Source organism: Giraffa tippelskirchi, chromosome 6 (assembly GCF_054371585.1).
Source record: "Giraffa tippelskirchi isolate mGirTip1 chromosome 6, T2T-mGirTip1v1.2.pri, whole genome shotgun sequence".
In the NCBI taxonomy this organism is placed as follows: Eukaryota; Metazoa; Chordata; class Mammalia; order Artiodactyla; family Giraffidae; genus Giraffa; species Giraffa tippelskirchi.
The window spans coordinates 69199326-69271414 of NC_137280.1; the positions used below are offsets into that span (position 1 = coordinate 69199326).

At 45.0% G+C, this 72089-nt stretch overlaps 2 long non-coding RNA genes across 3 annotated transcripts; one reads left to right on the top strand and one right to left on the bottom strand.

The window, feature by feature from the left end:
• Positions 1 to 19077: 19077 nt before the first annotated feature.
• LOC145511605 (uncharacterized) lies at positions 19078 to 21450 on the bottom strand. Its single transcript, XR_014057989.1, has 2 exons — positions 21395 to 21450; positions 19078 to 19168 (listed from the first exon to the last, which is right to left on the bottom strand). It is a non-coding gene; the product is annotated as an uncharacterized LOC145511605 (long non-coding RNA).
• A 212-nt stretch (positions 21451 to 21662) lies between these two features.
• LOC145511604 (uncharacterized) lies at positions 21663 to 33005 on the top strand. 2 transcript variants are annotated; one of them, XR_014057986.1, is made up of 3 exons: positions 21679 to 21951; positions 30038 to 30087; positions 31118 to 33005. It is a non-coding gene; the product is annotated as an uncharacterized LOC145511604 (long non-coding RNA). The 2 variants fall into 2 exon arrangements; XR_014057988.1 differs by lacking the exon at positions 30038 to 30087 and having other exon boundaries at positions 21663 to 22341.
• Positions 33006 to 72089: the final 39084 nt, after the last annotated feature.

Consider the following 72089-nt stretch of genomic DNA (forward strand, 5'->3'; position numbering starts at 1 on the left):
GAGGATGTGGGTCTTGGAGAGAAGACCTGGCCTCTGGTGCTGTCCTTGACATTAAACGACTCGGCGTCTCCCTTCTAAGTCTCACTTTCCAGAAAAAGAAAGTTAGGTGGAAGGGAGAAGCCAGTGACTTGACACTTCTGTGGCTTATTCCTTTTGTTTGTTTATTTTTCAGCTGCTGACCTCTTTCCCCCGAAAACAAAATACTATGCAGAAGCCCAAAATATAAAGCAAATATAAGCAAGCAGCTCTTGGAGCTCTATGCTCCTGACCAACGTTTATTTCCATGTAAGGTTTTGGGAGACCAGGTTACAGGGAATTTTTAGGGATAGATGATCACTGGTCACTCAGGTGCCTTCTAGCTGGGCGTATGCCTGGGTTTTATCTCCAGCCTACTTTAGCCACTTAGTAGCTCTGAGCACTCAGGGGATCACATAGCTGCTTCCTGTCTGTTTTCTCATCTGTAAAGTAGAGCATTCACAGTACACTTCAAGGTTCTGATAGAGAAAAATTCTGGGATGTTTTTGAGACACACATGGATGCTTATTGTGGTGTGTGTGTGTGTGTAAATGCTGACCTTTACTGAGTACTACATACACAATGGAACTAATACACTTTACATGTATTAACTTATTTAAGGACTTTCATTGTGGTCCAGTGGTTAAGAATCCACCTGGCAGTGCAGAGGACACAGGTTCGATCCCTGGGCAGGGCAGATTCCACATGCCTCAGAGCAACCGAGCCCGTGCGCCACAACAATTACAGCCCACATGCCCTGGAGCTGATGCTTGCCTCAACAAGAGAAGCCACTGCAATGAGAAGCTCACACACCACAACTGGAGAGCAGCCCCAGCTTGCCACAACTAGAGAAAACCCTCGTGCAGCAATGAAGACCCCGTGCAGCCAAAAATAAATACATATATTAGAAAAAAAGGTAGTTAATTCTTGAACACTACGAAGAAAGCAATTTTATTTCCCCTCAATTTATAGATAAAGAAATGAAATCTCAGAGAGACCGGGTAGCATTTTTGAGGTCAAAAAGCAAGTTAGTGATAGATAAGAACATTGGCAGTTTTATATATATTTGGTGCAGACCTTGTCTGAAAACCTAACCCAGTTTTTAATAACTTGAAACTCAGGTTATTAAACCAGAACCCTGACCCCGCAATTCTACCACAAAGCCTGTGCTTCCTTCACTTCTATAGCACAGCCCCTTTACCAAATGTTTATTCTTTTTAATAATTAAAAAAGTAATTTTTCTGACTTTTACAGGAATTTTATTAGGTGAGATATAAAACACCTTTGGAGGTTTCAGAATCAGTGACCAACCATCTCAGAAACTCTTGGACTGAGGGCTCTGCTTCAGCTCTTTGTCTTTGATGTGAATTTTTTCTTTAAGTCTGTATTTCAATGAGTCAATATCATGGTGTTACTTGACTATTCAATCCCTTTCAGATAGGAGTGCTTGATAATGGATGTGATAGTTGGACTGACAGCAGCCACATTCCAACCATGAGGCAACTAATATGAGGCAATGTGGCTGGTAAGGGTAGCAGAGAAGAGAACCCAAAGATACTTGGGTCTCTGATGCCGTGGTAAAAGCGGCCCAACCAATGTTAGGGGCCAGCCCTCTGTCTCCAGAGCTTCCCCCATGTAGAAAAACAACAAAAGCAAAAAAAAAAAAGACAAACTCTATTTGTTTAAGTCACTATTGATCCAGTTTTCTGATTTGCCTGTGAATATATTCCTAACGGAAACATCCTTCTAAAAATGAAGATAGTGCCTATGTTGCTTTAGTGGTGCTTGTGTGAGAACACCTGAGCGCACCCTCAGTACTCGCTGATGGCTGCTAGCGTCTCATGTGGCTCTGACTCCAGGCCGAGAGCTTTCCTGTTTCCCAGGCTTATCTCCACCTCAGGGCAGTGGCATTCTGCAGGGGTCTCCTGCAATCAGAGTTTATTTATCTCAACCCAATTAGCCCTTGGCTTTTGAACTCTTTTCTTTCCTGTCTGACATTCATCATCTTGTCAGCCTGTCCCAGAGGCTCTTCAGACAAGTCAGGGAATGTCCTGAGGAGTTCCTGGAGCATGTGTGAGGGGTGTCTCTTCTCCTCACGGCCTTCTGGAGCCTCTGAGTGGGCTGCTAGTCCCAGGGAATCTCACATCCAGAATTCATTTCTGCAGTGATGTCAACCCCGGCTTTCTTCTTTGGGAGGATAGAGAGGGGGGAGGAGTGGGTGATCATGGGGGCAGAGCTGGACAGTATTGGAACTGAACAACCAGGCTTCTGTGTCACACACTCCAAGAGCATCATTCCCCCGTGGTTGCCGTGATGGTGCCTGTGGAGTTGTACAGTGCACACCTAGCACCACTGGTGGACTGCATTGCAAGAATCTTGCTGGCTGCAGAGCTGCAAGGCCTCTGGATGTTGCCCTGTCCCATCAGCTCTTTATACAGAAGTCACCGAGAAACAGAGAGGTTGAATAACTTGCTTGAGGTCACACAGCCCAGAAGGAAAAGAGCCTGGGTTGTAAAAGAATCCGATTGGCTCAAAAGCCTTTGACATGCAAGGTTATGTCTGGCTTCTGCTGCCTGCCAGGACACATTGTGCCACGGTCACACTGGCCACTTGTCTGGTTTCTCACTTTTTCAGCTTGTCCTGCCCCAGACCTTTTGCACTGACTCTTTCTTCTGCCTGAGAATTGCTTTCTTCTCTTCTCATGATTCAGGTTTCAGCTCACATGTATATTCATTGAAGAGGATTTACCTGGCCACCCTGCTTCCCCCAACTCTGCAAGCCACTTTCTTGAACATTTTTCTATTTATCATCTGTCTGAAGCCACCTTATCTAGGTGTTATGTGAGAACATAAACCACATAAAAATGGACTGTCCACTTTCTCACTGTTATTTTGCCGAGACCTAGCACTTATCACATAGTAGCTGTTCAATATTATTTTAGGTTTAATGAATTAAATAGTTGGCACTGGGATTCTCATAGAGATAACATCCAACTATAATGTAAGAGGTTCACAGTAGGAAAAACGGAATGTGGAGTCTATAGGAACTCTCTGTTCTATCTTTCCAAGTTCTCTGTAAATCTAAAGTTATTCTAAAATCAAAAGTTTATCAGAAACAAACAAGCAACAACAAAATTCAAAGGGAGCTGCAGGTATTCTTCCTTGCAGCTGGGCTATGGAAGACGGGCATATGGTTTGCACAACACAGCGCCCCTGGCTGAGCTCAGGAGGGACTGAAACTTCTACAAAGCATCCCCACCAGGCAATGGGACCACAGAAAGGACTATGTACACCCATAGGAGCCGTCTTTTTCTCATGCATCTAAAGGTTGCTTAAATCAGGGGCAGCCCTCCCTTCCCCATCCCATTCTCCTCTCCTGCTTTCCTGCTTTTATTTCTGCATCTTGCTGCGTTCAATCTCCTTTTTAAAATGTTAAACTTTTCACAGATCGTTACCCAGGCTTCTTCTGATTATCACTGTTTCTGAGATGGGTTTCATGCCGGAAGGATCCCTTCTGCTAATTGCCCATGTGCTCCTACGTTTGAGCTGCTGGTATCGTGGTTTGCCCTGTTTTGTTTTGTTTTTCTCTGCTTCCTTGTGGCAGTATCTGTGGTGCCCTCCAGAGGTGCAGTGGAAATAACCCTTGACCTGAATGAACCGTCGTAGGCCGCCATCCCTTTTCCCAGTTCAGCGAATCCTTCCCCATTGCTGACCCTCGATGTCTAAGTGCAGAGCTAGATGGGCTGCGTGATGTTGACCACGTGGCTGCATCTCCCTGCGCTTAATTTCCTCAGTGAGCCTCGACTTCCTTGTCTGTGAGCTGGGGACAGTCTTAGCTCCTATTTCACAGGGAGGTTGTGACTTAGCCCTTGTAAATCTCTTAGAAAATTTCCTGGCAAACACTGAGTGATCAACAAACGCTAGTGTAGTCAGCCCTCCACATCTTCAAACTGACCAGCAGACTGAAAATAATGAGAAAAAAATTCCAGAAAGTCCACCAAAGCAAAACTTGAATTTGCCAAGTACAAGTAACTATATGCCTAGCACTTACATTTTATGAGGTGCTATAGGGTGATCTAGAGATGGTTTAAATGAGGTCATGCTGAGTATGTGCATGTGTTGTATGCAAATACTCTGCCATTTTATGTAAGTGACTTGAGCACCCTTGGATTTTGCCATTCTTGGTTCCAGGAACTCCCCTTAGATACTGATTGAGGACTATAATAATAATAAAAAAAATAATTTTTTATAATAACAAATAATTATTACTAGCATTAATTCTTATCAATTCTTATTATTATCAACATGAATGCCAACTGATAAAGCAATCATATGAAAATACAGTTCTAAACAGAGTTTTCACTGTGTATAAAGTTCCTATCATTGTATGAGCTTCCACTTGCTGCCTTTAGTCATAAACTTAGTAACATGAAGCAACACAAATCAACACAAATCAAAAAGGCACCATCTTACAGTTTAAAGCATCAGAGGTAAAAGCAGTTTTATGGGACTAAAATCAAGATACAGGCATGGCTGCTTTCTTCCAGAGGCTCGGGGGGGAATTCTCCAGCTTCTAGAGGCTACCTACATGCCTCAGTTCTTGGTGGCATCACTGTGACCTCTATTTCTGCCATACATCTTCTCTGACCTTCCGGCCTCTCTCTTATTAGGACCCTGATGATTGCATTGGGCTCACCCAGATAATCCAAAATAATCTCCCTATCTCAAGATTACTAATGTAGTGACACTTGAAAATCTCTTTTGCCATGTCAGCTCACATCCTCACAAGTTCTGAGGGTTAGGAAGGTCTTTGGGGAAGTGTCTGCCCACTACAGACACTTTGAGGAATTCTTCTGCCTGCTACAATCCTCTTTAGTATAAAGCTTGACTATTTCACACTGGCATCAGATCTTCTAAAATTTGGAGTTGCTCCAATATTCTGAGCCTTCAGTCTATTGAATCCCCTTTCCATCTCATTTGCTGTTTTCCCAAGCTTGAAATCCCCAGGTTCTTGCCTTTATCTTCCTGTTTCCATCTGGCAGCCCCCCTACCTTCTTCCTAATCCAAATCACATCCCTCCTTCAAGATACAACTTATTTGTGTTAGACAGCAATTGCCACAAAAATGCTGCACGACGCACCAGCCCCAAACTCAGTGGCTTAAAGCCACAAACATTCATTCTCACTCATGCTTCTCCAGGTTGGCTGGAGATCAGCTGGTCTAAGCAAAACTCAACCAAGATTGGCTCCCAGGAGGAGGTTGGATTCGGGTCTGCTCCACGCATCTTTCATCCTCCCTGGTCCATGGTTAATTTTGGTCATGGTGTCAGGAGTAGTGTGAGGAAAAATAAAAAGTTTTGTGCCAGCAAGAACACTCAACTCTGTTCTCTACCACGCTCACTAACATCCCATTGGCCACAAGTCACACCTCACATCGGTGGAACATGGAAATATACTCTGCTTATAGGAGAAGAGGAAGGAGAGCAAATGATTTAAATTAGGATAATGTCTCCTCTTCCAGGAAGCCTTCTTTGAGTTCCCCAGCTTCAAGCTCATTTTCCTTCCTTTGGCATCTCACAACCCTCTGTGCTTTTCTTATAGCCCTGTGTTTTATCCATAGCATAGTTTTATCTTTACCAGAATAGAGATACCTTCTAAATGGTGAGTTGCTTCGGATCTGAACTTGAGGCTAATTCATGCTTATGTTACCACTAATTTCCACCCTCCACCCCACCCCAAATGGCTGCTGATTGCTCAGTGAGGTCTTTTGGACAAGAGAGCAACGCCATCCACCTCTTTTCATGAAGAAGAAGCCCCCTCAAACTCATCATATTGAGAATTCTCTTCTTGATGATGTCCACAAGTGCACAATATTTGGGGTACTAAGTTTGGGACCGAGAATACATTCATGACTCCCTGACATTATATTCTCTCCTAGTACAAGAGAGAAAAGAAAAGTCTGGTCATTTGACTGAATGACTCTAGGCCACAGTCTCAATGGCCATTTTCAACACAAGGGCTTTTAAACCAAAGAGGAGACCAGGACTCAGACACTAGGAATCTGCAGGTACATGCTTTGTCAGATCCGAGCCAAACTCCATCTGAGCCAAAGGGCGTAGGAACTCCCTTTCCCAGCATAACGCAAATTAACATCCTGTGGAGCTCAAGGAGGAGGACATTTACCCATGGATCTATGCATGGTTGCACTTAAACCTCAGTTTAAAAAGATTCTTTGTTGAGGGGGAAGCACACCACTCTGCCACCAGCAGGATCAGCTCATAAGACTCTATTCCAAGAGCTTGGTCCCTACTGGGATCTGGTTTTGTTCCTCCTCAGTTGAGTGACCTCAAGGAGCTTAAGCTCTCTGAGCTCCAGTTTTCCACTTGATAAACAAGGGTGATCCTCGTCCTTCGTCTGGAGGATGTTGTGAGCACTGAAGTGTGAGGTTTGCAAGGTGTGCAGCCCATAGCCGGCTTGGTGGGAGGGCTCTGTGATGGCCACTGTGACCTTGCTGTGCCCCCTGGCCCAAAGCAGGATATGTGGCTTCTCTCCGCAGCCTGCATGAGTCTGCTGGGATGGTTCCACATGTCCTCCTTGCTTGCTGGCAGGCTTCTTCACTCCCAGCTGGTGTCTCATAAACCCACAGCTCAGAGTGGGTGAGTCAATGCCCTGGAAGTGTCATCTCACACACCCTTCCTGGCAGGGTGGTGTCTGCACTACCCAGAGGGAAGCCAGGCCTGGAGATCCAGGATCAGGAAGGGGCTGGGGACTGTCCAGATGCAGCCAGGACCCAAGCACGGCCAGTGTGTTTTCTGGTGAAGTGGAAGGTAATATCATTTAAAGGGCTACTTGGCCACCACCAGTCTGTTCTCTATGTCTGTGACTTTGTTTCTGTTTCAGATACATTCATTCGTGTCATCTTTTATAAAATCCTATGATAAACCATAATGAAAAAAAGTATTTTTTAAAAATGTTTATAACCGAATCACTTTGCTGTCCAGCCGAAATTAGCACAACATTGGAAATCAACTATAAAAAATATTAAAAACTGAAAAAACTTTTTAAATAAAAATGAACTACTTGGAACAGAAACAGAAATATTGATGAAGCTGGGATCCATTTGTGTAGAGGAAAGAAGGTTGAAGGAAATTAGACTAATAATAACATAGTAAGGAAGAGTCACATAGTTCTCTCCCGACCACCCAGTCTTTCCTTCTTTTCTTCCATTTTTTCCATTCATTCACCCATAGAACATTCACTGAACAGCACGTGTCTCCACCTTAGTCCCCCAGGGTCCTCAGCTACATGACATGAGTCCTCTAACCCTCAGCAGAGTTCAGCAGACAGTTCCTGAGCAGCTTCTCTGCCCTGGCATCAGATAAGCCCTGGGATCTCATGATGGGTGAGACACAGTTCCTACCCCACAGGTCTCTGTCTAAAGCAAGAAACAGTCATATAAACCAGGAATCACAGTACCCCGAGATAAGTGTTAAAAGAGCTAAGCACACATCCCTCAGTACCTCATTTCCCCATCTAGTAGAAGAGAGAGAATTTATTTCCATGCTGATTTCCAGTTCTGACACCCCTGTGCACTGATGCTTTCAGAATGAAAAGTCAGAACAAGCTGTTCTGGGTCTGCTAACCTGCTAATGCCCAGATCAAGCATTCATGGTCTTCATTGTCTGCCTTTAGTAATTCCTGATGAACGGGGAAAGGCTGTGAAAAGTTTATATTTTAAGTCTTACTACCCTATGAAATAATCATGGGTTTGCACAGAAAATTTCATTTGAAATTATGAAGTCCTCCATGTCAAAACGTCAAAAGATGTTTCCCGGATGTGCTTAGTGTCTTACAAGATTGAATAATAAAACATGTTGAGACAGGAGGTGAGTATTTATTTATATGAGGTAGTAAAAGCTTGATTCATTCATAAAGGAATTTGAGGAAGAGAAAATTAAAAAGTATTGACATTGCATAGACAAAAATAAATATTAAAGAGATTTAATAAAATGTTATAGTTGTCTCTAGGAGATGAGATTATATGTGATATTTATTTCCTTTTCCATATTTTATGTATCTCCCTAAAATTCTGTAATGAGCATAAATTATGTATATTTTTAGAAAATAAGCATCACTTTCAAAAAAACTTTTGGTGACTTGAAGATTGGATTGTTACTGGGCTGTATCTGCCCTGACTTTTCCAGGGGGAGATTATGAGTTGCCTAGTGTGAAGCTCTTTTGTTTCTAAAATGAAAATTAACTAGGTTTGAAATAACTTTATGAGCTGACCTCCTAAGTAGACTGAGCTGTCTTCACCTTTGTAAGGTGAGCTGAAGGTGCTGAAATGCCAGCCTTTTGCAGAGGACCCCTGCCACAGGACAATGTCCACTAAGCAATTATGGGACTTCACAGGAACCAGGTTCAATCCCTGGGTCAGGAAGATCCCCTGGAGAAGGAAATGGCAGCCCACTCCAGTATTCTTGCCTGGAGAATCCCATGGACAGAGGAGCCCGGCGGGCTACAATCCATGGGGTCGCAAAGAGTCAGACATGACTAAGCAACTAACATTTCCACTTCAACACACACACACACACACACACACACACACACATGCACACACATAAACAGAGGGACATGACACTTGCTTCAGCCAAGTGGATCAGAAGTGAGCTGACACTTGTTATTGGAGATAATAGTAGTAAGACCACCAACAACAATGACAAATACTTATTCTGAACCAAAGCTTTGTTCCACACCAAGTTTTGTTTATGTTCCTCATATATTAATTTATTTCAGTGATGATGATCAGCTGAGCAAACTAAGAGAGAAGGCTTCAGAAAAATTGGGGTCTGGTCATTTCAATTCTTTGGGCTCAGTTCTTTAATCTGTAGTAGGAGCATAATGCTGTCTTTTGCGATGAGTTCATCAGAGGGGTGATGTGGAAGGTAGAGTGATATTAGTGGGTGAATCAAATTCCCTCACTGACTCATTTATTCATTCAACAAACATCACTATATACTTAATTTAAACTTAATTTTGAAAAGAAAGATGGAATTCTCTCTGACCAGTGGTCATTTTGAGGGTCTTGTAGCTCCCTCATTTCACAGTGATCCTGCAAAATTTCCCCCAAAGGATGTGTCCAAAGTCAGCCAATCAGAGACTCCTGGGAAGGCAGGAGGGCATTGAAGGGCATCAGCATTAAATTCAGTCCAGTGCCCCAGGTCAAGGCTGATACTGTGTCCCTGGACCTACCCCATTACAAAGCAGACTAGAGTTTCCAGTGAGTCCAGTGTCTGACCTCATCTATGCAAGAACCCTTTGTTTCCGTGTCAACAAATGCTAGATTAAAAGAATACTTTGGGGTAAATCTTGAAATCCTCCTTGTTATTGAATGAACCATTAAGTACTTAAATTGCAGAAGTGAGCCGTATCCATTTAGATGTGCAAGCTCAGTTGTTTTCGACCCCGTGGACTGTAGCCCACCAGGTTCCTCTGCCCATGGGATTTCCCAGGCAAGAATACTGGAGTGGGTGGCTGTTTCCTCCTCCAGAGGACCTTCCCAGGGATTCCCTTAGACAGATCATCCCAACTATGCCAGTGAGGCAACTGTGGCACAGAGAGGGTTAAATTTACTCAGGATCACACAGCAACTCACAGTAGAGGGAAGCCAGGGTTCTGATGACCTAGCAACAAATGCCCCCTGTCTCCATCCCCACCAGGATAGTCTAATGTACTGAGCACTCACCAGGGCAGAGGATGAATTTGGGAGGTAAGGAATCTACCAAGAAGATCTTCTTTACCTCCCCACAAAGGAGAGAGAGTATTTGTACAGCTATCAGTTGATCTAGGGCTTCACTGGTGGCTCAGTCAGTAAAAAATCCACCTGCAGTGCAGGAGACCCAGGTTTGATCCTTGGGTTGGGAGGATCCCCTGGAGGAGGAAATGGCAGCCCACTCCAGTATTCTTGCCTGGAGAACCCCATGGACAGAGGAGCCTGGCAGGCTACAGTCCACAGGGTCGCAAGAGGCAGGCACAACTTAGCAGCTAAACCACCACCACGGTTTGTTGATCTAGGGATGAGAGCAGAGAAAGGCAGCAGACTGGGTTGTGAATAATCAGAATCCACAGAAATCTTGAGGGTTTTCTAAGTGTTGTACTGCTTTATTCTTTGCTTGGTCCTCCTCCAGCTCTTCAACCCCTGGGCTGGGAAGATCCCCTCGAGAAGGGAAAGGCTACCCACTCCAGTATTCTGGCTTGGAAAATTCCATGGACTGTACAGTCCATGGGGTCGCAAAGAGAGTTGAACACAACTGAGCGACTTTCACTTTCACTTTCCTCCAGCTCTGTGCAGTTAAGATAATCAGCGTTCCTCCTTCACAGACACAGAAGCTGCTGCTCAGAGGGTCAAATCCTTGATTCAGCATCTCTTGGCATTGAGCTAGCACACTGGGAAGATCCCTGGGAAAGGAATAGATCCTTCAGTTGAGAGCCTGGGAACAAGCCTTAGGACCCAAGATAGGAACACAGAGGGGCCAAGTGGCTCTGGAGTGATGGAATAGTCTACAGAGTGCATGCTGCTAAGTCGCTTCAGTCGTGTCCGACTCTGTGCGACCCCATAGACAACAGCCCAGTAGGCTCCGCTGTCCCTGGGATTCTCCAGGCAAGAACACTGGAGTGGGTTGCCATTTCCTTCTCCAGTGCATGAAAGGGAAAAGTGAAAGTGAAGTTGCTCAGTCGTGTCCAACTCTTAGCGACCCCATGGACTGTAGCCTGCCAGGCTCCTCCGTCCACGGGATTTTCCAGGCAAGAGTACTGGAGTGGGGTGCCATTGCCTTCTCTGACAGAGTGCATAATTAGATTTTAAAAATCAAAATCTCCTTACCTTATTCAATCATGGTTTAGATTCAGAGGGGTTCTGTCTCCATTTTTAATTGATCCTGAAACAGCTGAGCTCTGCTTTTTTTTCTTATTTCGCTCACACCTTCATCCTCGCTTTTCCTATCTCTGCTGAGATGTGCTACTAATAGTCACTCGTGTCAGGGAAACTACAAAAACCCAAGTCCTTTTTGTAGAATGCAATGAAAATTTTTAAAACTTTTGACTGCCAGTTCAAGGTGGTGTCTCTCTTGGTGTGTCTATCTCAAAATCTGAAGATGCATTTGTTTATTTTCACTTTTATTTCCTTTGCCTTAGAAGACAATCCAAAAATGTATCACTATGATTATGTCAAAGAGTATTCTGACTATTTTCTTCTAGAAGTTTTATGGTTTCTGGTCTCACATTTAGGCCTTTAATCCATTTTGAGTTATTTTTGTATAGCATGTGAGAAAATGTTTTAATTTCATTCTTTTGGGTGTAGCTGTCTGGTTTTCCCAGGACCATTTACTGAACAGATTGTCTTTTCCCCACTGTATATTCTTGTCTCCTTGGGATTAAAATATACAAACTACTATACATAAAACAGATAACCAACAAGGACCTACTGTATAGCACAGGGAGTTATACTCAATATTTTGTAATAATCTATAAGGGAAGAGGATCTGGAATTGTATATATACATGTATTTGAGTGTGTGTGTATTTTTATATATGAATCACCATGCTGTACACCTGAAACTAACACAACATTGTAAATCAACTATACTTTAATTTAAAAAAAAGTGAGATACTTAACAAAATGTCAAAAAAAATCTGAAGATGCAAAGTCTCAGAGAGAGAGATGACTTGCCAAACAACACACAAATGAGAATTGGCGAAATCAACATGTTTTCTCTACATTTCTTCACAATGTGTGTTCTATGAATATGTTACCACGTGCTGGGCATCTAGAACATACTCACATCATTGCCTACTTAAAGAATGTAAATAAAAGAAATGTTCATTGGTTGGGAAGTCCATTTTCTTTTTCTTTAGGTGGCCACAATGTAGCCTAACACATCCCAAGAAACTTAATACGATTTATTTTTTTATCCAGCGTGTTCAGTCATTTCTGACTCTTTGTGACCCCATGGACTGTAGCCCACTAGGCTCCTCTGTCCACAGGATTTTTTTTCAGGCGAGAATACTGGAGTGGGTTGGAATTTCCTCCTCCAGGAGATATTACTGGCCCAGGGATCGAAACCACCGTCTCTTGCGTCTCCTGAATTGGCAGGTGGATTCTTCAATACTGAGCCACCTGGGAAGCTTCCCAAGACACTTTATACAAATGCAATATCAATTTCCTTTTTCATCTGCCTAATCCTTGCATTTCCTGGACATCACCAGTGTTATCGATTCTTGGCCCTGTGCAAATGTTGATGGGATGTGTCACACTCTAAAGAAATGCCATTTGAGGCAACAGATGAATAAGGCTGATAATTCACGTTACAAAGGAATCCGGAAGAGTGCATTGGAATAATTGGTTGCAGAGAATGAACATCTGTAGAGGGGCAATGTGGTCTGGTGAGAAAAGTCCCAGGCTTCTGATCCAGCTCTCTCTTTCTGTTTGGAATATCTCTCTACTCTCTTTACACAATAATGGTAGAAATGGCAGGGGTAGCTGTGGGAGTAGAGACGGTAACAATGACAGTGATGAAATCAGTTGAAGCTTATGGGTTTCGTTTGTGAAGTAATTGAAATGAATAATAATAATAATAAAATTGCCCAAACAAAGAACAGAGGGCTAGACCACTGTTGTCATGGAAATAAATAGTAGTGTTGTTGTTGTTGCTTAGTCCCTAAGTCATGTCCAACTCTTTGCAACCCCATGGACTGTGTAGCCCACCAGGTTCCTTTGTCTATGGGATTTCCCAGGCAAGAATACTGAAGTGGGCTGCGGTTTCCTCCTCCAGAAAATATTCCCGACCCAGGGATTGAAAATGCATCCCCTGCATTGAAGGCAGATTCTTTACCACAGAGTCACCAGGGAAACCCCCAAAACAGTATGGATTATGATTTATAACTATGGGAAACCCTCAACCAAGAAGAAAGAGGAAGCGCTTTGAGGAATAGTTAGATCTAACATGGGAAGAACTCACCCTTGGAGTGTGAGCCAGGCAAGACTCAGGAAGAGATATTTGACTTGGAAAATTTTCTTTTCTGTAAATTAGACCCGGGCTCTGTCCATCTTCACCCCCTTTGGATGCCAGCCCCTTATTCCTGGTGGTCCAGGTAGATGTAAACTTTGGGGGAACACTCTTCAGTCCACCACCCCCTTCTTCCTCCTTTCTTGGACTCATCATTGTCTGAGAGAATCTCCTTTGCAGTTATTTTCTGACTGCCATTTCAGGAATGCCAGATGTGAAACTGTAGGGATTTGAGTCTGTCTGACTCTGCTGTTGCTCCTTCGGTGGTCCTGATGCCTAACAGGGGCTCCTTAACCATGTGTGGGCTGGAAACTAGAGTCCTGGACCCCTTTGGGGCAGCCTCCACATCTGTGAGGGCCTCCCTGAGTCAGCATCACTCCGTTAGGCTGAGGATTCTCTCAGTCCCTGGAGTCTGAGCCCTGGTCCCTATGGGCACTGCCCCCAGGGAGCAGCCGAGGGGGAATTTCCTAGGGGTGTTCCACCAGCCAACCCAGCCCAGCAGGCAGAGGTGCAGGCACTCCTTCTGCGCAGCAGTTTTTATAAGAATTACCTTCTCTCTGTTTGCTTGCTCTGATTAAGAAGGGAAAGCATGGCATGAACTTTATCAGCTGGGTGGGCCATTATTAATGGCTTTTGCTGTATTTTAGGATCCATTACTTGCTTTTGCACTGCTTTTGGAGTTCTAAAGGGCCAAGCAAATCAAATAAAAGAATAATGCAGGGCTTCCCCGGTGGTCCAGTGGTTAAGAATCCACCCTGTAGTGTAAGGAGATGGGGATCCGACCCCTGGTCAAGGATCTGAGATCCCACATGTGGTGGGACAACTAGGCCTGGGCACTGCAGCTGGAGAGTCCTTGCGGGGCAACGAAGATCCCGCATGCCACAACTGAAACCGGATGCAGCCAAATACATTTTTTTTTTTTAAGTAATGCATGCTCACTGAAGAGAACAGGAAGCCAAAGATGGAGGAGTAAAAGGTGAAAAGGAAAATAATCATCTGTTGTTCCACACCCATAGTCAACCATCTTTGGTTTCATCTCAAATACGTTTTTATGCTGTATGAATTCTGGTTTCGATCATACCCTACACTCAAGTTTAAATCATGCTCTTTTCCCCCTTAAAATTAGGCCCTGAGCATTTAATTCCACATCATTGGAACTGTTAGTCGCTCAGTCGTGTCCAACTCTTTGTGACCCCATGGAGTATAGCCCGCCAGGCTCCTCTGTCCATGGAATTCTCCAGGCAAGAAGAGCAGAGTGGGTAGCCATTCCCTTCTTCAGGGAATTGTCCTGACCCAGGGATCAAACCTGGGTCTCCTGCATTGCAGGCAGGTTCTTTACCAGCTGAGCCACCGCGGAAGCACTTCCACACAATTAGAGACTAATGCGAGTTACTGCTTGTGCAAATGGCACCCTGTGCCAGGCTCAGTCTACTCCTTTAACTTCCACAGCAGCCACGGGCACTGAGGCAGAAGGCAGCAGCTGAAGGGCTGAGCTTTGGAGCGACGTGTCAGTCCCGGGGTTACGGTCCCTGAGCTGCGCGAGTTTGGCCAAGTAGGTATGTTCATCTTCTGTGGCAGCGGTAGCAAATTACTGGGTCTCTTGAAACAACAGAAATGTACTCTCTGACAGTTCTGGCCCAAAGTCTGAGGTCAAGGCAGGCCCATGTTTTGCTGACATCTGTCACTTTTTAAGGTAGGCAGGGTTTAAATTATTGAGTTGGTCAAAAAGGTCATTCAGGTTTTTCATAACATCTTATAGGAAGACCTGAATGAGATTTTCTACTAACCCAATATACTGATGTGCTTCCATGATGAACATGAGTCTATCCCTTTTGTATTTCCTCCTCTCCTCTATTTTATACATGGTTACTGGCAACCTAAGTAGCTCTGTGAATTCTTATTTTGCAGTATTAATTTCATGGAAGTAAATTGATATTGCTTTATATTAGTTGATTTTCAGTAAGTTTCAATGGTTTTGGAGAATGTTCATTTCTCTTATTTAAATCTTGTGGTCTCAATATGCTACATTTCTTGCCAGTTTTCATGAGTGCAGTGCTGAGTCAAGAAGTTAGTCACCAAAAACCTTAGCTGTGATTTTTCCCCAAAATCATTTTTTTCATGGTAGTTAAGTGCTTATTTTGATAAGTTTTGCATTTTTGTACGTTTTACAGTCATTTTACACTCTTTTTTTTTTTTCTTTCCTTGAGACTTCTTCAAAAACTCTAAAGTTTTTAGAAGGTCCTCTCTGTTAGAGAAATTTGATAAAAAGGTAACATAACCTAGGATAGGCTTATATGTTTTAATTCTGATAGTCTGCTTTTTAATTTATCTAGAGGTTATTCTGATATGCAGTGAGAGTCCAAGCTCACTTTTCTTCCCAAATGTTAAAATCAGTGTTTTAATTTCCACTTATTGGTTCACCTTTGCCATGCATACACACACACAGAGACTCATAGACACACTCAAATTCCTGTATGTAGCTCTACAGATAAGAACATTGAGACATAAAGAGGCAAAATAATTTTCATGGAGTTCCCTGGTTAAAGGAAGATCTAAAAGACTGTCCCATTTCTGAGGATTCCAATTCAGTGCTGTTCCATCCATCCCATAATACTCTGTCTCTTATCTCATTAGACACCACAGTTATGACCTAACTTATTTCTACTATCCTTCCAAGTAGACCTGTACCGTATGGCAACCACCAGTCACATGTAGCTACTGAGTACCTGAAATGTGGCTAGTTCCACCTGGGATATGCTGCAACTGACAAACACACTCTGGGTTTTAAAGACTAAGTGTGAAAACGAGAATGTAAAATGCCTCATTAGTAAGCTTTATATCAGTTATCTGTTGAAATGATAATATGTCAGAAATATGGGACTAAAAAATGTATCATTAACATTAATTGCATCTATTTCTTTTCACTATTTTAGCAAAAATTTTATTGAAGTAAGTTATTTTGCACAGTTATGTTAGTTTCAAGTGTACAGCAAAGTGAATCAGTTATACATATACATATATTCACTTTTTTTTTTTAAAGATTCTTCTCCCATATAGGCCATTACAGAGTACTGAGTTCCCTATGCGGTATGTAGGTCCTTATTAGTTACCTATTTTATATACAGCGGTATGTATGTGTCAGTCCCAATCTCCCAGTGTATCCCTCCCCTGCCCCATCCCCTGGTAACCATAAGCTTCTTTTCTACATCCGTGTCTCTACTTCTGTTTTGAAAATAAGTTCATTTATACCCTCTTTTCATATTTTCAATATGGCTATCAGAAAAATAAAAATTACATGTGTGACTTGTATTATGTTTCTTTTAGACAGTAGTAAGACTAGGTGGTCAACTCTATGCAGTGACTGCATTTTGCTTGCTTTTTCTTACCATCTTATCATGAAACCAACAAGGACCCTGTGGGGTCTTCCTGGGGACAGACTCCCATCTCTCCTGCCTGCCTCTTATCTATGGAAAACTTTTAGCCTCCTAGATCTCCCCAAGTTCCAAAGAGCCGCTTTAATCAGAGCAGTGAGAAAATGCAGAAACAAAGACAAATAGTTAAGCAAGACAAAGCCATAATACTTTAGCTATAAAACAAAGTCTAGGACCTTCATTTCCTCCTTGAGGGCTATAGATAATATCCCAACACACATCCTTGAGTTGTTTTGAAGATAATAAAATCCACACCATGTGGAAGAAGTTAATTGCTGACCACGAGCAGGTAGACTCTAGATGGGTTGGAACTAGAAGGTTGATGATGCTGACTCCAGAAATACCACCTGGTTAATTCACCACCAACCAGTCAGAAGAATGTCCAAGAGCTGATCAGGCACCCTGCAACCCCCTCCTTGCCTTTCAAACCCTTCACCAAAAGCCATTGGTGTGGGGCATGAGACGTCCATTCTCCTTGCTCAGCTTTGCTTAACACTGTACTTTCCTTCATTACAGCCTGGTTTGTGTAGCATGGAAGGCTGGTTGCCTGAGATGGGGGAGGGCAATGGAAATGTGGAGCTAATGTTTAAGGGGGACAGAGTTTCAGTTTGCAAGAATGAAGAGTTCTGATGTGGATGATGTTGATTGTTGCACAACAACGTGAATGTACTTCATGCCCCTGTGTACGCTTAAAAGTGGTTAAAATGGTAAGTCATATTATGTTATATACACTTAACCACAATTTTAAAATTGAAATTCAAGTTAAATAAAGAAGGGGAAAACATAGCATCAAATATTTATTATATATCTCCAGGGGGTGGGACATCAATGAAGGACCAAGGCGCACGGGATCTCTCCAGGGCTGTGCCCACCTTCTCATGGGGAGGACCGATGAATGGGGGAAGCTTTGTGATCCTGGAAGAGAGGTGTTCTTGGACAGACTGCCAGGGGCTGGGCAGACACAGACATCTGATTTTGGGGATGGTGGTTTTCCTGAAACACCTGATCACTAGCCAGGGGGAGCAGTGGGGGGGTGGATTTGGTTCCAGCAGAGGGCAAAGACAGCCTGGAGGCTGAAGGATGAGAGAGCCCAGGACACATGTGGGAGCTGGAGACAGATGCAGGTGGGCAGCAGAGGAGAGCGTGAGAGATGAGGACCGGATGGTGGAGTTGGAAAGTGAGAAGCTGACAAATGAGCAGGGCTGGTGAGTCATTTCCTCCAAGGGCACCGGAGAGTTTTTGGAGGGCTCAGAAAGGAGAGTGACACATTCAAGTGAGCCTTTCTGACAGCAAACTGGGGCAGCAGCACAGAGGATGGGTGAGGTGACAGGAGAAAGATGGGAAACAGAGAGAACACTCAGGAGGGGCTGCGATGTCAAGATGGCTCCCTCTGAGCCATGGCAGTGTCCACAGAGCCAAGTGGGCAGATGGCAGAGAGTCCACGGGTGAAGGACGGAGGAGGAGTCATGGATGGAGCACAGATGCCTGGCTTGGACAAGTAGGTAGACGGGGAGCTGAATAACTATTGGCTGCCTGGATGTTTGGTGGATGGATGGATGGACGGACGTGTAAATACCATGATTCCTTTGAAACTCTGCCTTTGAACACATTGTTCACTTCAAAATGTTCTAAATCCTTTTAAGTCCTTGAAAATACATCTCAAGCCTCCTCTGACCCCTTCCTTCCAAGCTCCTTCCTTTGGGTTCCCATGGCATCCTGCAATTTCCTTTTCTAAGCACTCTATTAAACTTGTCAGCTTACATCTCTGCCTCTATACAATTTAATAAAAAGAGGGACTATATCTTTCTTCTCTGTGCTCCCAGTGTCTGCCTAATAGAGGATGTTAATTAATGCATGTTGAATGAAAGGGCATGTCCCACAAGACTTCCAATCCACCAGATTATAAGCCCCCTGAGAGCAAAGCAGTGCCTGTCTAATTCTCCATCTCGTTCTCTAGTCTACCTGCCATTCAAGAAGTATCTGATCTTGAATATTTGGTCCATTTCAACCAGCAAGGCTGATCTCATGCCAAGGGTAGAATATGGATTTTCTTAAAAGATCAGATATGAAAAATGTATATAAATAAATCTTCGCTCCTAGGAAACTTGCCTAGTATGGGGTGTGTGTGTGTGTGTGTGTGTGCGCGCGTATTAGTTGCTCAGTTGTATCTGATTCTTTGTGACACCATAGACTGTAGCCCACCAGGCTCCTCTGTTCAAGGGACTTCCCAGGCAAGAATACTGGAGTGGGTTGCCATTTCCTTCTCCAGGGTTATCTTCCCAACCCAGGGATTGAACCTGGGTCTCCTGCACTGCAGGTGGATGCTTTGCTATCTGTGCCAGCAGGGAAACCTTCATAGTATCATTGGACTACAGATTGTAGCATTCTTTCTCTTTCTTATATGTATCACCTATGAGAAGGAATTTTTCCCTTCAGGGTTTTAGGATTTAGCATACAAACTTATACACTTTTTCACTCTCTCATTCATTCATATAATCATTCACTCAGTTATTTATTCTTTCAACAATGTCTTTCAATCTGCTCTGGTCACAAAAGCCTGGAGGCAGGGTTGCTGGTTCTAGGCACTGTTCTTTAATAGTGAAGTGAGGCGATGGCAAAGATAAAGGTGTCTTAAGGATGTGGTCCTTGTCCAGATGTTAACTAGAAAAAAAAAAATAGGAGATCCAAGATCTTTTCCTTCATACTCTAATGACTTATGTGAGAAGGAATAGTCTAGGTGAGTTATGGGAAGCAGATATCAGCTCCTCAAGAAGGTGGCCCAACCCAGCTGGGGGTGGCCCCCTATATGCTGGGCCCCTGTTTCTTGTGTGGACAGAGCATCCCAGTGGCTGGATGAGAACCTGGCTGAGATACTGTGTGGTCCACTCCTACGTGGAGTCACAGATCGGGACAGGTGAATTCCAAATTCCATTTTAATTCCTAGAACCCAAGGACTAGTCTTTTGTGGTCTTACTTTCCTTTAATCCATCTGTGATGTTTTTTCAACTAATTTGCTCACATCTTGAACAGACGAACCATGTCTCTTTAAGCCAGGGCCATGGTCCCAAATACATCAGGTTTGAATTTTGCCTGACTGTCCATTAGCTGTGTGACCACAGGATAGCTACATTACCTCTGACTCTCAATGTCCTCCTATAGTAAGGAGCTCTATACCTGCCTCATGGGTTGTCATGAAAATTACATGTGATAGTGTATGTGAAACTCCCAGGACCACCTCTGGTATAGAATGTGGGGAGAGGATCATCATTCACTGCTATTTATTGACAACCAACTCTGTCATTTTTGGCATGTGACCTTGGAAAACTGCACAAAGAGACTCATGTCAACACTCTATGGCCAAATAGAACCCGCCTTCATGATTCTGTTAATCGATAGATGCAGGGTTCATAGACCGATAGCTGCCATATGTAAAGCACTGACAATACATAAATGTTAGCAACAATGACTATTTGTATGTGCCCTCCAAGCACCCTGCACATCCTCCAGCCTAGTTCTCATTAGAGCATCTTGTAATTGCTAGTCTTGTCCACCACCTGCAGTAGTATCTTCCTGCTCCTCTCCCACCCCCAACCCCACATCTGAGCAGAGCCTGTGCTCAGTCCCTGCAGTCATGTCTGACTCTTTGTGACCCTATGGACTGTAGTCCGCCAGGCTCCTCTGTCCATGGGATTCTTCAGACAAGAATACTAAATGGGTTACCATGCCCTTCTCCAGGGGATCTTCTCAACCCAGGGATAGAACCTGCATCTCTTAGTCTTGTGCATTTTTGGCAGGCGAGTCCTTTACCACGAGTGCCGCCTGGGAAGCCTGAGTGGGTCATAGCAAAAGTTCAAGTCATCCATAGAAATGAAAGAATGCAGAGCCCACTGTGGTCTGATGCTTAGCTCTGCAGCGCTGTGTTCAGCTCACTGGCTGGATTTCCCAGGAACACTGAGGAGTCCTGCCCTCAGGCCAGGGCTTCACACAGCACAGCTTGAGGGTTCCAAGTACTTGGGCCTCTCTGCCGATGGCCCCACTGGGCACACTGCGTGTGTCTGCTCTCCCTGGAATCTCAGTGTGCCAGGGGCATGGGCATGCAACACAGGGCCTGGGTAATTAGTGCTTATCTGTGAGATATGAGGAATTCCTGGGAAACCATAACCACCTAATCTGAATCTATGTGTTGATAAAATATTCCAGGAAAATGTAAAGTGCTGGCAGCCATGTCTCATTTCTGACTCTGCAGCTATGGAGAGCCTGGTGTTAGGACAGAAAAGAAAGGGAATGCTTGGAGAGTGTCTGGAATTCCAGTTAGTTCTGGGCTTCTCCCAGGCTAGACTTCACAACTCAGGGCTGAGTCTGTTGTGAAATATTTGGTGACAGGGGTGTTGACATGAGGCTCTTCCTACAGTTTTCCTGTGGGAACCAGGGCCTTAAGGCGGGTCACAGAAGGGCTATTTCTTCTCCCTCATGTGACATCTGATGCTGGGAAACGGTGGACCTCTTCTGGAAATAAGCTATGAAATACACATAAGAGTGCATTTCGGGGTGGGGATGTAGAGTGGGAGGGGGCCATGTATCTGAAGTCATTTGGATTGAATGCGATATAAACAGACCCCAATTTGCTTAATTGAGACTAGAAAGAGATCCATTTGTGGGAAGAATTCTGACCAGCTCAGGAACTGAAAGAAGAGTTGAATAACAAAGATGTCCAAAGGAAGAGTCTTGAGTGCTTTGGGAAACCTGAGCCTCTGGTGTTTGGGGTTCTCTCAGAGCAGGAGGTGGGCAATCTTTCTCTGTAAATATCTTCTGTTCAGGGAGCCACACTCAACTTCGACTTTGTAGAGAAAAAGCAGCCACAGATCATATATAAAAGAAGGAGCATACCTGTGTTCCATTATTTATAAAAGCAACCACGTGGCAGGTTTGATCGTCAAGTAGTACGGGTAGGTGGGGGGCGTGGGGGCGTGGCCTGTGACTCTATAAAGAGGGGCGGAGCTTTCTCATCCAACCATTCCCACCTCTAAGTTTCACAGTGTGAGATTACTTAGTTCTCATCCTTGCAAGGCTGATCCTGATTGGTTCAGTACCCCAGGCCTAAGTCAATAAATTCGCTGATGCATAGCTGGACCTCAATGATTGGGCCAATCAGAGTAGAGCAGGGATTTTTCGCTCATTGAAAGAGCGAGATGGTCCCTCGTCTTTCCCTCCGTTACTGCTTCTCTCCATTTCCCTCTTCTGCCTCCTCTTTCTCTCGCCCCCCTCACCTCTGTACTTTCTCTCTCTCCACATTTTCCCTCTCCTTCTGTTTCTCCTTCTCTCTCTTTTCCTGTCTCTACTACTCCTATACAGAAGCAGATGATACCTATGAAGAAACTTATGGAATTTGAGGTTTCCATTAGCTCAGGATCCAGGAATTTTTCCCGTATCCCTTTCCACTTCAGGTTAGATCAAACTGAGATAATTTGGTGTCTGGAGTCATAACTATGTACCAGGTGGCAGTGAGTCCTAGGCCCTGGGGGTAGAAAAATGAATAAGCCATTCCCCACTTATGAATAAGCAAGCTCTTTGCTGGTAAGGGGGATGGACATGCAGTCAAGAAAATCTCAGTACAATATGATGCAGCAAACATTAGCATGAGTACCAGCAACTGTCATTGTGCAGAGAGGGTGACTCATGGTTGAGAGAAAGAGGAGGTCCAGGCCAGCAGAAGCCATGTCTGAACAGAGACTGGAGGGGTCCAGAGTGTGATGGGGAAATACAAACACACACACAAACACACACACACATACACAGGGCCAAGCAAGTGCAGTCACAGAAAGTGGAGAACCCAGGTATGTATTGGAGTGAGTGAAGTGAAAGTCACTCAGTCATGTCCAACTCTTTGTGACCCCTTGAAATTCTCCAGGCTAGAATACTAGAGTGGGTAGCCGTTCCCTTCTCCAGGGGATCTTCCCAACCCAAGGATCAAACTGAGGTTTCCCACATTACAGGTGGATTCTTTACCAGATGAGCCACCAGGAAAGCCCAAGAATGCTGGAGTGCATAGCCTATCCCTTCTCCAGCAGATCTTCCCAACCCAGGAATTGAACCAGGGGTCTCCTGCATTGCAGGTGGATTCTTTAACAGCTGAGCTACCAGGGAGTGTATTGGAGATAACTCTTCAAATATATCCTCCTCCAACTGCCCCATGAGTCCTGGGCCTCTTTAGAATGATAGACCCCTAGAGGAGCCTCAACATCATCACTCAGCAGCTGGTGGAAGCCCTAGTTGGCAGAGCAGAGCCCAGAGGTGGAAAAATAAGGAGCTTGCCCTCCAGCACACAGGTCTCCAGACCTCTCCCTGCACCACTGCCATGCATATCTGCAGCCCCCTGAACCCTTTAATGGGCAGTCTGAAGCTTGATTGATGTCACATAGACTTGCCTCCCAATTCTGACTTGGAAACTTCCCCCCACTTTACCTCTCTGTGTGTGGTTATCTCGTTTGTTCACTGGATCTATTTTCCAGGAACAGTTGTGTGTTTGGCAAGCATGGATATAGAGTGTCTGGCACTTGGTTAGACATACAACTAACTGTGATGTTATCAGTTCAAAAGGCAAGTTCCAGGATGCAAAGGGGCCCCATGGAAGCAGAGGATGTTGGAGGTAGGCGGGGGTGGGGTGATAAATATGGAATGAAAAAATATTGGCACAACCTCAAAGCTGAGAATTATGTTTTACTCAGCAGGCTTACTGAGGACTATAGCCTGGGATGGCAACTTCTCAGATGGCCCCAAGGGACTGTTTTAAAGCATTAAGGGAGGAAACAGGATCTATAGGAGTTTTCTTGAAAAAAAAAATGTAGTCAGAATCAAAAGATGACTGCTAATTACAAAACCAGACATCTGAAGTTAATGGTTTTAGTGTGTTTTTCTGTGTATGAGAAGTTACACTAGTCTAGGCTCACTGACATCATTCCTTTGCTGTTGATCCTGACTATCTAAGGCCAGTATCCTGCTTACATCTTGAATGCCCCATGGGGTACAACCTTAGGGGCAGCTGCAGTGGCTGAGGGCCTTATATTCACAATATCTTTGTTTACTGATATGGCAGGTAATATTCTTTGTCCCACAGAGGATAGACCATGTGGGAAAAAATGGAGACTCCTTTCTACCTCCCTGGGCTGCTCAAGTCATCATCAGCTGACCCAGATGTGTCCTCAACTTGGTGATTTTCTCTTCACAAGTCAGGACCAACCTTTGACATTTGGGCTCCTGCCCATGCCCTTTCACCCATCCAAATGCCTCAGCACTGGAGTTTCACCCACTCACTGTGTGTATCTGTTTAAAAGAGAGATCTGTTTAAAGTTTTTAATTACTTATTATGAAGATATTAATGAACATACCTTTAAAGAAAAAAATAAGCCTGATACTATTTTTAAAAACAGCTTAGAGGGCCCAGGAGGGTCTGTGCTTTGCAGGAAGACTTTGTCATGCATGACTTGGATGGTAGTTTTCACCAAACTTTAATTTCCTTTTCTTCCCACTGCCTTCAGATTGTCAGTGAATGGTCCCTTGGAGCAGACATGTCTTGAGCCTCTTTGGGCACTGATGGTTTGAGGATCAAGAGCGTTATTTGATGTTTGGAAGAGGAGAGCTCCCAGAAGGAGATTTGTTTGCATTGCTGAGTCTGACTCCTGCACTTGTGGGTGATGCATTTTCACAGCTTCAGGCTTCCCAGCAGCCTTTGCAATTGGCAGGCACCCGTGTTCCCTCTAATGAATGATCCCAGAAAGTGAGCTAGGCCTCAGCTGCCCAGGTGGATTGGAGCAGAGAGAAATATCTTCATCAAAACTTTTGGCTCATCATGGAGGGCTCCATGGGGAGCATTGAGAGAGCAGCCTTGGGTGACCTTATAAGCAGCCTTCCTTCCTTCCCCAAGTATTTATTCAATGTGCAGAGCCCTAGGCAAGGTCCTGGAGATACAGAGAGGGGCTAGCCACAGCCCTTTCTCTTACAGGCCTCTCAGTTCAGTGGTTGCCTTACTTTAGCTCCCTGGGAATCTGAGAGCCCAGAGTAAAGTCCCTCAGTCCTAAATTGACCAGTGAGATGAATACCCATGTGTAATAGATACTCTTTTGGGCACTAGTTGTTGTTTAGTCGCTAAGTTGTATCTGACTCTTTGTGACCCCGTGGATTGTAGCCTGCCAGACTCTTCGTCCATGGGACTCTCCAGGCAAGAATACTGGAGTGAGTTGCCATTTCCTTCTCCAGGGGATCTTCCCAACCCAGGGATTGAACCCAAGTCTCCTGCATTGGCAGGTGGATTCTTTACTGCTGAGCCACCAGGGAAGCCCCCTTTTGGGCATTAGGGCCACAGTAAATAAGGTCTGCTCCCTGCCCCAGAGATGCTCCCTGTTCTGGGGCACAGGTGGCCACTGCAAAGGAAGACATTCTCCTGGGAAGGACGAAAACCATCCCTGAGAAGAGAAGGTTTCTGCTGGGACACCTGCTGTGAGCTCAGCTCCGGGCTCAGCCTTTCAGATATAATTAGTTTTATTAGATGGTTTAGAAATGAGGCAGCATCTGATCTAACAACTAGAAGGGCGCTCTAAGAGATTGTGCAAAATGGAAGGTTTTTATAGGAAGAAGGGTGAGGCAAGGGAACTATTAGCATGATAAGAGAAATGAAATGTGTTTAAGGTCAGAACCTTTGGGGGAGGAGGAAGGAACTCCATGTTATTATTATTATGAATATTTAGTCTTGCAGACTACCTTTTCTTTCTCTAGGGGATGGAAAGGTCCATGTGGCAGACTACTTCATTGGTGGTGATTTAGTTGCTAAGTCACTCGTGTCCGACTCTTGCAACCCCATGGACTGTAGCCCACCAGGCTCCTCTGTCCATGGGATTTCCCAGGCAAGAATACTGGAGTGGGTTGCCATTTCCTTCTCCAACTTCATTGGTGCTGACTAGAAAATTCCAGACTGGCAGATTAAGATTGCATTTCAGGTTCAGGTCAAAACTACAATGAGGTTAGATATTAAATCTAGGTTTGGTAGCCTGGGCTTTAGCACAGGTGATGTCACTTGGGGCCTGTGGTTTCTCTCTTTAACGGGTATCAAGCCAGTGAGCACTGGGAGGGCTAGGGGCTTTGTCTTCCCAGGGCCTCTGAGAGGTGCTGTGGAAGGGTGAGGAAGGTTATACAGGGTACCACAAAGGGTTGGACACCCTTTTGGATGTATGATCTCCAGAACTGTAAGATGCTCCTTTTCAGTTGGCTTAAGCCACTGTGGTTGTGGTAATGTGTTACAGCCACCATAAGAAACCAGGACAATAGGTAACGCGCTCCATCTGCCTAGTACAAGTCTGGGTTCCCCACATGACAGATGGAGGGGCAGATGCTCCAAGGACAGTTCCACTGAAGTGAAGAGACCCTTGAGTGAGACGGGATGGCGAACAGAGCAGGGAACTGCAGGAAGCCTTGTAGAAAGTAAACTGTCAACCCTTGGGCACCATGTTCAAGGTCCTCAACCATTTGGCTGAACCTACACTTCCCGTCTTCTTTGTCTCAGTCTCCCCCAGTCCCTGCATTTTGGCTCCGCCTGATCGGCCATCACTCTCCCAGGCCTGGAATGTGCAGCCTGAAAGCTCTGTCCTGCTGGTCCCTCTCCTGGGGGACAGCTTCTACTCAGATTCATCTATTCCCCGATCTCCATCTATCCTGCTCGTTCTTGCTCTTCAAGTTCAGTGGGGGATGCAGGGGGTTATTGCACATATTGTGCAGTGGGGCTCAGTCCTTGGGGAACCTGATCTGTGATAGGATTTTTGAGCTTCCACCAGTATATGGGGACGTAGAAAATTTTGTTCCTGTCCAGCTACTGTGTTGGCACACACCTGCATTTTTTAAAATTTGTATTTTAATTAGAGTATAATTGCTTTACAATGTTGTGTTAGTTTCTGCTATATAACGAAGTGAATCAGCTGTAAGTACACATATATGGCCTCCCTTTTGAGCCTCTCTCCCACACCTCCATCCCACCCCTTTAGGTCATCACAGAACACTGAGCTGGACTCCCTGTGCTATTACAGCAGCTTCTCACTAGCTGTCTTACACATGGTAGTGTATATATTCTCAACACTACTCTCTCAGTTCGTCCCACTGTCTCCTTCCCCCGCATGTCCACAATTCTGTTACATCCGAATATTAGATTCAAAGTCAGTCTAGGATCTTCGCAGGCAGAGTGGCAGGCAGGATGGAGGAGGGGGTGGGAAAAAGAAGGAACTCACTTTCATTGACCACAATCTTCCTGCAGACACTGCAGGAACCCTTTTCCTTTTTATTCTTCAGAGCCATGTGGCCTTTCCAGGGTTTCCAAGTGTGAACTCCAGAGCTCAGGTTCAGATTCAGGATTTGTCAGCTTCTATCTATGTAACCTGGGACAATACCTTAAAATCTCTATTCCTCCGTCCCTTGGTCTGGAACATGGGGAGAATAGCAGCAGAGGCCTTGTGAAGATGTATTTTTAACATTCCTAGATGGTCTTTGGCACCTGGAAAAAGTGGCATAGGTGCTGGTTGTTATTAGAACGATCGTCAACTTCACAGCATCCTCATTTCTCACTCCTCTAAAGACATTTCTTCTCCTCTCTGTTTTGCGCCAGGTAATACAGGCTCACAGAGGCCGGTCACACGTCCAAGTTGCATGGAGAGCCTGGCAGGGCTGAATTTCAAAGCCAGAGCCCTCTGTGCATCGTGACACAGACCATTCGGGCTCTCTGTTCCCCGATTCCAGCTCCTGTGCCCTCGGGCTCTGTCAGTTCAGATTCCCCGCTTTGCTCCTGGCTCTCGCTTCCATAATGAGCTCCCTGTCAATTACCAGCTCCTGCCCTGGCTGTCTCCAGGGCAGTGGAACCTGATTGTTCTGTCAGGCTGAGGTCTGGGCAGGGCGTCTCAATTTGGGCAGCTATTCAGTGGTCAATCACCATCTAAAACAGAGACAGAGGGCGGCCTTCCATCCAGTGATTTCTGGAAAGCGGCCAGCCCCTCTCCCCAATAAGGCACTCAATTTCTCAGCATGATGTTTCCATCAGACATTTCATGCTAAGCCAAGCTAGTCCTAATTATAATTGGTTCTGGCGAGTTTTTGTCGGAGCTTCTAAATTCTTTATTTGCCCACCCTCTGAGGCTGTTTTTGACGTTGGGGAAAGAACCCCATGTGTCCCTGGAAAAAAGTGTTCTCCCCCAATCTTTGCTAAATCTCACATTTGCTCCACTTCACTCTGGCCATCAGCAATCTCTTTAAGTGGAGTTTTTTTTTTTTTTTTTGATTTGCTAGAATATTAGTGCTGGTCATTGCTGCAGTAGTTAGATGGTTTGTCTCCTGATTTCCTTGATAGACTTAAAAAAAAAAAGTTACTCAGTCATGTCCAACTCCACCATGGGGATTCACCAGGAATACTAGAGTGGTTTGCAATGTCTTCGTCCAGGGGATCTTCCCAACCCAGGGATCGAACCCAGGTCTCCCGATTTGCAGGCAGATTCTTTACCATCTGAGCCACCAGGGAAGCCCAAGAATACTGGAGTGGGTAGCCTATCCCTTCTCCAGGGGATCTTCCTGCCCCAAGAATTGAACCAGGGTCTCCTGCATTGCAGGTAGATTCTGATAGACTTTAAGCCTGGGGCTTAAACCAGACATCTGGTTCTCTGTAGGGAATGAAAGAAAAGTGAAAGAGAAAGTAAAATCACTAAGTCATGTCCGACTCTATGACCCCATGGACTGTAGCCTACCAGGCTCCTCCATCCATGGGATTTTCCAGGCAAGAGTACTGGGGGGACTGGTAAGTCAACCTTCTCTTCAATAAGGACTAGCCAGTGGAAGTCCTGCCAAATTATCCTTGTGGTTTCCAAATACAAATTTAATCAGAAGTTTATGGGTTTCAACATGTGGCATCACTAAGTTTAAATGTGTTGATTTAGGATTTACCTTTTAGCTGGTTATGGTTTGTCATCAGCCAGGATCTTAGTATCCCTGGGGCACTGGGGAGGGTGGGCAGGGGCAGGGTGCTCTACAGTTACAAAACACAGGGCACATCCATTATTCTTTTTGGTCCTGAAAGCAAATCTAAAAACTGAGGATTGTTATTTTCTCTGTCTACTGGATGGAGAAAGGAGGCTCAGAGTGGTTAAGTACTTTGGCCCAGGCCACATAGTTGGCACAGACCCAGGATAAGAATCTCATGTCAGTTGGATGACAAGCCTCTTTTCTTTCTGCCCACTTTCAGTTGTTTATTCGTTTATTCCAAACCTATTTATTGGGAGCTTGCCAGACAGTAATCTAGGCACTTGGGAGTCCAGCAGCAATGAAGCACTTTTTGCCCTGGGGGGAGACAGCCATCACCAACAAACACTGCTAAAAAGTGGTGATTGCTCTGCAGAGGATTAAACTGAGATGAGGCTGGTGGAAGTGTGACCTGGAACGACTTCTATAGAGGGCAAGGAACAGTAGCTATGAAAATGTAAAATGCACTTCCCTTTGATTGCTGGTTTGATCCCTGGGTCGGGAACATCCCATAGAGGAAGCAATGGAAGCTCACTCCACTATTCCTGCCTGGGAAATCCCATGGACAGAGGAAATTGGCAGGCTACAGTCCATGGGGTCGCAAAGAGTCAGACATGACTGAGCATGCACGCACAATTTATCCCACAGGCATGTTAGTGCTTATGGAAAGCAAGGATATTCATGGCATCATTGAGCTAGCAAATGAGTGGAAACAACCTATATGTCCACCAATAGAGTGATGATTAGATAGAATGGTGTGTGTCCTTACAGTGGAGCATTTTGTAGCCATTAAAAAGAGGGAGACGGTTTATAGATAAATGATTGACAGATACCTAGATAGCTAGTAGGTGAAATGGCATCGAAGATATTTTGTCAAGTGAAAAAAGCAGCTTGTAAGGGAGTACATTTAGTGTGCTACCGTGTAATTAAGGGAAAAAAATCAAACAAAGGAACATGTGTTCTTAACTGCATGGAGCACATTGGGAAAGTAGGAACAATGGTGACCTCCAGGGGAAACTGAGTTGGCTGGAGAAAGAGAAAGAAAACTTTTCTTTTTTCCTCTGTAGAGACTTTTGTATCATTTGAATGTACATATTCACATATTCTCGGAGAAGGCAATGGCACCCCACTCCAGTACTCCTGCCTGGAAAATCCCATGGACGGAGGAGCCTAGTAGGCTACAGTCCATGGGGTCGCTAAGAGTCGGACACGACTGAGCAACTTCACTTTCACTTTACCCTTTCATGCACTGGAGAAGGAAATGGCAACCCACTCCAGTATTCTTGCCTGGAGAATCCCAGGGACGGCGGAGCCTGGTGGGCTGCCGTCTATGGGGTCGCACAGAATCGGACACGACTGAAGCGACTTAGCAGCAGCAGCATTCACATATTCTGGAAAATATTTTATTTTTAAATTATTTTTTAAAGTTTTTTTTGATGTTGCCCATTTTTAAAGTTTTTATAGAATTTGTTACAATATTGCTTGTTTCAGGTTTTACCTTACTGGACTCAAAGCATGTGGGATCTTAGTTTCCTGACCAGGTATTGAATTTGCATCCCCTGCATTGGAAGGCGAAGTCTTAACCAGTGGACTTCCAGAAAAGTCCCAGGAAAATATTTTAAATTTAAAAAGGAGCTATGAGAGAGTGAAGAGTGGTTAGTCGGTTAAAGTCTCCAGGTAGAGTCTCTATTTAAGCAGAGATGATGTAGTTACCTACATCAATACTGAATTGCTGGGATTAGGCCAGGGCATAGGTGAAGAGGGAAATTGATGGCCAGGTAAGAATGATGGATGGGGAGGAAGACGTTAAGACTGCTCTCAAGGAAGGAATTTCAATAATGAACCACAGTCCTTGAGGTGGGGAAGAGGAAGGTGTAAGACAATACAAGGTAACACTAGAGGATGATTAATCATGAAGCAGATTTCCAAGGAACTGAGAGTTTTGAACATGAATTTTATAAAGATACTGAAGAAATAGGGAGCAATATGACACCTGTCCCACCTCTCAGAACTGTGTAAAATACTAAAGAACATGGCAAAAATATTGCCTGTCCTCCTGGGGCTTACAGTCTAGTATGACTTATGCAGAACCGGAAATTACCAGACTGTTGAGTGTTCTAGAGCACAGGGTACCATAAAGGGTTGTAACCAGGGCACCTGCGCTTGACTCAGTTTTGACCTTCAATATTTGTTAAATGAATGGGGTTTCTTGGTGGCTCAGACGGTAAAGAATCCGCCTGCAATGCAGGAGACCCAGGTTAGACCCCTGAGTCAGGAAGATCCCCTGGAGGAGGGAATGGCTAACCACCTCAGTATTCTTGCCTAGAGAATTCTGTGGAAAGAAGAACCTGGCAAGCTACAGTCCATGGGGTCAAAAAGAGTCAGACATGACTAAGCAGCTAACACTTTACATTTTCACTTCATTTGTTAAATAGATACTGCTTAGCCTTTTATTGCAAACTCTCTTATCTTATCTCATTGATTCATGCATATTTTTCTTCCTTCTCCAATAAAATAGAAAGCTCTTTAAGCAGGGGGAACGTATGGACACATATTTTGCTTTCCTTACAGAGCCAAGTGCACTGTGAACCATGGTGAACTGTGAACTGTGGTGTTGGAGAAGACTCTTGAGAATCCCTTGGACAGCAAGGAAATCAAACAAGGAAATACTAAAGGAAATCAGTCCTGAATATTCATTGGAAGGACTGATGCTAAAGCTGAAACTCCAACACTTTGGCCACCTGATGAGAAGAACTGACTCATTGGGAAAGACCCTGATGCTGGGAAAGATTGTAGGCAGGAAGAGAAGGGGATGAGAGAGGACGAGATGGTTGGATGGCATCACGTTCTCAATGGACATGAATTTGAGCAGGCTCCAGGAGTTGGTGATGGACAGGGAAGTCTGGCGTGCTGCAGTCCACGGGGTTGCACATAGTCGGACCATGACTGAGTGACTGAACTGAACTGACTAACAGAGCCAAGCCCCACAGGTTCAGGTATAAAGGCATATCTTAAATTGGTTTATTAGCCATGATTTTGGCTGCAATTGACAGAAAGCTAACTCAATCTGCCTTAAGTGAAAAATAGAATTAACTTCCTCAGAAGACCAGAAATTTTACAGGGTGTACCTGGTTCCTGGCACACCTGTATCCTTGGATTCTTTATGACTTTCCCTGGGATTCCGTCTGTGCTGCTCTCTCTCCACTTTGTCCATGCTGGATCATTGCCAGATAGCCCCTCCTGAGTGATGCAAAGGGCACTGGCAGCTCTAGGCTGCAGCATCCTTAACCGCAGTGAGAGGAATACCCTCTTCCATAGAATTCCCATGGTGGACATGATTCATCTGCCTTGGGTCCACATGAAACCCCAGACTAGAGAGAGAGGCTTCTTCAATAGATCATATCATGAGCTGATTCTGGAGCCAGGGAAGGGATCAAGCCTATCAAATCTCATAAATAGAACATGGAAGAACCACATTTTCTCAAGGGAATGTTGGGGTGCTGTGCTGTTACTGAAGAAAGCAGAGGAGTCTGGCTGGGCAGGTGAAAACCCCAAGGATCTAAACACCTGGGGATTATTCCAGAAGCTGCTCACCAGATTATTGGGAAGATTAAATGAGATCCAGTTTATAAAGACCTGCCATGGTGCTAAGTAGTAGTTCACTATATTTGTATTCTCTGTAAAGCTCCTGTTGTATTTTGGGCTCTGACTATGCCTTGTTGTGTGACGACAGATAAAAATCTCTGACCTTCTTTCAGGGTCCATGAGATCTGAGGACATTTGTGTGTCTGAGGCTCCTCGAGGTCCATCTCAACAAAAATGGCCACAGTTGTTCTCTCTGTATCACACTCCTTGCCATGTGACTGGCAGTTCCTTCCATCAGAAGTGCTGTCTGCTATTGCACATCTTGAATTGAGGTTTTGGACATGTTTTGGACAATGGAATGTGGCAAACGGAGCAGTATGTCATTCCGAGCTGGGCCTCACCTTTCCTGTGCAGTGGATCCCGAGCCTGCACTAGCCTGCTAGAGGACTTCCCTGGTGGTTCAGTGGTAAAGAATCCGTCTACCGATGCAGGAGGTGCTGGTTCGATTCCTGGGTCAGTAAGATCCCCTGGAGAAGGAAATGGCAACCCACTCCAGTATTCTTGCCTGGGAAATCCCAAGGACAGAGGAGCCTTGTGGGCTGCAGTCGGACACGACTTAGTGACTAAACAACAACAAAAACAACAAAGCCTGCTGGAGCTTGAGACCACGTGAACACAGGGTTCCCAGCCAAGGCTCATCCTAGACTAGCCAGATCCCAGCTGACCTACCGTCCATGCAGATCTGAATCAAGCCAAGACCCGTAGGACTGCCCAGTGGACCCACAGACAAGTGAGCTAGATAAATGACTGTGATTTTATGCCAGTAAACCTTGGGGTGGTTTGTTCTGAATAACAATTCCACACAGTTCCTTTGTAGCCCAGGTCTTCTGTATCTTCAAATCTTGTTAAATGCCACTTTCTGCTTACTCCCTGAATATATTTGGGGAGATAAAGGCCCTTTGCTCCCCGCAAAGCTGAGCCTCTCTGCACATTAAACAGCTCTCTTTCCATAGCTTCAGTTCCCAGGGTTTAGATCGACAGGTGTTGGGCAGAAGTCTCGGCAATACGAGCAGTTTCAAAGATGCTGCTTTTGATCATGCCAGCGTGGCATGTTGACTTTCCTTGTTTGCTGAAGTCATGTGTGTTTTAATGAGGAAGCCTATCCTCTCCCCTGGTTGCTATATGGTTCCTGTCTGTGGTTTTTAGAAGTTTACTCTTTTACACCTTCATTTTCAATGCTTTACCAAATGAGCCTTTGGAGTCAGACATCAGAGGACCTGAGCTGTGTCCCCTTGAGCGGATCTGCTCTGAGGTTTCCTCAAGGGCAGCTTTAGAGGTTGTCAGGATTGACCTCAGAGGACTTCAGAAAGGATGAAATGGAACCAAATGCCTGAAGGTGTTAGCACAGAGTTTGACATGTGGAAGGGGCTTGACACACAAATAGTTCTTTTCCTTCCAACGCTTGTCACCCTCATGAAGTCCCTGCCATGTTACAGATCCTGTGATGGTAGCTGGGGATACACTGACAAATAGGGTATCAAAGAGGCTATGTTTTAATTAGGGTGATTTTTTTTAAAAAAACATGGTAAACAAACAGCCTGGGCTTTCCAGCTTGCTCAGTGGTAAAGAATCTGCCTGCCAATACAGGAGATGTAGGAGACGTGATTTCGATCCCTGGGTCAGGTAGATCCCCTGGAGGAGGAAATGGCAACCCACTCCAGTATTCTTGCCTGGAAAATTCCATAGATAGAAAAGCCTGGCAGGCTACAGTCCATGGGGAGGCAAAGAGTTGGACATTACTGAGCGACTGAGCACATGTGCAGAGAGCTCAGAGGATAAAGGAACTCGTGGGAGGACAATTACTCTCCTCTGCAGTGTGGAATGGCCATGGAGGAAAAATCTCAGATCTGCCTGTTGGGTGGTGCTCAGGAACAAGGACTTAGGGTCAGCACGCCTGGTTTCAAAGCCTAGTTTTACAATTTACAACAGGTGTGACTTCATGAAAATGACTTCAACTGCACTAAGCCCCAGCTTCTTCTTCTCCAAAAATAGTGAAATGATAGTACCCAGTTCATGGGGATTTTGTAGCAATGAAATGAGAGGAAGTGGTCACCTCTGAGCAGAATGCCTGCTCCATATCCAGAAGGATGTTTTTCTGGCCTTCCCATGGTGTATGAGGAAACCAAGCCTCTGAAAAGTGCTGTGACTTGCTGAGTGTGTGCTGACATGGAAGGGCAAGGCCAGGCCTCCTGGTTCCCAGATCAAATTTTATTTTTTTAAATGCCGCACTCATTGTGAGTTTAAATAAGTGGTTATTGGAGTGGAAATCTTCCAGGGTATAAAATGACAAAACAGATTCTCAGCGGGGAGATAGGCTTTCTTCCAATTTCTAAATCAAATAGTTATTTTTCAAGTTTTGAAAGAGAGTTGATTTTCTTTCTCTCTTTCACTTTAGAAAAAGAACAAGTTAAAAGGTAGCACTTTATTTTCTTTTTAATTTTTTTTAATTGAAGGATAATTGCTTTACAGAATTTTGTTGTTTTCTGTCAAACCTCAACATGAATCAGCCATAGGTATACATATATCCCGTCCCTTTTGAACCTCCCTCCCATCTCCCACCCCATCCCAACCCTCTAGGTTGATACAGAGCCCCTGTTTGAGTTTCCTGAGCCATACAGCAAATTCCTGTTGGCTATCTATTTTACATATGGTAATGTAAGTTTCCATGTGACTCTCTCCATACATCTCACCCTCTCCTCCCCTCTCCTCACGTCCATAAGTCTATTCTCTATGTCTGTTTCTCCATTGTTGCCCTGTAAAGAAATTCTTCAGTTAATTTTCTGAGTTTAAAAAAACTGATGACAAATTAAGCCAGTAAACCATCAGAGCTTTTAGGGAGTTTAGCAAACAGCCTGTTAGCCAGAGGGATCGATTTGGTTCCTGGGACAGGTCTGCTGTCTTGTTACACCAGGCGCTGTGGAGAAGGTGGGAAAGCAAACACCTAGGAGCCTCCATCCAGCACACATGAAGAAGAGTGTCGGGACGCGAGGGACTGCATGGGTTTGGTGTAAGGCAGGCAGGGCATTGGAAGTGAAGGGAGCAGGATAAGCTCCGTGTGTTCCAGGAGGCTTCCACCAGAGGCTCATCTGCCTGGTGACAGCCAGGCCTAGGAAGGCCAGACTAAATTAGCAAATCAGGCAACATAAATACAGGCTGAGCAAGGCAGCTTCTGCAGCGGTACCAATGCAGAACAAGTACATAAAGGAACAAGAGTGAACTTCATCAGATGCTGTCTTTTTTTTTTTTTTTAGTATTTATTCATTTGGCTGTGCTGGGTCTTAGTTACAGCATTTGACCTCTTGGTTGAAGCACGCACATTCTTAGTTGCAGCATATGGGCTTTGTTTCCCTGACCAGAGATCAAACCCAGGCCCCCTGCACTGAGAGCTCACAGTCTTAGTGGCTGGACCACCAAGCAAGGCCATGACCTCTTTTCCTGATGTGAATGAATTCCTTTGTTATTGGGAAAATCGCATTTTATAAACACAACCATTAGGTTGGGTAGCTGTGTTGATCAGCGTGACTAATGTCAGTTGTTATAACAAACAACCCCATAATTTCAGTGGCTTAACACAATTAAAATTTGTTTCCTCCAACATAAAGTTCAATGGGATTGGACTGCTGAACTTCCTAAGTCCAGATGACTCAGTAATCCAGGTGCCATTCGGTCAAGGCCCCAGATGTCCGGAGAACCTCAGAGTCTCTCTGCAGGCTCAGAATTCCCTACCAGAACTTCTTCTACAGTCAGCTAGCACATGAAAGAGTACCATAGTTCATAGTTCAGAACCAGTCATAAGATTGGGATCACAGAGTCGGGGAAATACAGTTTGACTGTGTGCTCAGAAAGAGGAAGGTGGGTCTGATGACCACTTGGCCAGATGCTGCCTTGATGTCAGAGGCGAGAGCAGCAGTTGGATGAACTGGGAGGGTGGGTTCACATCAATCGTGTGTCCTTTCTTCAATCCAGAGTGCTTTGGTTTCTTCTTTCTTCTTAAATAGCTCCAGCTCTTAAGGAAAGTGAATAGAAAAGAAAGCTTCAGGCGTGTTTAAGGCTGGCTTTATCCTCTGTTTGGTTTTGTGCCAGACCCAGTGGGCAAAGTGGAGAAGGACAATGGGGTGCTGACGTTCACAGCTGAGGGAGGACCCAGGCTCTTGTTTCAGCATATGTGCTGAGTCACTTCAGTCATGTCCGACTCTTTGCCACCCTATAGACTGTAGCCCACCAAGCTCCTCTGTCCATGGGATTCTCCAGGCAAGAATACTGAAATGGGTTGCCTTGCCCTCCTGCAGGAGATCTTCCCAACCTAGGGAGCAAACCCTTGCCTCTTACTTCTCCTGCATTGGCAGGCAGATTCTTTACCACTAGCCCCACCTGGGAATCCAGTTTTGGCATAATCCATGAAAGAATCCATGTACACATCAGACACTAAGACTCTGGTTTCCTTGTCTTGCCACTTGCTGGGTTGGTCCAGGTGCAATTTGTCTGTTATTCCTGGTAGTGTGAGCGGATCTTCAAGATCTTCAAACTTTTCTGGGGAAAAAAATGTGCTGTACAAGGCAAAGTTGAGGAGGGCAAGAGAGATAATTAGGGGTATGTGATGGAGGGTAAAGGCCTCTTATCAGTCAATGGGAGAGGGAAGTTTGAAACTGAGCTTTTCCTTTATCAGTTGAGCTCTGCTGAAGGAGGAAACAGACAGAGCTGGACTCCATCTTAGGCCAGGCTGTGACCATTAGGCTACACGCACAATCACCCTCCCAATGGACTCTGAACTTTGTGCCCGGTGTCTATAGAAATGGCACACCAATGGAAAACCAGATCCCCCGGATAAAACAGCCTTAGGACTTGGGCTTGGACTCTCCATTGCCTAAAAGAATATGCTAATTATCTCTCTGACAGAACAAAGCCATAAATTCCACTATATGTATCAGGATATGACCACAGGCCTGTTGATAAATGTCCACTGTTTATCTAGTCTTATGACACATGAATCATGGGTTAACTTTGATCGTATCTCTTTTACCTTGTCCAGACTAGTTTCAAGGAACTTGGGGAGGTGGGTTTGAGCAAGTACACTTGGGTATATAAGGTTTTCACAAAAACTGGTCGGAGTCCTTGGCTAAGAGGAGACTCTGCCTTGGGCCCGCCGGTATAATCAACTGCACTCCACTATCTGCATTGCCCTTCTGAGTGAATTTGTTTCCCGGAACACGTGGCTACAACACTGTTAGCCTAAATTAGTTATTTCTATAGTTTATCTTCTCATTCACATGCTTATCTTAAAGTCTAACAGCTCTTTATTCAAGTTCATGCTTTTATGTTTATGGGCTGTTTGGCTTTTGGAAAGCCCCTTAACCATTTTAAACTATTTTCTTGTTTCTAACCACTCTGGACTCTCACCTTTTATGTCTCTGTAAAGGAAAATCCAAAAGGGAAGAAGTGGAGGTGAGTGATTAAGAGTCCCAGTGTCCATCTTCATTGAGATCTCAGATTTCCCCTCTGAGATCCTGATAGGCATTTCACAATCTCACAACTTACAAGGGAGGTATAATTATTACCATTACATAGCTGTAATCATTACAATTCTGCTAGGCTCAGTAACTAGACCAAGACTGAATTGTTTGTAAGTGGTGGAGCAGGGATTCAAATTCACTTCTGCTTACACCAAATGCCATGCGCTTGTCACTCTGACTCTCCTGTAGGGAGGAACTGATTAAACATGAGGACAAAGAGACTCAGACAATAGAGTTTGTTTAGATATCCACATTGTTGAAAGGATTTACCATTAAAGATACGGATATCCAGGAAAGGGGTTATTGTTAGAGGAAAGAAAAAGATTGAGAGACAACAAGCAAATAAAAACAACATAACAACAACAAAACAAGCGCGACTTGCAAACAGCACTTTTGCTGGATAGAAAAACCAAGAGTTAGCTGGGTTTCCCAGGTAGTCCAGTGGTAAAGAATCTGCCTGCCATTGCAGGAGATGCAAGAGATCTGTGTTTGATCCCTCACTTGGGAAGATCCTTTGGAGGACAAAATGCAACCCACTCCAGTGTTCTTGCCTGAAACATTCCGTGGACAGAGGAGCCTGACCGGCTACAGACCATGGGTTCGCAAAGACTCAGACTGAGTGACTGAGTACACACACACACCCTCACACGCAGGAGTTAAGTAAGGTTTATTTTGTGCTTAACATATGGTTGGGTCTTTCTGGTGCATGTAATAGAAGCAAACTGGAACTAATGTGTTACAAGGATATAGTCTTACAGAGCTCAAGGTCTTGAATTTAGCTGAATTTAAGAGAAGGTTTGGAAGTGGGGGTCAGAAGGATCTCAGGCTTCTAACTCTTGTCTCTACTTCTCTCTGCTGGTTTATTTTAGCCTTTTCTTCCTCCTCAACAAACAGGCTTCCCCTGATCTACAGTCTGCGGGGTAAGACCTGGCTGTCCCATGAGTTCCTGGTTGGCGTGCTTCACAGAGGCCCAGCCACCCACAGAGGCTGACTTTCTGTCTCAACTCCCACTTACTGCCACATCCAAGTTCCTCCAAAGAGAATGATTGGCTTGGTGGATTAAATAAGCCATCCACTCGGTCAGGTCAATCCTGGCTCTCCACTGGGTTGAAGCAGAGAGCAAGCCGTGACAGGCTACAGAGGTTAGGAGCCTGGAAGGGCCCTGTGGTGTCCTGCTCAGGTGTCTTACCAGGAGTTGAAAATCTATCAGCCCTCTTCTGACACTGCCTCGCCTGCAATCATGTCCCTTTTATAGGAGGATTATAGGACCTCTTGAGCCGATATGGTCTTCAGACATGTCCCAAAGAGAGAGCATGTCCACCTTCCCCCATCTGGGACATGTCTGAAGACCCTCTCGGCTTCTGAGGTCCATTTGGGCTGGTGTTGGCTTGTTTGGGGCTTGAATCACAGCTTGATTTCTTCCTCTTCTCTATCTATTCTATGTCCTTCCCTTCTACCCTGCAAAGTTACTCTTCATTAAATTTTCTGTGTCCAAATTTCCATTTGCATCTGCTTCTTGGAGAACAGAACCCATGGCAGCTGGTTCCCTGAGGTGCCTAGGAAAGGAAATGCTAAGGTGAGATTCTGGAACTACTTATTGGTGATGAGGTCTCCATCCATGGGGTTCAGAGGAGCACAGAGGCCTGCAGTACCAGGCAAGAGAAGATTCACTGCTGGTAAGCTGGGATGGTTATTGCAGGGAGGGGATGCATTCGTCGGTGTCATGTATCAGGTGTCTTGTAAATATAGGGCAAAGAGTAAATAGAAGGGCAATGAAATAGAGTGATCATTGCTAAGCTCAAGTGATACTCTGGAAAACCATAGTGAAAAGGAGAGAGTGACTAAACTGGCAAATAAGAGCTAAGTGTGAAAGCAGGGACCTCCTGATCAGCACTGCAAAGAGGCTTTCAAGTCCACAAGCAATAAAGCAGAGAAAGCTGAAGACATCAGAATTCTTCAAAGAAAAAGTAATGGATATTGTATATTAACGCACACATGTGGGATCTAGAAAAATGGTATAGGTGATCTTTTTTAACTTTTTATTTTGTATTTGGGTACAGCCAATTAATAAACAATGTGATAGTTTCAGTGGACATCAAAGGGACTCAGCCATATATATATATATATATACATGTATCTATTCTCCCCCAAACCCCCCTCCCATCCAGGCTGCCACATAACATTGAGCAGAGTTCCATGTGCTATTCAGTAGGTCCTTGTGATCCATTTTAAATATAGCAGTGTGTTCATGTCCATCCCAAACGCCCTAAGTATCCCGTCTCCCCTCCTTGCCCTCAGCAACCATAAATCCACTCTCTAACTCTGTGAGTCTCTTTCTGTTTTGTAAGTTAGTTCATTTGTATCATTTATTTTTAGATTCCACAGAAAAAGGATGTCATAATGATATTTCTCCTTCTCTGTTTCACTTACTTCACTTGGTAGGAGAGTTTCTGGGTTCATTCATGTTGCTGCAAATGGCATGATTTCATTCTTTTTAATGGCTGAGTAATATTCCATTGAATATATGTACCACATCTTCTTTATCCATTCCTCTGTCGATGGGCATTTAGGTTGCTCTCATGTCCTGGCTGTTGTAAATACTGCTGCAATGAACATTGGGGTGCATGGATCCTGTTTTTCTCCTGATACATGCCCGGAGTGGGATTGCAGGTCATATGGTAGCTCTATTTTTAAGTTTTTTTTTTTTTTTAAAGGAACCTCCATACTGTTCTCAACAGTTGCTGCATTAGGGTACACTGGGTACCTTAATTTTTATTTCAAGGTCTGTTGCTAGGGTAACCGTCATGGTGCAGACCCCATCCTCCTGATGGGCAGAAGACCCCAGAATATAGTTACTGGACATCTACCCCCTAGAGTCTCTCTATATGTACAGCCTGGAAGAGCAAATGATTTGCCCAAACCATATTAACAGTGCCACCAAGTTACAGATGCTACTTCTTCTATCTTCAAAGCCATTGTTCTTCCTTTTATATCCTGCTGTGTTTTCCTATTTAATGTATATTTTTAAATAATCAATCTGTTGGCAAAGTGTCTAAATTTACAGGCAGAAAAAAACCAAGTTGATAGACAAAAACTGCAGCGTGTAGCTGGAAACAGTTGGAACACTGTGCATAAGACAATGAGCTAAGTGTCTGTGATTTGTTCATTCATTCTTTGATTTATTATCTAACAAGCCTTTATTAAGCCCTTACACCATGCCAGGCTCTAGGCTAGGTATTGTGGATACAGCAAGGATTAAAGCTTAGATTCTGATTCCAAAAGTTTATGATCCAGCAGAACAGAATGGCTTATAAACAAGTAAGTGCAATAAATCATTTAAAGGCAGATAAAGGAAGGTGAAAGCTTCCATTTATAACCTATGAGAATAACTGAGGATCGTTTTTTGAAGTCAGAAGTCTGCAGGACTACTGTGCCCACCAGGATCAGTTAAATGCTGGCATTATCTGGTATAGAACATTCAGTTAAACTGATAACCCTATCTTTCCCTTGTGCAACTGATCCTGGTGTGAGCCCAAGTACCAGGAGGCATTCTGTGTCCCATGTTACAGAAAATCACAACCAGTGCTTCGTGTGGGGTAGCTCAAGCAGGCGTGGCTCACTGATGACTTTTGAGCAATGCAGATTGTGTTGGCAACATCGCCACTTTAATTTCTCCATTTGATGATGATTTCCAGTGCCAAGCACCGTTTTTTGAAGTCAGAAGCCTGCAGGACTACTGTGCCCACCAGGATCAGTTAAATGCTGGCATTATCTGGTATCCTTCCACTCAAAGTTGGAAAGAGTACTGTTGTGTTAGGTGCTAATAAAACTTGAAGACATGATCCACTTTGTTTTTCTAGCACTGGTTTCTATATGTCCCGTGTTTCTATATGTCCCACAAACATATATGTATGCTTCTATAGTCTACAGCCACTCTTCTACTCACTGGGCACCTATCAGAGCTTCCAATGGTAAAAGTTCAGGAAAGAAGAGCTGTTGGTTGGGTGGCAGGATCCTCATGGTGAAGAGTCAAAACATCCATATGCCCTCCCTTCCATTCCACCTCACCCACCCATACAGGTGACTGGATGATGAGTTCAGGCTCCACTGTGCACAGCTCCAGCACACCAGCTCCCTGGGTTCCATCTCCGTCCCGTGTGCATCCTCCATGCAAACGGAGATTGATAGACCCAAGCTTTAGATTTCAGTCAGTGCAGGGGTCAACCTCTCTTGGCCTCGGGTGGCCCATCTATGCTGTTACTATAGCATTATGCATTGGGGACTTGTGGCAGGGGCTCAACTTCTAAGTCAAGTGATACTTTGCCTTTCATTCTGCTATTATGTTTTGTGTTTTGAACTTTTTATTTTGTATTGGGTTATAGCTGATACTATCTTGTGATAGTTTCAGGTGAGCAGCAAGGAGACTCAGACATATATATACCTGCATCCATTCCCCCCCCACACCCTGATCCCTTCCAGGCTGCCACATAACATTGAGCAGAGTTCCATGTGCTATACAGGAGGTCCTCGTTGGTTATACATTTTAAATGTATCTGCTATTATGTGTTGTGTCTACAAATTTTTTAGGATCCAAGGGAGGAAGAGGGGTCATTGGCGGGGCAGAATTCGGTTACTGATGCCTGAGTGCTCTTAGTACTACAGAAACAGCAATTTCATTCTTGCAGCCAAGGCGAGAGCACATGAGTTGAGGGGGGAAACAGGCATGCTTCATCAAAACTGCTCCACATGCCAAGACAGGCATGCCAAAATGCTCACATCTACCAACAGGGACTGGGCTCCGTGCTGGCCTGGGCACACTCATGAGCCTCTAGCCTGGATGGACTTGTCCTTGTTATAGCCAAGACTGCATGGGTCTTACTGCTGTGCTTGGCACAAATTCACTGCCAAATAAAAAAAGGGGTGATGCTTAATGTGGTTTAAGAATGGATGCTCACCAGACTGTCCCAAGAAGGACGATCACATATGTGACTCAGATGGATCCTCTATGCATGTGTCTCATTCTCTGGGGGCTTCCCTCATAGCTCAGTTGGTAAAGAATCCACCTGCAATGCAGGAGACCCCAGTTTGATTCCTGGGTTGAGAAGATCTGCCGGAGAAGGGATAGGCTACCCACTCCAGTATTCTTGGGATTTCCTTGTGGCTCGGCTGGTAAAGAATCTGCCTGCAATGAGGGAAACCTCGGTTCAATCCCTGGGTTGGGAAGATCCCCTCGAGAAGGGAAAGACTACCCACTCCGGTATTCTGGCCTGGAGAATTCCATGGACTATACAGTCCATGGGGTCGCAAAGAGTCGGACACGACTGAACGACTTTCACTTTCACTAATTCTCTGCGTGTGTTTTCACACATGTGTATACACACACATGTGTCTGAGGTTCCCAGGAGGAGGGAATTACTCCTACAGAGAAGGAGGCTGGCATTGGCATTTCTGTGAATCCTGGGTTATCAAGAGAAGTACAAACTTGGAAAAAGGTTTAGAAATATCCTCTAAGAACAAGCTAGAAGAAGCTCTAGAGGCAAAGAGGGGAGAAAGGGTCCATCACCAGGGAAGCTGGCCCCCGCCTCCCCTCCAGCCTCAGCCTCAAGCCACCTGGCCTCACCCACTGCAGCACCTTTGCCCACGGACCTGTTTCTCCTATACCCAACTCCTCCATCTTTCCTTGGCTCACGCCGTCTCCCTTCCTGGAAAGCCGTGTGTAGCCTCGCCTCCGCTTGAGGAGGGCCCCTCCCCTGTGCTCCAGAGGTTGTGGGTGCCCCCGGCCCCACCCGGCTCAGCTCACTGCAGCAGCAATGAGTAGCCACGCCCGCTTCTAGACACCAGCCCCTCCTGCCTGCTGCTTCTCTGCCCCAGGGCTGCTTTTGACAGAAGCACAGAGCAGGAGGGAAGAAACTTGGCACCAACTCCCCCTCCCCCACCCCGAGCAAACCCCAGTCAGCAAGGGGCAAGAGCCAAGAGCGCGTGAACACATGCCCAGCTTCCTGGGCCCTTGAGAGGACAGTTCTGGGATGCATTTTACACAGTTGTCACTTGTGGGTCAGAGGGTCACCTGCCCATGAATGCCTCTTGAGTGGCTTTTGTTCCTCTGGAATCACCTTCTCCTGGATCTCACTTCCTGGGATCACAGAGATCATCTCAGGGTCAGCTGGGTTGGGGGAAGTCCTGAGATGCCAGTTAAAATCTTCAAATTCCTCACGGCTTTAGCTGGTGCCGGCACCTGACAACTGGTGAGGGTCCTCTCCTCCGGGTGCTTCCCAGGTGATGCTGGGGTGAAGAACTCACCTGCCAATGCAGGAGGCATAAGGGCTGTGAGTTCGAACCCTGGGTCAGGAAGATCCCCTGGAGGAGGGCATGGCAACCCACTCCAGTATTCTTGCCTGGAGCATCCCATGGACAGAGGAGCCTGGAGGGCTATAAGTCCACAGGGTCACAAAGAGTCAGACAGGACTGAAGAGGCTTAGCAAATAGGCCTTTCTCAGAGCACTGCCCCCCACAGCATGTAGCTCCATGCATCACAATGGCCTATTTCCCCCTGTGTCCTCCCCCCTTCCTCAGCCTCTGCATTCCTGGCGGGGAGGCAGCTAGGTCTTTGTCCCTTTAGACTCTCAGTGCTTGCAGACAGGAGATTCTCAGTAAATATTTGTTTTTTAACTCAAGGATTCACCAACCACATGACTCAGTTACTTCCTTTATAAACACACCTATAATCTCCCTGACCTTTAAGAGTTTCCGAGAGGACAACAGGGTCACATAAAGCTCCAAGCACAGGGGGTGTCCTGATATATTATGACCACGTGTAATGGCCTGAACTCTCCGCCCTACCCCAGATGTGTATGTTGACGCCTAACCCCTAGCATCTCAGAATGTGACTGCATTTGTGGACAAGGCTTCCAAAGATATGTATTTAAGGTAAAAGGAGGTCGTTAAGGTGGGCCCTAACCCAGTCTGACTGTTGTCCCTGGAAGAAGAGGAGATGAGAGCACAGAGAGAGTGCCCCTGGGCATGGACACAGAGAGAAGACAGTGGCAAGCTGGGCGAGCGGCCTTGGAGGAAACCAACCCTGCCTGCATTTCAATCCCGGATTTCCAGTTCCACAATGATGAGAAGACAAATCTGTTATTTAGGCCAGTCTGTGGTATATTCCTACCGCTGCCCTGGGAGACTAATACACTGTGGTTATCTGCGGTTATAATCATAGATGTGGGGAGCGCGCATCCCAGAACCAGAAGAGCTGGCTTACATTTCTTATATCTTTTTAAGGGCTCTGATCTTGCTCAGATTTTTTAATGATCTTTTCTGACGCAACTTTTTTTCTTTTCAGGCAAATGCTGCTCCCAAGGCAGGATTAAGAGGCAATTAAAAACAATCTAGGTCATAATACATAAACACACACATGCTGAGTCTGCCTTCCTGATCCTGAAACCCTCTGCCCGACTCATGGGCTGAGTAGTGTAGCTGCAACCCAGGTGAGCACTCCCACTGCAGCTCAGGGGAGTGGGCGATAAGGCCAAGATGCGGCCAGAGCAAAGCTCAAGGACAAGCCGGGGCGACAGAGACAGAGGGCACCTTGCCCAACACAACACCCTCCTGTGATCCGTTCAAGCCGGGTCAGCAAGGAGCTCACCAACACTGAGATGAGCCGCTGGGCCACTCTGAATGCCCCCCAGCATCATAGTTCTCCCAGGAAGGAGCCTGGTTTCCAGCCCCATGTTCTCCCTCATCCAGGAGAGAAAGAGCAGGTCGATTCATCAACACTACCTCACAGATCTTTAATGTGTATCCAGGTTCAGGGCCAATTATATTTTACAAATAGATTTCTTGCAGCATTAAGTTGCATGCCACGACACTCATCCGTTTTAAGTGTACAGGTCAATGATTTTTCACAAGTATATTTACAAATTTGTGCAGCAATCACCTCATTATAATTTTTGAACATCTTCATCCCTCCAAGAAGAATCATCATGGTCATTCGTGGTCCCCTTCCATCCCTCTTCCTTCCCTCCTTCCACTCGATGTAAATACGAATTGACTTTCTGTTTCTGAAGATTTTGCTTCCCTGGACATTTCATATCAATGAAATCAGGCAGCATGTGGTCTTTTGCCTTTGGGTTCTTTCACTGAGCATCATGGCTCTGAGGTTTATCCATGTTGGAACGTGCATCAGTACTTTGTTCTTTTTAATTGCTAAACTATATGTAATTAATTGCATACAGTAAGCAGGGCTTACTGCTTAAAGTTATATTGTGTGTGTGTGTGTAGGGCTAATAGGAGTTGGGGACATGGGGGGTGGGTGGGGGTGGCTTGCTCTATATTAAGCTATTTTAGTGTCTGTCCACTTCTAAGACTTACGTGACCCATTTATGGGGCTCTGAGCTGGGGCCGGACAGGGAATCTAGCTGGTGGCTGTTTCCATCGCAAAGGCAAGGGTTGGCCAGAACAACCTGTTTTTCCCTTCTTCCCAAGCCTTTGGCACATTTCCTCTGAAATCAATAGAGATCTCCAATTGCTCAAGCCATAGGACCTTCTCCCTCCTAACTGAATTCTGTTAGTGCTTGACTTGCCTTATTTTAAAAGTTGATCTCATTCTCTGCAAGACTAAGCTCAAGGTCATAATGACCTCATTACGCTCTATTCCGTGAGGAAAGATCTGGGGCTTGAGTTCATAGGGAGTCTGGCAAAACGCCACCTTGTGAAGCACCTGACCAAATCCTCCTGCCCCGTGATTGGCCTCGTGGGATGTGTAAGCGGTACCCAGACCAGGCTCCGTGCCGACCACAGCCAGAGGACCCAGGCACTGCCCAGAGGGATGCTGACGAGTTGGAGCTTATCCCAATGTTGTTGTTGTTTAGTTGCGAAATCCTGTCTGACTTTCTGCGACCCCATGGACTGTAGCCCACCAGGCTCCTCTGTCCATGGAATTTCCTGGGTAAGAATACTGGAGTGGGTTGTCATTTCCTTCTCCAGGGGATCCTCCTGACCCAGGGATCAAACCCATGTCTCCTACATCTCCTGCACTGGCAGGCAGATTCTTTACTGCTGAGCCACCAGGGAAGCCCTTATTCCAAAGGGGCCAGCCTAGTAGGCAGAGTATCTACCATATTCATGCAACATATTCATACTTGTGTTCAAGAAGGGCCGTCATATGGGAGAAAGGAGCTGGGAGCTCCTCTCTGAGTGTCCAGAAGGCTAGAAAAATGCCATGTGTGTGAGTCACAGTGTGTGGACGACAGGAGGGTGACCGCAGCAGGGAGGAGTCCCGTGGGCAAAGGGCTTGAGGTCCGGCCAGAGTACCAGTCCCAATAGGTGATGTGGATCCCCATTCGGAGTTTAGATAGAATTCTGGTTGTGTCAGCTGGGAAACTCAGCTTGGGCTGGGAGGAGAAGGCTGCCATTTGTGCCTCGGACACACTTCTGCTGAAGGCATGGGGATGCCAGCATTCTGCTTGCCCTTGGCCAGGACTGTTGAGTTTCTGGGCATGGCTGACCGTTCTCAAGAAGAGCCTCTGGGTACTGCCGAGCAAGCCGAGGGCAGGGGGAGTTAATTTCTTTTTTGTCACTGTAGGCATTTTCCTGTTTTCTTGAGCTCTGGGCTTTGGGGTTAAATGGCTGGGGTTAAGTAATGAGAAAGAAGTAAATCCTTGAGGGGTTCCCATGTCTCCTGATGTCCACAACTCTATTGTCCCCAGTAAGTCCTTCTTAATATTCCCAGAGTTACTGAGGCAGTTTAATGGCTCCTGTATTTAAGAGAGACAGCGAACTCGCCCAGCAGACATTTTTATAAGATCCTTTATGAATCGCAACAATGTCCACATTACAATTTTACATCCCACTTTAATAAGGATCAAATTGCCGTGGGCGATTTTGAATGAGATGGTCTTGTCTTCTAACTGCAGTAGGTCTTCTGGCAACAGGCCTGATTTACTTCCTGGCTCCACACCAGATTAAATTAACTTTCTCCACAGTTCATCTCTTAACCCTCTTTGGGCAGCAACCTACATGGACAGATCAAATTTTACAGAATTTCTGGCTCTCAGGGGGCCTTAGAAGCTTCTCAACAAAGCGTAGGCATCCTGGAAACAGCAGGACAGATCGGTGAAGGGTCCAATCTCTGCAAGATAATGTCAAGGCTGAGCTTTCCTGTTATAACAGTGGGAAGTTCTTGTGCTCAGTGATTCCATAGAAATTCCTACTGAGCAGAGAAACGTACACCAGGCAAAGCAGTCTTGGAGGCAAAGAGATCTGGGTTCTGTCTGAATGCCATGGTTAATTTTATGTTACTTGACTGGGCTGAGAGATGCCTGGATTAACAGGTAAAATATTATTCCAGGTGAGCTGATGGGTGTTCATTGGAAGGACTGATGTTGAAGCTGAAACTCCAATACTTTGGCCACCTAAAGAGCTGACTCATTTGAAAAGACCCTGATGCTGGGAAGGATTGAGGACAGGAGGAGAAGGGGACGATGGAGGATGAGATGGCTGGATGGCATCACCGACACAATGGACATGGGTTTGGGTGGACTCTGGGAGTTGGTGATGGAGAAGGAGGCCTGGCATGCTGCAGTTCATGGGATCACAAAGAGTTGGACACGACTGAGTGACTGAACTGCACTGAACTGATAAGGATGCTTCTGGAAGAGATTAACACTTGAATTGGTAGGCAGTGAAGAAGATTGCCCTGCCAATGTGGATGAACATTGACCTGTTGGGGGCCTGCATAGAACAATAGGGTGGAGGAAACATGAATTTGCTCTCTGCTTGAGATGGGACAGTCATTTTTTCTTGCCTTTTAACAATACCACGCCTGGTTCTTGGGCCTTAGGACTTGGACTTGGACTAACACCTTTGGCCTTCTGGGTCCTTTTACCCACAAACCATACTTCATGGATAGATATGCTGTTGTTGCTTGTTTGTGTGTGTGTGTGTGTGTATGCTCAGTTGTGTCTGACTCTTTGGAACCCCCATGGACTGTAGCCTACCAGGCTCCTCTGTCCATGGGTTTTCCCAGACAAGAATACTGGAATCGGTTGACATTTCCTTCTCCAGGGCATCTTCCCAACCCAGGGATCAAATTGGCATCTTCTGCATCTCTTGCATTGGCAGGACGATTCTTCACCACTGAGCCACTTGAAACCCCAGTTCTCACTTACTATGTGAATAAACCAAGTCTCAGAGAGGTTGGTCAACTTCCCCAAGGCCCCACAGCTAAGACATGATATATTCAGGACACAAATTCAGATGTGTTGAATTCTAATTTGTATTTTCTCCACGCATTAGTACACTCTGCACCTTCTGTTTTTTAGCAGATGCTGCGTTAAAATTATTACAGGTATGTGTATATCTTAAACAGATCCAAAACTAGTAAATAGAGAATTAATTTGAAATTATTTTTAAAAATATTTCTCAGCTAAAGAATAAAATTCCTACCTTGAAAATTGAAGTCATAGAGTAATTACAGGGGCACTCATAAAGTCCTTCAGTATTTGGTCCTGAACTTGAATGGGAGAATCTATTGAGAGTTGGTGTAAATACCTGAAAAGGTGACCTGGGGTCTTTCCTGAGATTAGCTTAAAACAGATAAGGATAAATGTTTTCTTCAAAGCTGTTAGTGCCCGTGGGCTATGTAGGTGTCTCTAGTGGTAAAGAATCCACCTGCCAATGCAGAAGACGCAAGAGACGTGGGTTCGATCCCTGGGTTGGGAAGATCTCCTGTCATAGAAAGTGGCAACCCACTCCAGTATTTTTGCCTGGGAAATCTCATGGATAGAGGAGCCTAGTGGGCTACAGTCCATGGATTTGCAAAGAGTTGGACCTGACTGAGCGACTGAGGACACACCATACACACACACACACACGCAGTGTGTATAGGTCAATCTTGATCTTCCAACTTATCCCTGCCTTATCCCCTAGTAACCATAAGTTTGTTTCCCCATCTGTGACTCTATTTCTGTTCTTATCATCTTACCTGAACATCTTTAACAAGAAATGCAATATTCTTGCCTAAAGAATAGGGGTCTGATTTTTTCATTTATCAAAGTAAGAATCTATTTATCTATTTATTTAGAAAGATAATTTGATGAGATCAGTTGCATCAATGTCTGGCACATAGTAGACAATAAATGCTTATTATAAATAACTGAGAGGCTTCCCCAGAGCTTCAACAGTAAAGAATCCGCCTGCAATGCAGGACATGCCAGTTTGATCCCTGGGTCGTGAAGATCCCCTGGAGGAGGGCACAGCAACCCACTCCAGTATTCTTGCCTGGAGAATCCCATGCAGGAGCCTGGTGGGCTACTGTCCATGGGGTCACAAAGAGTCGGATGCGACTGAAGTGACTTAGCATGTATGCCTCAATAACTGAACTAACTTTGTAATGCGAGTCTCCAAGAATTTACAGAGGAAAAGAAAGAAGAAAGGAAGACAGCATCAAGAAGTCCCAGATCCTTAAACACACACACAGAGACACACACACACACATACACACACATCCCTGACACCTAATCCTTTCCCCACATTTCCCATCACTTTCTGCAGCCAGTCACATTCAGGAGAGATAGGTTTTCTTGCAGTGGACAGTCCCAGGTATTTTCAACTGTGACTTAAACGCCAAGAGATGCTGAATTTGTGAAGCTGCATGTGTATCCAGCCGTGCTGCCTCTCAACAGACACTGAGCAAGTGCCTGCTTCCTGCCTCTGCCATGGACCTGGTACCCTCAGCTCCACCACGTGTAGCCCAGAGTAAGTGCCCTGTTCTGGTCTGAGCTCGGGAGCAAGAAAGAGAAGAAGCGAACGGAGAAAGCAAGGGAGGAAGGGGAGAGAGGTTGGTGTACGTGTCCATACACATCCAGGCACATCCGTGCCACCAGGCGTGGGTGGCAGGAGAGCGTGGTTCTTGGGTAGGTGTCAGAGCACTCGCTGTTTGAAAGCACCATCACACTTCTAATTTACCATGAATACCATGGCATGCTCCCAAATGTTGGCTCAGGTTGGTTCCATATGGGCTGCTCTGCTGAAATGTTGATCCTGCAGCTGTTGCTGAAGTACCAGGGGATTCTGGTCACTGGTAAGTTCAACACTTGCCAGATTCTGTTAATAGATGTAGGAATTCGATGGTCTTCTAACATGTGGTGATCTTCTAACAAAGGGTAAGAAGTATTTCCAGGTGGCATTAATGGTAAAGAATTCTACTAATGCAGAAGACGCAAATTCGATCCCTGGGTCAGGAAGATTCCTTGGAGAAGGAAATAGCACCCCACTGCCTGGAAAATCCCATGGACAGAGGAGCCCACAGGGCTACCACTCCCTGGGGTTGCAAAGAGTTGGACATGACTGAGCATGTGTGCACACAAACACAATGACAGCTTTTGCCTTTGCACAGCACTCTGGAGTTAAACATTTTCTCTGCAGACCACTGCTCTCTATCCCCTAGTTCCTGGACATCTCAGCGTGTGTAAAGGGATTAGATCACACTATCCCCCAGGTCTCTGTCTTGCCCCTCCTCCTGCACCATCCAGCTTGTCAACCGATAAAGCTGCTGGTCCCTGGGATTTAGAAGTCATTCCAGAGCAGTTGGTTTCAGGTTGACCTGGATTCAAATCCCAGCCCTGCCCCTTGTCAGCTGTGTGACCTTGAGCAAATGACCCAACCCGGAGCCTCAAGTTTTCCCATCTGCAAAATGGGAAAGAATGGACCTTACTCATTCATAGTTGTTGCAAGAATGGTAAAGGGTTATGCTTGCAAAAGGTCCAGTCTCATAGATATGAGATGATCCATGAGTCTTCTCCCTCCTCTTCTCATGCATGGATATGTCCCAGAAATTTATAAAACATTCCAGGGTGGCCTTTTTTCTTTGTGTTTCTCTCAGGATCTTAGCACATAGTAGGACAGCAAGTCTCAAACCTCTGTCCATCATTGTGACCTGGGGCCTGTTACAGACACAGGTTCTCAGGCCTGCGTGTAATGATTCTAATGTTGCAAGGTTGCAGAGTCTAGGAATCTGCTTCTAAAGAGGAGCCTTGGGGAATATAGGAATCTCCCCTTGAGAAAACCTCATATTCTGTAAAGACCCAGGGTTTCATTGAAGCTCACCTGACAGGCTGTGGGTCTGTGGGACAGAGGCAAAAGGAAAAGGGGAATTGAATTACCACCTCACACTGGTCAGAATGACCATTATCAAAGAATGTTCAAACAATAAGTGCTGGAGAGGATGTGGAGAAAAGGGAAACCTCTGGCCCTGTTGGTGGGAATGCCAACTGATACAGCCATTATGGAGAACAGGAATAAAAACTAGGACTAAAACCACCATATGACCCAACTATCCCACTATTGGGCACATACCCTGAGGAAACTGCAATTGAAAAAGATACCTGTACCCCAACGTTCATTGCATCACTATTTACAATAGCGAGGACATGGAAGCAGCCTAGAGGCCCACTGACAGATGAATGGATAAGGAAGTTGTGGTACATATACACAATGGAATATTAGCCATAAAAAAGAAATGCATTTGAGTCAGTTCTAATGAGGTGGATGAACCTAGAGCCTATTACACAGAATGAAGTAAGTCAGAAAGAGAAAAATAAATATGGTATATTAACACATATATGTGAGCTCTAGAAAGATGGTCCTGATGAACCTATTTGCGGGGCAGCAATGGAGACGCAGACACAGAGAGCAGACTTGTTCTCACACACTCTCACAGGGGAGTGTGGAGAGGATGGGACAAATTAAGAGAGTAGCACTGAAACATATACGTTACCATGTGTAAAAATATATTGTCAGTGGAAATTTGCTGTATGATGCAGGGAACTCAAACCTGGTGCTCTGTGACAACCTAGGGAGGTGTGATGGGGTGGGAGGGAAGTTCAAGAGGACATGTGTATACCTATGGCTCATTCATGCTGATGTATGGCAGAAGCCAACACAGGACTGTAAAGCAATTGTCCTCCAATTAAAAATAGCTAAATTTTAAAAAGAGAGAATGCATTTCTGTTGCTTTAAGCCAAAAAAAAGGGGAATTTTCAAAGATTGAGGAGGACAGAGAGGGAGGGACCCTTCACAGCCATCTTTCTCTAGATGGGGAAGGTTTACAAAGCTCTGTCTCTTGTTGCCCATAAAACAGCTATTGTGCTTAAACTGGCGATGTTTAGCAAAAGAGGAATGCCACCTTGGCTCCAAGTGACTGTAATCACAGCACTTAATTAAAGGCTGCCGGCAGGAAGGCCTTCTTGGCATCGGAAAACTCCCTCTGGGGCAGCCGCCCAAATGCCAGCAGTTGGTAGCTGGAACTCTGGGAGGATGGCTCCCTGGGGGTTCCTGGGGAACTTGGTTCTGGAAGATTCTTTGCACCTCCTGATCAGCATCAGAGAACCACAGCGGGGAGACCAAGGGCTTCTCAGAGTCAAGATCCACCTGGTCTTCAAGGACTTGTGATGCGAAGAGAATAAATTACCCCCATTCCTCCTCCTCTCTCCTGTTTTCACCTGAAGACAGTTTCCAGGAGGGGAATAAAATGGTCCAGGGGGCTGAATCAGAGGCAAGGGCTGCGAACACCAGTCCCCAAGCCCAGGGCTCAGTTTGGTTCCTGCCTTTGTTTCAGCAATTTTGTTCTTCCATGAGCCTGATGAAAGTGACTGCACAGTCCAACAAGCAATTTCACTGGCTGCCTGTTTCAAAGTTATTTCACAGAAGGTTTCTAGAGAGGGTAAAGTTTTAAAAGAAGAAACTAAGCCAACCTCATTGAAACCTCAGAAAAAACAATCTAGTAAAATATATACATATGCAGAGAAATATATTTACCTGTAGAAGAAATGGAACTACACTGGTTTTCTTGAGTCCATGTGTAATTTGAAACAACTCAATTCAAGGGCAAAAAGAAAAATGAGGTCTGGGGAATATTCGAGAAGGGAATAAGCCACTTCTCCTGAGCTAGATTGTGATGGAATATAAAAGCTAATCTGAGAACTTAACTTCTAAGAAAACAATCTAATTAAAATACCAGTTGTTTTGTACACATCAGAAGAGCTCCAAATCCTCAGTTAAATAGCAAATGGACATTCCTACAGCAGAGTTCTGACTCCTCAGTTAAATAGCAAATGGACATTCTGTTTCTGAATGGCCAGAATGGCCACATTCTCCGGATGTGAGTAAAATGGAGACATTTGACTATCTAATTCCTCAAAATGTCCCATCTGTGGAAATAAAATGGATTGCAGTATATGCACTGGCTAAACATATGTCATTTATGTTATTGTATGTTGGACCTGTTAAAGAAATGAGCCAAGATGTTGGCTTAGAGTACTTTTAAATTTTCTCATTGCTATCACATTTTTGTAATCAGTATGTTATTGAGAAAATAAATGTAATGTGCAAGGTGCCAGGCTTTAAAAAAAAAGAGGTTTGGGAGTGGGAGAGCTGGGGTTGTGGTCCAAGGCTGCACACACCTTTCCTAAGGCTGCTGTAGGTGCGGTCCACGGTCATCACCCCTTCGTGCAGACTATCCCCGCCTATAGCATGGCACTACCCTCTCCTGGAGTTTGGGTAGAAATGAATCATCCTTCCTCTCTTCGAGCAGAACAACTCCAGCCATAACAATTAATCACCGAGAAACATAAAATAAAGCAGGAGAATATGCATGTGTGATTCCTTTCCATCTGGGCCTCAGTTGCTATGTAAAGAGAGGTCTTGTGTACATTTCTGATTCCATCTCCTGGATGATCCCATACCTGAATAGCAGGATGGGAGGCCCACTTTCAAGATTTCTAACTCTACCTTGAACACCTCCCTAAGTGGTAAGACACACAAAAGCTTTTTAAAAAATCATTTATTTTGTCATTTATTTTTAAAATTAAGATATAATTGACATGTAACTTGGTATTAGTTTTAGGTGTACAACATAATGCTTTGTTATATGTATATATTATGACCTGAATACCACGACCAGTCTAGTTAATATCTATCATGCATGATTACAAATTTTTTCCTCATAAGGAGAACTTTTAAGATCTACTCTCTTGGCAGCTTTTAAATATGCAACACTGTGTCATTAACTATAGTCACCCTGCTGTATATTACGTCCCCAAGACTTGTTTATTTTACGAAAGGAAGTATGCATCTTTTGATTACTTTCACCCATTCATTATAAACACTTTTTAGTTTCATTTATTATATAATTATATCATAAGTGTTAGTCACTCAGTCGTGTCCGACTCTTTGAGATCCCATGGACTGTAGCCTGCCAGGCTCCTCTGTCCATGGAATTCTCCAAGCAAGAACACTGGAGTGCATAGGCATTCCCCTTCTCCAGGGGATCTTCCCAACCCATGGGTCGAACCTGGGTCTCCTGCGTTACAGGCAGATTCCTTATGGTCTGAGCCACCAGGGAAGCTCCCTTGATCCTAAGGCTCAATGTAAATATACACATATACATGTATAAGTGTATATACATGTATAAGCCCACACATATATACTTATATGCATATTCTAATAAATAGATATAAACACATGGATATATATTTTATATACATATACACACAGGCATTTATACCTATATACACATACACATAGACGTGCATATAACATTCACCCCCTAGTGTACATATGTGCCCACACACACATACACGTGCACACACATATCTGCACATATGATCAGTATGTGATGGAGAGTCTCAGGTGTCTAGCAGGGTCAGCAGGGCTCCCGGGCTCTCTGAATTCTAGGCCATCACCTAGTGAACCTCTGAGGTGTCCCTGTCCCTGCTGGCCTCCTGGCTTCTGCCCAGCCCCCCAGTCCCTCCACCTCGCCTGCAGCTGCTCCCCTCAGGCCCACAGGGGCTGGAGGGAGACCAGCACAGCCCTGTCTCAGTTGCTCCTGACCTTGGTGAGACCTCACAGCAGAGCTGCCTGGGCTCCGGGAGACTCTAGCTTTTCTCCCACCCTGTCAGGGGCAGAGTAAGGTGAGCTGATGTGCGCCTCTCTCCCTGCCAGGCCGGGCCATTCTGAAACTCTCACCACGGGGCACCTTGGCCTCCTGCTGCATCCTATCCCCTGTCCCCCAAACATGCAGCATCACAGGTCTCCACGCAAGCCTGGAGAGCGCCAGGCTTGGGAGACCAAAGGGACATCCTCTGCTGAGTTGGTGTTTGTGAAGTCCCTAGGTGGCTCCTGGGACAGAGGGGACTCAATAGATGGTAGTCACAGGATCAACGTAGCTTGTGTGACCCTATGGAAAATAAAGATGTGAGATTAGATTTTGAAAAACTAATTCAGAGTTTCAATATAGTGACAGTAGAATACGAAGGGCTTCCCTGGTGGCTCAGTGGGAAAGAATCTGTCTGCCAGCGCAGAAGACACAGGAGAAGCAGGTTTGATCTCTGGGTCGGGGAGGTCCACTAGAGAAGGAAATGGCAACCCACTGCAGTGTTCTTGCCTGGGAAATCCCACGCACAGAGGAGCCTGTTGGGCTATATTCCACAGGGTCGCAAAGACTTCGACTCGACCTAGTGACTAAACAACAACAAGGATATGAAACAAAGCCAGGGCTCTGCTAAGTGCTCGGCCCTACAAGGCCGTACAGCTCCTAGACCCACGCCGTCATCAGACCTAACACTTGTTGAGAATGTACTGGGTACTGGGTACTATTTTAAGTGCTTGTCATGTTCATATGGAATCCTAAAGTGGATTAGCTACGTTCCCATTTAACAGGTGAGGAAAATGAGGCACAGAGGGGCTAAGCCACTTGTTCACGATCACGCAGCTCAAGAGAGGCAGAGCTAGGGTTGGCTGTCTGGTCTTGAAGCCGTCATTTTTTTTCATCCTCCTTCTTCTGGACTTGAACTGGGAGCTCCGTCCAATTGGGATGGAGTATCCAGAACTCCCCAGGCCCAGGCACAGCGGCCAGGACCAGAATCTTCTCCCACAACCAGACCCAGGTGGCAGGACAGGTCTTCACAGACACACTGCCAGCGCCATGCTGCGCTGAGAGGTCTGGGACCCAGAGGGGAAGGGAAGGGAAGCAAGTTCACATGAGGACACTCAGAGCCGAGGCCTCCGCAGGACTGAAAGCACTGGGCTTTATTCTTTGATCCAAACTGTGGATCAGGGCTCATCAGCCTCAGGGTCATTACTCACATTACAGCTGCGGGCTGACTCAGCACTTTCCGAACCCACCCTGATAACAGATCCTCCCCATCCAATGCCACTTAGAGTTTCCAGGGAGTGGGGCTGGGGCAGCTTAGGTAACTTGAGGCTGCAGCAAATTCTCTGGTCTGCCTCTGAGTCACGATGGTGCTTTTCTGTGGCTTCTCCTCCTGCCAGTGGGCAGCACCTGAGTGGTCCTGCTTGTCCAAGTCATCTCAAGAATTCAGGATTTTACACTGTAAGACAAAGAATGACATGTCAGTAATATTTGTGAAAATGAGAAAAATGGAGCAAAGATATATCCCACTGTGAACGATTCTCTCAGAGTCATGGTTTTATTTTTGGTCCATGAAATAAAAATGATGACAATAATAGTAATAACTAACGTATTGTTATTGCTGTTTAGTTGCTAGGTTGTGTCCGACTCTTGGCGACCCTATGGACTGTAACCAGCCAGGCTCCTCTGTCCATGGGATTTCCCAGGCAGGAATACTTGAGTTGGGTTGCCATTTTCTTTTCCAGGTGATCTACCCAACCCAGAGATCAAACCCACGTCTCCTGCATTGGCAGATGGATTCTTTACTACTGAGCCACCAGGGAAGCCAATAACTAACATATATTGAGCCTTTAAAATGTCTCAGGCACTGTGCTAAATGCTTTACTCGAATTATCTCACCCACGCACACCTACTTGACAGAGGTGTGATTCTGCTGTCCAAACCACTTACGATCTTTTTTTTTCCAGTCACACTAAATTACAGCTCAGGAAATTTACATGCAATTAATCTCCTTAATTGAACCTTTATGGTTGGACAATATACCCATGGCATAGATGAGGAGTGATTCATCCAGCTCATGCTCAAGTTGGAGCTTGTCTGTTCTAAGGGGAATGTGTGCGAGGATGTGGAAGGGAGAGAGGAAGAAGGGGCATGGCCGAGATGTTGACCAACTGATAGGGACCACCCGTCCACCTTGCTCCATCCACACTGTCCTCGTTTGTCCCTCTTGGCTCCTTAAATTCCCTGTGCTCTTCAGGGTCCTTGCAAATGCTCTTTCCTTTGCCCGAATACTGTTCTCTTCCCCCCTTTGTTTTGTATTTAATTTTTAAAATGTAGTTTTGACTGCACTGGGTCTTGGTTGCAGCAGGTGGGCTTTCTCTAGTTGTGGTGAACTTTCATTTTGGTGAGCAGGGGCTACCCTCTAATTGTGATGTTCAGATTTCTCATTTTTCTGACTTGCAGTGACTTCTCTTGCTGCACAGTATGGGATCTAGGGACTTTGAGCTTATTAGTTGTGGTGCTTGGGTTTAGTTGCTCCATGGCATGTGGGATATTCCTGGACCAGGGATCAAACCCATGTCCTCTGCATTGGCAGGTGGATTCTTAACCATTTGACCACCAGAGAAGTCCTGTTCTAGTCCCTTTGTGGAGGCAATACCCACTCATCCTTCAGACCCTCCGCTTGCCTCTCATGGACCCGGGGTCCTCACTTTTCTGTGTAGTTTTCCTTCAGCATCCTTGCTGAAGCTACAGGTGTACATTTACTTGGGGTCTTATCTGGTAATGCTTCTCATGCATTAGGGCCTTCCCAGGTGGCTCTAGTGGTAAAGAACCCGCTTGCCACTCAGGAGACATAAGAGACTCAGGTACGATCCCTGGGTTGGATAGATCCCTTGGGAAGGGCATGGCAACCCACTCCAGTATTCTTCCTGGGAAATCCCATGGACAGAGGAGCCTGGCAGGTGACAGTCCATAGGGTCACATAGAGTCGGACACGACTGAAGCAACTGAGCATGCAGGCACGCTGATACATTCGACTCTTCACACCATTAGGGCAGAGACCACTCCTGTATTCTTCATTGTTGTTTATTAGTACATCCTTCCCACTTAACACACAGTATTCGACAAAGGCTTGTTCAAAAATAGGAATGAATAGACAAAGTGTTTCGTTCAGATCTTAGGTAGATACAGGTTTAGCTCTGTGGATGTGGGTGGTAACTTCATTCTGAGTTGGACCCTAGTTCTTACTTAGGGTGCTGGCTAAAGTGCTGTGGCCTGGAAGGGGAGAGGAGCTTCCAGAATGTGGGATGTCAGTCTTCCCCGGCCGTCAGGCTAATGGTCCCCCACTGACCCCAGGTTCTCTCCTGCCTGACGCAGAATCACGGAGCCCTCCAGGTGTGTACTAGGGACAGGCAAACATCCTCTGTTAATGCCTTTGTGGGCCTCAGGGTCTCTGCTGCAGCTGCTCATCTTGGCCATCATCACACAGAAGCCACCACAAACAGCGCGGCAATGAACCGGCGTGACGTGTTCCGACAACATTTTACTTAGGATCACTAAAAAGGGAATTTCACACCCTTTCATGTGTCACACCTACTTTCCTTCTTTTTAGTTTTTTTCTTTTCTCCAGCCATTAAAGAACCTAAAAACCATTCTTAGCTCAGAAGCTGTGCAAAAACAGGCGGCCGGTTGGATTTGGTTCCTGGGCTGTGGTTCGTCAACCCCTAGGCTATACTCTTGTTTCAGATCCCATGGTGTTTTCTCGGCTGTTTTCCTAGAAGGAGTTTCCTGCTGGCTGGGCTCAAGTCTCCACTCTGTCCTTTACACCTTGTGTGGCATAGGCAGTGTCACTCATCTCTTAGGGCACAGGCTCCTCACTGGCTGGGCAATGTTAAATCTAGGGGGTCCCTGCCCGTAGCCCTGCAGGCAATGGGGCCTCTGCAGGAAACTTCATTTGGGTTTGAAGAAGACTCTGAGGGGCAGAGTACATCATTACATGCAGAGTACATCATGAGAAATGCTGGGCTGGAAGAAACACAAGCTGGAATCAAGATTGCCGGGAGAAATATCAATAACCTCAGATATGCAGATGACACCACCCTTATGGCAGAAAGTGAAGAAGAACTAAAGAGCCTATTGATGAAAGTGAAAGAGGAGAGTGAAAAAGTTGGCTTAAAGCTCAACATTCAGAAAACTAAGATCATGGCATCTGATCCCATCACTTCATGACAAATAGATGGGGAAACAGTGGAAACAGTGGCTGACTTTATTCTTCTGGGCTCCAAAGTCACTGCAGATGGTGACTGCAGCCATGAAATTAAAGAGAGGCTTACTCCTTGGAAGGAAAGTTATGACCAACCTAGACAGCATATTAAAAAGCAGAGACATAACTTTGCCAACAAAGGTCCGTCTAGTCAAGGCTATGGCTTTTCCAGTAGTCATGTATGGATGTCAGAGTTGGACTATAAAGAAAACTGAGCATCGAAGAATTGATGCTTTTGAACTGTGGTGTTGGAGAAGACTTTTGAGAGTCCCTTGGACTGCAAGGAGATCCAACCAGTCCATCCTAAAGGAGATCAGCCATGGGTGTTCATTGGAAGGACTGATGCTGAAGCTGAAACTCCAATACTTTGGCCACCTGATGCAAAGAGCTGACTCATTTGAAAAGACCCTGATGCTGGGAAAGATTGAAGGTGGGAAGAGAAGGGGATGATAGAGGATGAGATGGTTGGATGGCATCACTGACTCAATGAACATGAGTTTGAGTAAACTCCGGGAGTTGGTGATGGACAGGGAGGCTTGGCATGCTGTCTCATGGGGTCTCCATGGTGTCTCAAAGAGTCAGACACGACTGAGCAACTAAACTGAACTGAGGGTCAGAGTAGGACCAGAGGCATAGGGAGCCATCAGTGCAGTGGAAGCAGATACCAGCTCCCAGGGCTCTGGGTACCACCTGGGGTCTGGCTGATCTCTCGTTCTTCTGGAGAGCCTCATAGTCACACTTATAATTGAGTTTGAACCACTCACTCATTCATTTTTCCCCTGTATAAAAACTAAGCAAGATCATGGGGGATCCATCCTTCCCTTCACACACTTGATTATCACAAAATAGGCTTTGACAGCCCTCAAGGCTTTGGAGAGAAAACTCTGGGCAAGATAAGGGATAGGGTTGCTTCATGTGGTGTGTGGGTAAGCATCACAGATCACAGCTAATTTAAAAGAACAGAAAAAAAAAAAACCCAACCTAACCAACCTGTTCTTTTCTCTCCCTCTTTTTTTTTTTTGTTCTTTTCTCTTATAACTTGTTCTCATAAATGACCTTGGAGACCTGAGTGACCCTGGACTCCATCATTCCTCCCACAAAATTAATCATGGACTTCTGTGCACTTTTCCCAGGACCAAACACCCTGGATATCTGTGACCTTTCTTGCACTGCCTCCCCTACTTTCTGCATTCCTCCAACTCTCTTTCACTCAGACCACAATTTGACCTTTTAGAATAATCTCCCTGCCTTTAGATATTTCCTGGCTTCATTTTTTTCCCCATAAAAGACAAATTCAATCATATCACTTACCTGACAGATTTGTTTGCTCACTTTTAAAAAAATCTTATTATTGGAATATAATTCCTTTACAAGGCTGTGTTAGTTTCTGCTGTATAACAAAGTGGATCAGCTATATATACACATATATGCCCTCCCTCTTAAATCTACCTCCCACCAGCCGCATTCCACCCCTCTAGGTCACCACAGAACACTGAGTTGAGCTCCCTGTGCCATATAGCAGCTTCCCACTAGCTATCTCTTTTACACATCATCTATTCTAAGTCACTTCAGTTGTGTCTGACTTTTTGCCACCCTATGGGCTGTAGCCTGCCAGGCTCTTTTGTCCATGGAATTTTCCAGGCAAGAATACTGGAGTGGGTTGCCATGCTCTTCTCTGGGGGATCTTCCCCACCCAGGGATCAATGTCTCCTGCATTGTCAGGTGGGTTCTTTACCACCAACGCCACCTGAGAAGCACGGTAATGTATTTATGAGGATTCCCCAGGTGGCTCAGTGGTAAAGAATCTGCAACACAGAAAACACAGAATTCAATGCAGGGTTCGATCCCTGGGTCAGGAAAATCCCCTGCAGGAGGAAATGCCAACCGACTCCAGTGTTCCTACCTGGAGAGTCCCATGGACAGAGGAGCCTGGTGGGCTACAGTCCATGAGTTCTCAAAGAGTTGGACTTAGCACAGTCAAGTCACACAGTCACACAGTGTATATGTGTCCATGCTACTCTCCCAATTGTTCCCACCCTATCCTTCTCAACCTGTGTCCACAAGTCCATTTTCTATGCCTGCATCTTTATTCCTGCTCTGCAAATAGGTTCATCGGTACCATTTTCTAGATTCCATATATATGCCTTAATGTACAATATTTGGTTTCTTTTTTTCCCTGACTTACTTCACTCTGTATGACAGACTCTAGATTCATTCTCATCAATATAAATGACCCAGTTTCATTCCCTTTTATGGCTAAGTAATATTCCACTATGTATATGTACCATATCTTCTTTATCTATTCACCTTGGCAAAAAAACTTTAATGCCTTGCTGCTGCTGCTGCTAAGTCGCTTCAGTCGTGTCCGACTCTGTGCGACCCCATAGACAGCAGCCCACCAGGCTCCCCCGTCCCTGGGATTCTCCATGCAAGAACACCGGAGTGGGTTGCCATTTCCTTCTCCAATGCGTGAAAATGAAAAGGGAAAGTGAAGTCAGTTAGTCGTGTCCGACTCTTAGTGACCGCATGGACTGCAGCCTACCAGGCTCCTCCGTCCATGGGATTTTCCAGGCAAGATTACTGGAGCTTAGGATGATGAAAAAGTTCTGGACGTAGCCGTGATGATCACCCAACAATATGAATGTGTTTAGTGTCACCAAACTAGAGACTTAAAAATGGTTAAAATGGTAAATTTTAGATTATGTCTCTGTTTCTGTAACACAGAATTCTTTCATGAATCCCCATGAATCTCAGAGCACCCTGGTCAGGTTTGCAGGAACCTCAGAGAACCTCATGACCCCTGCCATGCAAGTTTCATTCTCTACCCACTGGTCTTAACCTTCACCAACTTACCATCCCCACAGGCACTTTTTGCCTCTGTTTCGTCTGTCTGAAGCATATTTTATTTCTTCCTTCTTCTTGAGCAAACTCAACCTTTAAGATCTAGGTCAATAGGAAACAGAATCATCTGTTTCATCAGTCTTTCCCATTGACTTTATTCCTTTCATGCAGGTAGAACTAAATGATTCGTTGTTTAATGATAATATCAAGTAGTAGAAGAGAGGGGAAGGCAGACTATCCATAAGCCAAATGTTAAGTAGAAAGAACCATAGTAAACTAAACACCTGTGTGCCCACAATTCAGTCTTGTCAGTGTTGTCATCACCTTTGGAATCTTCTGTATCTTCCTCCACTTTCAGAAATGACTCCTACAAGGCATTTTGTATTTGTCGTTCCATTTCTTTTCTTTGTAGTTTCATCATGCTCATTTATTTCCTTGGATGATGTAATATCTAGTCACAGCTGATTCTGAACTTTATATAGACAGAATCATACTGCCTATTCTCTGTGAGCTGCCTTTTTCCTCCTCAAAATTACATCTGAGAGATTAATCCACTCTTTTGCCCTTTTCTGTGACCTGTTCATTTTCACTGCTATATACTTTTCCTTTAGCTAAAAAGAGCACATTTTAAAAAAATCCATTACTGCTGGAGATGGGCATTTTAGTTATTTCCAGTTTTTGCTATTATAAATTGTGAGTGCACACTGCTATATTTAAAATGGATAACCAACAAGGACCTCCTGAATAGTACAGGGAACTCTGCTCAGTGTTATGTGGCAGCCTGGATGGGAGGGGAGTTTGGGCGAGAGTGAATACAGGTTATATATATGGCTAAGTGCCTTTGCTGTCCACCTGAAGTGATCACAACATTAATAGGCTACACCTCAATACAGAATAATTTTTTAAAAAAAGAAAAAAAAGAACTGAACTTGGAGACAATAAAATGACCTCCAACTGGATTTATCATTCTATTAAGCTCAATAAACATTACTTTGTTGCCCTAAAAAAATAAATAAATAAGTTGTGTTGATGTGGCCAACTCTGTGCAGGTTTCTTGGAGCAATTGCAAGCTACCACAGGGTATCTACCCAGAGAGGAATTGCTGGGGCAGACTCATGCAATTCCTCAATGTTTTTCCATGATGCTAAATTGCTATCTACAGTGATTTTATCAAATGACACTCCCATCCGGCATTGGTTGGGGGCGGGGACTGATGGTCCCACTTCCTGGCATCATCTGATTGCCAGAATTTAATTTTTGCTAATTTGGCGGATGTGAAATGACATCTCATAGTGGTTTTATTTTATGTTTCCCTGATGACTAGAGAGCTTGGGTGTCTTTTTGTATGTTGATGGCTCATTCATTTTCCCTCTTCTATTGAATAGAATCTGTTTTGCCCATTATTCTACTGAGTTATTGGTCCTTATTGATTTGTAGGTTGTTGCACATTCTGAAAAGTAATTCGTTGTCAATTTTCTATGTGCAAATATGTCTTCCTAATTCTGGCTTATCTTCATACTCTCTATGGTCTCTCTTGATAAATTGAAGCTCTTAAATTTAATGTAGACAGTTTTGTTGGTTTTTCCCCCTTTTATTGTATTTGGCTGTTGTGCCTTGTTTAATAAATTGTTTTCTAGCTTGAGTCCATAAAACCATTCTTCTATGTCATCTTCTAAAATTGCTGTAGTTTTACCTTTAACCTTAATATCTCTAAGTTTAAGGTTAGTTGTTGGTCAGAACCAACTCAGTAGAATAATGGGCAAAGCAGATTCCATTCAAAAGAAGAGGAAAAGTGAATGAGCCATCAACATACAAAAAGTCACCCTACCTCTATAGTTTTATCTTTAACCCTGAAGTCTCTAGGTCTCCTGGAGTTAATTTTTGTGTATAATGTGACAAAGGGGTGCTAGTTAAATTATTTTTCTATATGGATGGCCATGATCTCATATCACTCACTGAACATCTATCTACCTTTTTCCTACTGAGTTGTGAGGTTTTCATAGATGGCGGTGCCCTCCCTAAACTCTCCCTTTAGCCCTAGTGTCCATCCCTGTATCCACACCCCACTCTCTTCATTCCTAGAGCTTGAGATCAAGTCTAGATATCTGGTAAGTTATGTCACCAATTCATCTTTTAGAAAGTCTTGGCTATTTCTGTCTCTTTGCTTTTTCATCTACATTTTGTGACCAGCTCATCAAGTTCCATCAAAAAAATAAAAACTAAAACTATCATGATTTGAATCCTGTAATTCTCATCATTGTTCTCCAGAAATCTATGCACACTAATTTATTCACAGAATCCACATCTTACCATTAAAGCTTTTCACAGTGTCGATACATAGCAAATTTCTTGAATGAATGAATGATTGACGTCCTTCATTCAGTTGAGGTTTAATTTTATATAAAGCCCCAAATTTATAGCACAATTCAGTTGTTCATCTTTCAAAAGGATATTTCACTACACAGAAGATGGGAGATAAGAGTTCCTGTCATTATTTGAGTGCTTATTATGTGCCAGGTATGGTGCCAAGGAGAAAGGGACATAACCATTCTGGACTCTTATGAAAAGTCAAGAACCCTAAGTGCTTTGAAAATAGGACACTATTTTCCAAAAACCAGGATCCGTAACAATCTTCTCAGGGCCACGTGCCTTGTGGAAGTCTCTTCCCCAGGCTTCCGTATGTGTGGATTTCACGAGTAACTCCCCTGGCCGACCTACCTGACATCTTGTGTTGGAGAACAAGACATTGTCTTGTGTTTGAGAACAAGACGTTCCAAAGGTAGAAGTTTTATTAAACAAGGCTTACAATAGACCAAACATTTTGGCCCTTTTTTAACATGCGCAAGTTAGAGAGGGATTGCCTTTCAGGAAGCTAGTGCTTGTTTTTGCCTGCGTAATCTTAGGAGAAAACACACATGCAAACAATGTAAAGAAGGGCGGTGACATTTATTTTTCTTAATGTACTCATAGAGTGATTTGAAAGGCAGGCTTATCCTTGAGCTGAAGGTACCACAGCTTCACTTCTCCAGCTTGAACGCCCATCACATTTCTCCTTTGAGAACCATAGTTTTGTTTTTTATATCTGCAAACCTGTATTATAAATAAGTTCATTTAGATAATTTTTTTAGGTTCCCACATAAAATCTCTGATTTGTCTCTGACCTACCTGATGCATCTGCATTTCCTCTTGAGATACAATAGCATGTGTGCTTTGTGTGCTAGATTGCTTCAGTCATGTCCGACTCTTTGTGACCCCATGGACTGTAGCCCTCCAGGCTCCTCTGTCCACGGGATTCTCCAGGCAAGAATACTGGAGCGGGTTGCCATGCCCACCTCCAGGGGGTCTTCCTGATCCAGGGATGGACCCCACATCTCTTACATCTCCTGCTTTGGCAGGTGTTCTTTACCACTAGCGCCATCTGGGAAGACCATATTATAGTATGTTTGTTCTCATATCTGGAGAAGGCAATGACACCCCACTCCAGTACTCTTGCCTGGAAAATCCCATGGGTGGAGGAGCCTGGTAGGCTGCAGACCCATGGGGTCGCTAGGAGTCGGACATGACTGAGCGACTTCACTTTCACTTTTCCCTTTCATGCACTGGAGAAGGAAATGGCAACCCACTCCTGTATTCTTGTCTGGAGAATCCCAGGGACGGCAGAGCCTGGTGGGCTGCTGTCTATGGGGTCGCATAGAGTCAGACACGACTGAAGCGACTTAGCAGCAGCAGTAGCAGTTCTCATATCTAAAAAGGGTCATTGGTAGCAATATACACAAGAGTCCATTCATTCATTCTTTCATTTAGCCACCTATTATTTTTTAAGCTTCATCTTTGTGTCAGCTTCTGCATTAAGCATGTGTGTGTTAGATGCTCAGTTGTGTCCGATTCTTTGCGAGTCCGTGGACTATAGCCTGCCAGGCTCCTCTGTCCATGGATGGGGTTGCCATTTCCTTCCCCAAGGGATCTTCCTGACTCAGGGATTGAACCTGGGTCTCTCACATTGTAGGCAGACTCTTTACCTAAAGAGTACCTTTAGCCACCAAAGAAGCATTTACATTCAATAGCTTACCTGGTAAAGGACTGTAGGCGAAGATCCTCAGACATCCTGAGGTTGCTTCTTTGATTCTGGCTTAAAGGAGAGGGGCTTCTTTTTGGGTTTTCCTGGTGGCTCAGACAGTAAAGAATCTGTCTGCAATGTGGGACACCTGGAGTCGGGGATATCCCCTAGAGAAGGGAATGGCTACCCACTCTAGTATTCTTGCTTGAAGAATTCAATGGACAGAAGACATTTTCACTTTTCACACTGAGTTGTGTGAATAGGCCTCATAAAGATAAAACATTAAACATATGGAGAATTAAACTTGGAGTAAGACATGGCCTCCCAAGGAAGACTGATGTGCAAACAGAAATTAAACTGTTATGAAACAGCTCTAGTGATTCATAGAAGCTGTAGGGGCCTAGAGGGGGAATTGTTTGCTTGCCTGGAGAAGGGTCTTCTTAGGTGGGGCATCGCCTTTGGGTCATGCAAGATCGGGAGGAGTTCACCAGATGAACAGGGTTTTTAGCTCAGGCTCCTCCCCTCCAAACAAGCTAAGGAAATGCAGGATAAAAAAAGCAAGATGCCTGGAGAGTCCTGTTTCTTTACTCCTGCATGAATTTTCCATGATGCTTATCAGACTAGGGCTCTGCAGGTGCTGATGCAGAGAAAACAAAATCTCCCACTGGGGTCTCGGAGGATCTCATCTGGGGAGAGAAGGAGGGAGGAGGAAGGAGGATGACAGAGATGGGAGAAGGTGCTCAAGCAAAGGGCTGTCTAAAAAGTCATTATTGGCTTTTAAGTAAATTCTCAATTATAATTATTCTAATGACTTTAATAAGTCTGCAATTTGGAGCTATGATGTTCTAATGTGTCAGTTGCCATATGCCTCAGTGAGAACCTCTCTTTCTTTTTTCCTTTGAAAGTCAACATTAGGAGGTAAATTCTACCAATTTCTCACTTCACAGGGGTTGGGACCTCATATTGTATTTAATCCCAACTCAGCCACCGAGGTGCAGCTCACAGCCCATGATACCCAGAGCTTTCTCCCTGGACTCCACCAAACGTGGGCCTTAAATGACAGGAGCAGAGAATGTTCCAATGGGAATAAACTATTGTGTTAGAGGTGGCTCTGGATTCAAATCCTGCCTCTGCCTCATAGCAGCTAGGTCACATTAGGAGAGTCAGTTCTTTTTGGTGTGCCTCAGTTTTCTCATCTGCAAAATGGGGATGATCACAATGCCCAGCGCACAGGAATAAACCATCCCGTGTGCATAAAAATCCCTGTTTGCTATATAAGAGACTTTTCCCATTTTTGCCAAACTCCATTTTTTTTCAGATGAGGAGAAAAAGATAAATTAGTTGTTCCATGTCACTTAGCAACAAAACTGGTCACTTGGTGAGCCAGCAGGATGTGGTCACAGGACCCCAGGAAGAGCTCTTTTGGGAGTCAGAAAGAGCTGGATCGAATCTTGACTTGGCCCCCTGTCCTGTGTGACTTTCTGGTCACAGGGCTCTTTCACGTGCTTTCCCAGGACCTGAGAGCTCTTCCCCATAGAATCTCATTTTTTCAAGACAATTCTTCAAGTCTCTGCTCATTGTGACCTGTGCCATCTGACGTAGATTATTGTCTGTCTTCTCCAGTCAGGACCTGCTTCCCTGGTGGCTCAGACCGTAAAGAATCTGCCTGCAGTGTGGGAGACCCGGGTTCAATCCCTGGGTTGGGAAGATTCCCTGGAGAAGGAAATGGCTACCCACTCCAGTATTCATGCCTGGAGAATCCCATGGAAAGAGGAGCCTGGCAGGCTACAGTCCATGGGGCTACAAAGGGTTGGACACAACTGAGTGACTAGCAGTTCCTCCAGTCCGAAGGGAAGCTCTCTGGAAACAGAGAATTATCTTTAATTCACTGTTGTGCTTCCACATCCTGGGTCAGCACATGGCACAGATCGGGTACATAACACTATTTGCTGCATAGAAGTTGAATGAACATGTATTAATTTTTCCAAGCTTTCCGCCTCTTCCCTGGAAGAGAAACTGCACCCCCCTGGGGCTACATGCGGACAGCTTATATTAAGTGCCTAGACCGAGACACAGCGTGTGGGAGAATGTCAGTCAACAGCTGTGATTATAATGATCCATCCCATTCGGATCCCCATGGCTGGGGCAGGACTTCAGAGCTGACCCTGCTGCTAAAGCCCTTTGCCAACAGAGGATGATTTGAGTCAATGTTTCCCAAATCTGGCTGAGGATCTGAATGACCCGGTGAGCTTTGAAAAAACACAGCTGTCCAGGGGGTGCTGTGGTTGTTCTAACCCAGATCTCTGGACTGGGTTGAGGAATCTGTGCATTTGCAATGTTGGAGTAGCCACTGCATTTCCATTCAGGAGTTAGAAAGGATGTGGCTTTGGAGAGAGATGCTGTGATGCCAGCGCTCCGTGGAGGGGTCATTTCATGATCGTAAAAGCTTCTTGAACAGGGTAAGGACTCCATAGAAAAGTGAGGGAAGGGGAGTGAACTACTGAACAGAGAGAACTTGCTAGCAAGGAGCTGGCACCTCCTGCAGCCCCATTCATGCCTGGTGGGAACATTTCTGCAGGTGAAGCCCACGAAGGTGATGTGATAATTGCATTTCTGCCTTTCAATCTTGGCAACGTTGTGTAGCAGGTAGGCAGGGAATGCTGGTGAGACTGTGTTTCTGAGTGTTTAATCTTTTAATTACAACTCTTGGAGTTTTTACAGTGCAGTACTAATAAGCCAATACATGGCCTCTTTCTTGAACTTAATTTCGTGTGCGGAGTGTTTTCATAACTGTGACTCCCCGCAGTGCAAAATACTGGGGCTGAGAGTTAAACCCGTTGTGTAAACAAACTGAAATCCTTCCACATTTACAATAAAATAAGTGTATGCCTAAGTCACTGGGTGGATATTTTCTTAGTAATTACCTAGGTTTGTGTTGTCCAGTCCTGTTGCCATTAGTCACATGGGGCTATGTAAATTTAATTAAAAATTCCATTCCTCGGTTGCCCTAGCCAGATTTCAAGTGCATATTAGCCTTGGAGGGCTGGGGCTATGGTATTGAACAACACAGACAGAGATCATTTCCACCACTGCAGAAGCTTCTAGCGAATAGGCCTGATGTACTTTTTCTAAGAGTATGTGTTTCAAGCAGATGACAGCTAGTGTCTGGAAATCTACCAGATCAAGTCTGTGCCCGATGAATACTAATGACCCGAAAAAGGGCAGAATCAAACAGGTGTGTCACTGAGCCTCCTTCCAAGTTTTATTTTTAACTTTTAAAAATTATCTTGGATATTTAAGAAGAAGCTGTAAATTATTGATAGGAAAGCACCAGCAATTTGTTGAGCAGATAATTAAAGGAAAAGCAGCTTTGGACAGATTTGGAAAGTTTTCTCCCCCAAGATGACTTGCCTTATGCAGGAAGAGGGAAGTTGAGACCCTGAATCTCCATCACCTCCCACGTGAAGACGGTTGTTCTGCTCACAGCTCCTCTGGACATATTTGGGAAGTTCTCTCCACCAAGATAACTTGCCTTGTGCAGGAAGAGGGAAGCTGAGACCCTGAATCTCCATCACCTCCCAGGTGAAGATGGTTGCTCTGCTCACAGCCCCTCCTGGAGTGCCGGCAGAATGGGAAGCACACAGTTTTGGATTCCTATCTGCACTGCTCTTCCCCAAGAATAACAGCCATATTGAACTTGAGAACAATGATTTCCTGTACTCACACTTTCTCTCCACTTCCCCCATGAAAGATAAGCTGGGGTCTTCCAAGGAGAACAGCGCATAAGTGTGTGTTATGTGGCTTCAGCCATGTCTGACTCTTTGCAACACTGTAGAATATAGCCTGCCAGTCTCCTCTGTCCATGAGATTCTCCAGGCAAGAATGCTGGGGTGGGTTGTCATTTCCTTCTCCAAGGGATCTTCCTGACCCAGGGATCAAACCCGCATCTCGTTATATTTTCTGCACTAGCAGATGAGTTCTTTACTACTAGTGCCATCTGGAAAACCCCAAGGAGGACAGTACACCATGTATTTAAACCTCAGAACCTGGCACCAATAAGACCTTGCTGTGTGACGTTGATGGAGATATCTCATGTCTATGAGCTTCAGTTTTTTCATAAAATAGGGAAAATAATATGTCTGTCCGATGGAGCTGTTTTAAGAGGAAAATGAGACAATACACGCCAAGCACTGAATACACCTCCCATCTCATAAGGCACACATAATAAATCGTTTGTGTAATGTGCATATGTGCATTTGTGGGTCAGGCTGTCCTAGGCACCAGTCCAGGTTTGCTATTCATCAACTGCTTGCTTCGCTACATCTCTTAATGTGTTTTGTCTTGATTTCCTCATCCGTAAATTATGAATGATGCTGTGTCTATGTAAGTTTGTTAGGAGGCGTAAATGAACGAAACAGGGAGGAGCAGTGACACGGGCTGACGCATCCTTAGGGCTCCATCAATGCTGTTGCTTCTCTTCATCTAAGAGGCAGCCTTGGGTGCAGAGCCTTTCTGCTTCCCAAGCTATTTCAGTTTCCCTGTTAAGGTCAAGACCTAGCTCGGCCATATTCTACTGCAAGTGAATTTCCCTTCCACCAAGAGCTGTGTTTTGTCCAAGTATCCTTTCTATCCCTTGGAGGATGCGGCAGAGAGCTCGATGCTGTATCAGAGGGTCCCTGCGTGGCTAAGAATACCTGTGTACTGCAGGCAGGTCTGTGGGAAGGAACAGAAAATGTGAGTGGGACTGGTTGCTTGATTCTTACCTTACTGTAAAAGGCTCTGGCTTAGCATGAGGCTGGCTCCCTGCAGAGCTGCTTTCAGGCAGATGGGAGATACAATAGCAGGACAGCCCCCAGCATGGCTATTCTTCCTTTCACCCCTAGAGGAACAGCCCTCTTGGGACTTTCATGATACATTTGATCTAACAGTCTGGACAAACAGGCAGGCAAGCAGGGCATCTCCTAGCTCCACAGACCAGGGTGGGACACTGACCCCAGAAAGGAGGAAAACATTTCAGAAAGGCATAGTTGCTCAGCAGTCAAGCTGGAATGAGGGCCCACGGCATTGGAATCCTGGTTTTGCTTTGCTTTTTTATTTTTCTCCCATTTTAACTTCCTTTACACTGTTTAGAGTTCTCTATTCTCTTCCATCTCTCCCACCCCTCCCCAGTCCAACCCAAGCTGGCTTTTATTCACAGCACCTCTTTCTACTCGAATAACTTTCATCTGCACAGTGTAACTGAAAGAAATGTAATTGGATCAAAATAGTTCTCTCTAAAGGCTTAATGACTAATATTTACC